At 45.3% G+C, this 71,314-nt stretch overlaps 2 protein-coding genes across 5 annotated transcripts; one reads left to right on the top strand and one right to left on the bottom strand.

Moving 5' to 3' along the window:
- Positions 1–236: 236 nt before the first annotated feature.
- On the top strand, positions 237–7,608 carry ENDOD1 (endonuclease domain containing 1). The gene is made up of 2 exons (XM_086614013.1): positions 237–530; positions 6,412–7,608. The coding sequence occupies exons 1-2, from the start codon at positions 237–239 to the stop codon at positions 7,543–7,545; spliced, it is 1,428 nt and encodes a 475-aa protein (XP_086470139.1). The 3' UTR covers positions 7,546–7,608.
- A 16,915-nt stretch (positions 7,609–24,523) lies between these two features.
- On the bottom strand, positions 24,524–62,118 carry SESN3 (sestrin 3). Of its 4 annotated transcripts, none has more exons than XM_086613981.1 (10): positions 61,963–62,118; positions 38,136–38,201; positions 34,828–35,025; positions 33,571–33,753; positions 32,946–33,182; positions 31,201–31,348; positions 28,561–28,676; positions 25,987–26,177; positions 25,436–25,580; positions 24,524–24,610 (listed from the first exon to the last, which is right to left on the bottom strand). In XM_086613981.1, the coding sequence occupies exons 1-10, from the start codon at positions 62,116–62,118 to the stop codon at positions 24,524–24,526; spliced, it is 1,527 nt and encodes a 508-aa protein (XP_086470107.1). The 4 variants fall into 4 exon arrangements, with proteins under 4 accessions (XP_086470107.1, XP_086470112.1, XP_086470122.1 ...); XM_086613986.1 differs by having other exon boundaries at positions 31,201–31,369; positions 62,020–62,118; XM_086613996.1 differs by lacking the exons at positions 38,136–38,201; positions 61,963–62,118 and having other exon boundaries at positions 31,207–31,348; positions 32,940–33,182; positions 34,828–34,950.
- Between the last annotated feature and the right edge of the window lie 9,196 nt (positions 62,119–71,314).

Below are 71,314 nucleotides of genomic sequence, written 5' to 3'. Positions count from 1 at the left end.
CGTCCGCAGCGTGTGTCAGCGCAGCCTGGCGCGCGTTTGGTTTCCCAACGTGCTGTCTGCAGAAAGCACTGGCTCCCCGAAGGGATCGGCTGTGGTTTCATATTTCATTTCCCTTGCACGCTACACCCGAATTCCAGACGCTTTCTGACTCTGCTGCTGCATGGACTCAGAGCACAGGTCCTTTGCTGTACCCAGCAGAGGCAGACGGGGCTTCCCTCAGCTCCAGGGAGTGGACCATGAAGATGTCAATTGTATTTTTGCTTTGCGTCTCACTTTTCCCAGGCTTTTCCCAGGGCAGAGTTGTTGGAGAGGATGAAACTGGTTTTGCTGAATGTAACGTGTTCTTCCCTGGACAAGTCCCACCCGAAGGATTTACGGAGCCGTTCCATGTGAAAATCTGTCAGCAGTACAACAAAGAGCCACGCTTTGCAACCCTCTACAGTACTAAGGACAAAATCCCTCTTTATTCAGCTTTTAAGTACACAAAGCCAGCCCAAACCGAGGAGGAGAACTGGCTGGTCGAGCCACAGGTAAGTCAGTTTTTCCTTTGCTATAAAGCCAAACATTTACTGGAGAGCATTTCCTCTGGGGTGAAGCTGGGGATAGGATTTTGCAAAGGAGTCAGGAGCTCTGCTTGCTGAACTTGTTTTGATATTAATTTAACACAAGCAGAACTCATTTTTGTGCCTGGAACGGAGCAAACAAATAGTTCCTTGTCCCACAGGGCTTTCAATGAAAGCTGGGAGGGGAGAGGAAAGTCATTTTTGACACCAGCTGATGCATTTCTCCTGCCCAGCCAGCTACCAGGGGCAGGGAGCACTGCCGGTGGGTGGCGGGGTTAAACACCACAGTGCCCAGCCGAAGTTTGTTCCGTTGCCAGCGTGATGGCAGTGTTGATAAGAGCTCTTCAGCTTCGCTGCACGGGGATAAAACATCCATGTGCGGTTCACCAAGTTGACGCTGTAGCTTTTTGTTGTGTCCCTGTGTTGCAGACTCCGGTAGGGAAATGAGTTGTTGTGTCCTGGAGCGTGCAGGCTTCAGTCGGGTCAGAAGTGTGCAGGATAATACTAATTTCCCTGGAGCCTCAATGGTTTTTGTCTCCCCTGACACTTGGCATGTTTAAGTAAGTCCTTCAGGCTGTTAAATTCAAAGGAAATCCTTAAAAAATTGCTAGTGTCCTAAGAGAACGTGTACACTTTACCTCTCTTTTTTTTTTTTGTTGTTTTTCAGGTTTTTCAGCAGTGATCATGGGGAATTTTGCAGCAAACATCAAGCTGCCCCCATGTATCGAGCTCAGGAAAGACTGGCAGCGTGCAGGGTGCTTCGTCAGGGCAGGAACTGCTGCAGTATCAGCACAGTGTGTTGGGAGTGGGGCTGTTGGGTGCTGGGTGTTGCCAGAATCAAAGCTCACTCCTGTCCCAGGAGAATGGCTGCCATGCCCATTTTCCTCATGTGAGGTGATGAGATACCAAGGCCACGAGGTCACAGGCTGTGAAGACAGGAGATCCTATTCCCTGTCTTTACCTCGGACCATCTCTCTGGTCTCTGGGCTGGGTTTTGAGTTGCAGGAGTTCCCAAGGGCTTTTTGATCTGCTCTCCTTCCGCTACACAGACAGCTATGGGAGGTGTCTGTTTGCTGTTTTAAAACAGAGAGAAGCTTTTTTCAGACTCTGTCATTATGGAGTTGTGGAAGGGTGATGAATTTTTAAAGCACAAAGAGGACATAGGCAAGCAAGGATCTTCCGTCAGTGCCATGGAGGCAGCAAGGCAAAGTGGCAGAGATGAGATCCTTTCCCATTTGCCTTGGCCACTAACACCCTTTGTCACCTCTAGTCCCCGTATCTCCTCCTGCTCCTCATGATCATTCCTCCCATGGAGTGGTGTGGGCAGCCCCTCCACATCAGTTTTGGTTCTCCAGCACCTTCCTCCCACTGGCTCTCCTGCCCTCCTTGCTCCATCCCTCTTCATCCCTCACCTTGTCATCTTCCTGGCACTCCAGAGCCTAAAACCTTGTGTGTCCTGCCACCAAAACCTACTGCAGCCCCAGAAATAATTGGCCAGGTGCTACCTTTAGTTGCTCTGGCTTCTCCAAAGCATCCCCTTGGATTACTGTGGATCCATTCTTAGTTCGCACTAATAGGTCCTCTTCCCCCATAGCTGAAATGCAGGTGTCTTGGAAGTGGGACGTAGCTGCTCAGCAGTTTACTGGAGGAACCTCAGTTTGAGACAGAAAACTACTAGGGAAAAAATATCAGCAGAAGAATCCATAAGGGGAAGAAATTGGGACTACGAAAAGTGCCTGTAACTCAAGAAGTAAGCACGTACACCCCTCTCAGACAGACACTGCCACACCGAATGTGGGAGGAGAAAGTGGGGAAGAGATTTCACATCCCTTATGTGTGTTCCTGTGAAGGCTGGGTCAGATGGGTTAGGAAGGGTCAGATGGCTGCTGAGGGGAACCCTTAGCAGCACCTGGTCTGCAGCATAGTCCCGTGAGGTTATATTGCCTATTTTCAGGGTAATCTCCTCTCCAAGGCACAGATAGCCAGATACGAGCAGGCTCAGCTGCACAGTGGCGTGTGCTTATGCCTGTGTGCGTGCACATGGGTATGCAGAAACACAGCAAGCAGAAAGAAATCACTATGAAAACACTCTCAGCACTCTGGTGAGGACCTCAAGGTTGTCACATGTCTTTTTTTTTTTGGTAATGATGTAAGCTGTGAGGGCACCATCTCACTCCCTGCATGCCTACCTCGTGAGGAATGTCTGCCTGAGAAGCAAATGCCAAATGTAGCACAGAGGCAGTAATTGGGTGAGAAGTGCGAGGAATGTCAGTGCCACCCACTGCCGATTGGCAGCTGGAAACTGCGAATTAATTCAGCAATTAGTGAAAAATTAGAGAGCAGGAAGGGTAGGCTGATGAGCAGGGTACTGATGGGACTCCTCCAGGCTCAGATCTGAAAACCTGCTCTGCCACAGATTTCCTAGGGGTTGAGAGCAAGTCACTTAGGTGGTTTTCACCTCATCTCATTTCAGTTGTCTGAAAACATATGTTTTTGACTCTCTCTGTAGCTTAGAGAGAGATGGGAGACCCTAGAGTTGCTTTTTCTGTCCTAAAAAAAATGAAGGGCTGGATTAATAACCTTGTGTTTTCATTTGGTTGATGACTACCACCAGCCAGATGACCAAGGTGGGATTTTCATCGCCCAGCTCATACCTCTGAGCTGCTCTTGCCATCCCTTTTGGTAGACAGTCAAGAGAAACAGGTACTTCTTGAGCGTCTCATGTGAATGTCCTACCAAGAGAAACCTTGGCGTAAGATGCACTGTGCCTCCTCTCTGAGAAACGCGTCCCACACTAAGGTTGGATGAAATATTTCCACTGCAATCAAAGGCATAAGTGTGCCTGAGGCAGTAGCGAGGGGAGTGCGATGCTGGAGTTCACCTGGGATCCTAAGCACTAGGGTGGGGAAGGTGGGAGGTAACAGTGTCCTGCCTTGTTAAATGACCAAACTTGATGGAAGCTGCCTGCCCTAATAACTGTGTGTTGCCATACTTTTAATCCCTCTGTGCCTCTGCCCCTTCTGTGGAACTGCAAGCCCTGCTTTATGAAACCCATCAACGTTGTTAGTTGCTCGCATCCTTACAGGTGTCCAGATGCGTAATTTGTTTTTGAAACCCCATCCTGTGAATGAGGTCTGTCTGCTCAGACCTTGCCCTTAGCTGTTCCAGGGTATTTGGACAGGTGGCTTCATGGCTGACTCCATGAACGCAGATATGCTTTGGCAGTGACACAAACCAAAAGCTTTTTGAAGCAGCGAGGAAAGGTGGCTTGCAATGCAGATTAATGCAGTGCTGGAGACAGCTTGCCTTTGGGGCTGAGCTGGAGGAGGCATGAAAACCTCAGTTACACGTAAGTTATTACAAACCATAATATCAGTTGTTATAAGCATAACTTGGTGATGTCAGAGCCTTACACATGAACAGCACACAGCCACATTTTTATCATGTTCTTTCTTAATTGCACCTAAACAATCCCAATGGTATGTGCAAAAGCCTGCAGCTGGACAGGTAACCGGAGACATATTTTCTTGATAGGCACCTCAAAGTTTGCATACATCAGCTCATAAGCAGAGAAAATAAAGTTTATACCCTCTGCTTCATGTCAGCTGGGAATCTCTGCCGGGAGGCAGAGCTGACCCGTCTGGAGCCTACGTGTCCTTGTAGTACAGCACCTCAGCCTCCTCCACCTCTTCCCTTCGTTTGTCAAGAAGGCGATAGGGTCCTGAAGCAGGAATGGGGCTGCAGCACCGCCATGGGAGCGAGAAGGGATGAGTGCTGCTGCAAGGGCATCAGGCTCAAAAAGGCCATCGCGTGGGGGCAGTTCCCAGGCACAGCCTTTCACCCATGCCTGCTCCTCCCTCACCCATACTGTGGGATTAAACACACCGGGTGCATCTCTTGTCCCAGGGCAGAACACTGTCATCTCATCAGAACAGGGAGAATGGGTTGCGGGGCAGGAAGGGACAGTGATTTTGTGGAATGCAAAATGTCTGGCCTCATCAGCCAGCTGCAGCCCATGAGTTTGGAGAGTCTGAGCAAGAGGAGCAGAATAAGGCAGAAGTAGTGCTGGATAAGTATTTTTTAAATGGTGTATTTAGAAAAAGCTACGACTTGTGCATCAGCACGTAGGACTCACTGTCATCCTTCCAGTCCTGAAGCCATAAGCATCAAATGCTTCAAAACGAAGTGCAAAACACCCCCTAGCAGGAGATGGGGGTGATGCAACCCGCTGCGGTGGCCAGTCCTGGCACTGTGACCAGCCTTGGTGCAGAGGGAGCCCTGATGATGCAGTAGGTGAGCCAGAGCTCCGTCCTACGGCGAGGGCGATGGATAACTGAGCTGCTGACAGTCGCTGGCGCTGGCCCTTTCCCCCAGCTCTCAGCAAAAGCTGTTGCAGAGCTACGAGGAGGTGATGCGGCACTGAGAGCGTGCAAACTCCGGGTGAGGGTGCAAGGACGTAAGTGGACATCTGTCCAAGTGCATTGGAGGATGGCCAAGGGGTGGGGAAGGATGACTGGAGAGTGATTCAAGGTAGAAAATTAATTGTCTGCCATAGGTGCCTCCAAAGTACATATTAAATGGTGCAGTAAACAGTCTGTAGGCCAGGAGCAATGACAGCAGGTTTAATTGGGCCAGCACAGCGCTGGGAGCTGAGGACCACAGACTCTGCTCCCAGAGAACGGAGACTACAGGAGGCAGCGACTGCCAGAGACTGTCTGCCACCCCCAAGCTTCTACCAGCATGCTCACCCTCTAATCTGGGGCAGAAAATGACAATCTGGCACATCCCCCCGGAGCGGCTGCAGGCAGTGCCGTGCCAATAGGAGTGACTGAGGAGCAGGCAGAGCTGCGGCCACTTGAGAAAGACCTAAGCACACCCTGGTGTTTAGTGCTCCTGCTCCCGCTGCTCGTTCCCTCCCTGTGCATGGCTCTGTGCATGGCTCCAGGACGAATTCCCGCTGCAGTGGTTGCTACCTCTGGCTCTGCGGCATGGGAATGGCAGACATGAGCAGGTAGTACAGATCCCATCAAGGACCTGCAATGATGGCATCCCCACCCATAGAATCATAGAATGGTTTGGGTTGGAAGGGACCTCAAAGATCATCTAGTTCCAACCCCCCTGCCATGGGCAGGGACACCCTCCACTACACCAGGTTGCCCAAAGCCTTATCCAATCTTGGCCATGTTACAGCAGGCAGTGTGCAGTCATGAAGGATGGGGTTCAGACTGTTAATGATGAGACCTGAGAGAGCCCCTGGAGCAGCTCACTGCCATGAGCAAGGCAGGGAAGTTCAGGTCACCTGCCGTGGTGCTCGGCTTCATTGTGGCTTACACAGTCAGTGGTGAGAAGTAAATGCCTTCTCTAGGCATCTTATATACCATGTTTCTTTCTCTTCATGGATTGAATTTGATAGTTCAGAGGGACTGAATTAAGGTGCCACAGTAGGTGATTAAATGTACCGGAGGTACCACCACCATACCAGGTGAGAACATGGCCCTAAATCAAGCCATCTGTTGGCCTTAAAAATCTCTTTTAGAAAGAAAACCACAAGTTAGCAGCTTGGTGCAGAATGGCTGGTGAGATTCTGGAGGCTGTGTTGTGCTGTGGGCCAGACTGCAGAGCTGCAAGCATCTCTTACAGCCTAAAGCTATGTGTTTGGCAGGGCAGCTAAGTAGACCATACACTCCTCTGAAGTGCTGCAAGGAAAATAAGGAGGGAGTGCAGGATATGGTCTGAGGCACAGCATGTGGTGGTAGTCACAATGGAAAATATACTTCAAGGCCCATTTTATGCATTGCTTTCTAGGAAGGCAAATATCATCCAGTAACTCTTCTCTCTACTGTTTCAGATAGACGATCCAGAAAATGACCTGCCTGAGATGGTGCATGAAGCCAATATCGCCGGCACTGTGGCCAACCTTGGTGCAAATCAAGCCCTGACCTCAGACTATGTGGGCTCCGGTTACGAGAGAGGGCTGCTAAATCCCAGCTTGCTCAATGAGGAGGATTTCCAGGTGGCCACTTACACGCTCACAAACGCAGTGCCTCTGAGTCCATCTGTGAGCAAAAGCTGGCACAGAGACATCGGGAGGGTAGTGGAGCAAGCTCTGGTCCCTCACTGCTCCAAGAAAGACCATCTATATCTCCTTGCAGGTGCGATTCCTTCCAGTGTCCGAGTTAAAGGCAAGGTGTCAGTGCCAGAGACGCTCTGGCTGGCAGCCTGCTGTGATGGTCCGGAGCGGTGGTCCCTGGGACTAGTGAAAAAAACAGATGATGAAAACAGCTTGGTGGACTTCACGGTGGGAGAGCTGGAGAATCAGCTTCTATCAAGAGTTCATTTGTTCAAGGGCAGCTGTGGGAAAGACCACCAAAGCCAGGAGAAAATAGAAGCAATACTGCAAGCTGTCAGTCAGATCCGCTCTGGAGAGCAAGTAGGAACAAGTGACAACCAGGAGGCCAAAGATGGTGGCTTGGTGAGAAAAGTGGCTGGCATTATTGCTACCCCTTTCATCAAACTTCTGGAACTCCTCATCTATGTGTTTGTGGAGCTGGTGAAACTTGTCTTTTATTTTCTGTGGCTTGTTATCAAGCGGGTTTGTGGTACAGTTCTGGATGGAGTCTGTAGCCTGTGGAACGGAGTGGTGTCCTACCTTAAAGCCATCAGCATGGTGCTCATCAGCATCCCCTATGACGTGGGGAGGGTCATCATCAACATCTTCCTGGGCTTCCTGGAAATTGTGCAAGATGTGGCATCCCTTACCTACAGGATCCTGCGCATCCCTGTGGGGTTTGTCCTTCACCTCGCTGCTTTCCCTTACCACTCCATCTGTGCCATTCCCTCCGTCCTCAAAGATATGGCCACTGGGATCGGGGGCACCTTCTCGCTGGTCATCGATGCCACAGTTGCCGTTCTGCATGGCTTCTATTACCTGGCTGGTCACATAGTCAAACGATTTGTCCCTAAAGGCTCCTCTGATGACTGATAGAGATGGAAACCAAAGCTGCAAAGACACGGAGTGAAGGAGGAGTGGGGAAATGCTTTAAGATACGTGGCCAAATGCTGTCAATTTTGTTCTGGTATTTATTGTAGTGACATTAATAATAAGGAACCGACTGGGGAGTAACAGGGAAGGCCGAGGTGACGTTGCTGGGGAACACCACCGCTGTAACTCAAGTTCTGTCTGTTGTAACGTGTTCGGGTGTGATCGGTGCGAGCCACAAAGTTTCTGTGATTTGCAGATGTCAAGATGCTTCCTCTGGAAGACACGTGCTGAATGTGGTACGAGTGGTTTCTTTCTGGCAAAGATAACATTGACACTCACGCATTGGCAGAGTGCTCCACAGAAGCCCATTCCTGCTGGTGAGAAAGTGGTGTTCAGGGCAGGATTTTAGTTATGGAGGGTTTTCTGGGACCTGGAAAAGGGAGAAGATGGTGAAGGTGCAAGGATTTTGTGCTGGGAAATGGTGGGAGCAAGGAAGGATGGAGGCGAGGTCCTGCTGTTGGTTGCACTGCTCATTGCACCAGGGTCCCCCTGGTGGAGGGTCTGCGACCGGGTGCATCTCATAGTCTCGAGGCCTTTCCAGGCAGCTGAAATCACACGGATCTGGCTGTGAGGAAAGACCTGCTGCCCGTTCCTTCGCATGGTAAGAAAACGTTTTCCCTTAGCCACACCAAAGTCATCTTCCCCAGCCCTTCCTTGCTCTCTGGTGACCACTGAAGGTCTAAGCCCTGAATCTTCAAGATGTGGCATTCCTTGAAGGTCTAAGCCCCTGAAGGTCTCAGCCCTGAAGCCCTTGTGCCTACTCTGAAGCCCAGCAGCGCCCAGGAATCACACTTTCAGCTTTGAATCAGCTGCCAGCCTGCCCTGCCTCCCTTGAGAGCTGACAGCTCCCCGAGCACACAGCGGTATTTATGCGCCTGAGGTCTCTGTGAGCTGCCACCCAGGCTGAGGATGGGTCACACCACAGCCTTCCCTCTGAGGCTTGTTTTGTCAGCACACCTTGCTGGGGAAAAATGATCCACCTGGCTTTCCCTCTAGTGCAAGAAAAAAGTGGCTCCGCCCTTGCCACTGGTCTGGGGCAGCGACAGGGACATCCTTGTAGAGAGGGGACACAGGAGAGGAGATGCCTGAGGACAACAGGAAGATTTTGCTGCTTTTGTGCGGAGTGATTTGGTGTTTCCATAGTCCCTACCTGGAGGTAGGGTGGGAGTGCAGCAGGAGCCAGCCCCGGGCAGGGCAGGTGGGTCCCTCGGTGCTGTGCTGGGAGTGAAGCTGGCCCCAGGGACATCAAGGAAGGGAGTCCTGCAATCGGCAGGGAAAACGCAGAGGGAGTAGGATACTCGTGGCCAACTACTTGCACTTGGAGGTCCTGGCAGCACTCACAGAAGAGGCCTTTACCACCCGCAAGAGGAAGAGAGGTCTGTGTGGCTGTCGCAGCTGCAGGAGCCAGCATGGCCAAACTCAATCTGAGCCCTAAGAGCAAAGGTTTTGCTGGGCATTTCCCCTCCTTCTCCCCACCAATGTGACCCAGGACCCTCCACATCTGGGACACCGGAACATGAGGGCTTTACAGGGGACTCTCAGGGGTTTGCATCTGGGCAAGGGGTGCGGGGACACCGCTGCTGGAGGAGGGCACAGGGTGCTGCCCCTCCCTCGGGGCTCAGCTCAGCGAGGGGGTTTGGATCTCTTGCTGCAGCTGCCTGCAGAGTTTGCTGGGCTCCCAGAGTCATTTGGAGGTCCTGCACGGATGAGTACTGCCCTTCACCCCACCTCTGTCCCTCGCTTCAGCACTGGGTTGGTTGTGGACCTCTGATGTGCCACAGCACCCCATAAAGAGTCCCAGGGGTGTGCTGCCATCCCGGTGGGGGACCCAGCAGCACTGTGCTGCTGGTGGCCAGTCCTGGGTCAAAGAAAGCCCAGTTACTCACTGCAGCAGCTTTGCTGTCTCGTGCTGATCACGGCAGGGCTGAGCTGAGGGGGATGGATTCAGGGGGGTAGAGGAGACTCGGCTGGTTCATGGTGGTGACAGAAGGTTGATTCCTTAGCTCAGGGGCTGCGTTCAATGCACCCAGCTGTGCGTGCTCATCCCAGACCAGCACGCCCTGACCAGGTGGCACCCTGTTTGGCATCGCTGGGGATGCCAACAATGGGGATGAAGCGGGGAGGGGGTGGGCTGAGCCGGGACAGAGGACATCTCCTCACCCTTTGTGGGCTATGGCTGGTTTGTGGAGGAAGAGAGGCCACCTGGCAGGCAGTGCTGGCTTTGTTGAGAAGGAAAGGCAGTTTTTGTGTGCCAATATGAGTCTGATTGGGTGAAGTCAATGTTTTACAAATCCCCCCCTCGTCTTGGAGCTGTTGGTGTAGGGATTTTGGGTGCAAGGGGCAAGGTCCGGGTTGCTGCTCCCAACAGGCAGGCACATATGCTCTCCAAAGCAAACTTTGCATCTTTTCCTACTCAAAAAATACCTTTTGTGCTGCAGATCCAGATGTGAAGCTGGTTTCCCACTCCTTCACGAGATCCCGTCCCTACCCCAGTGCTCCTCCTGGGCTACATGGCAGCTGTTGAGGCAAGAAAGCAGCCAGCTCAGGTCCCAGGAGCTGCCAGGGTGTCGTGACAGGGACACCGGTATAGTGGACCCAGGGTCTCCAGCAGCTTCTGAAAGCATGTGTGATGGCAGCAGCTCTCCAGTGCAGCCCAAGCACTGGGGAGGAGGCCACTGCAGCAGTCGGTGATGCACTTCTTGGAGGTCCTGCGCCCAGAGCAGCTTCCCCACACCTTCACCCAGCAGCCCCTGCATCCCAGCCCCGCCAGCATCTCCAGTGCACCCACCTGGTCACGGTGACTTGGGAGCTCGTGTGCTGAGAGGCAGCAAAGCTGAGACACCTTGGGAGGTCTGCGTTGCCACATCTCCATCAGCATTGCTACCCAGACTGGCTGGGGTCAGGTCAGCAGGTCTCTGTGCTGCCGCCATGTCTTCTGACGGCAGGTGGGCAGTCCTTTGAATCTAAGGGGCTGCAGAGCTGTAGGATTTGGGCAGATGTGGAGCAATATTATTAAAATTGTCTTAACATGCTCCGATTTCAAAAGCTGAGGACCGCAGCTGGCACGGGGCATTTTTCTTCTGCGCTGCGTGTCTGAGCAGGCGGCGGGAAATCTGCCTCCAACACTGAGCAATTGTTACAGAACAACCAACATCCTGCTACAGACTAACTATTGTTTGGGATTATTCTTATCTGGGCATGATTTATGGCTTCTGAGCTTTACTCTATCCTTGGAAACGTATGGCTGCGACAAAATAAAAGTTACTTTTCCAAAGAGGGGCTGGTGTCACGTTTCTGTCACAGTTGCAAACGAGATAATGCAACCCCGGGCACCCTGACTAATCAAGAAAGCACCACCAGCACGGCTGTGCTTTGTTACGGCCTGACCTCTGATATTATTGGCCCTTTTGTGCCTTGAAAACACCTTTCCTCTCTCAAAGCACTTTTTGAAAGAGTCAATTCACTAAGCTGCAGAATAGGTAGGTGAAAGCTGGGGGGCTGCAGGCAGTGAATTTAGCTCTGTGTGTGCCAGAAGAGAGGGAGAGGGGATGTTTTACTCTTCGGAGGTGCAGGGTGCAGCACAATGGCCCATTTGGTTACAGAAAAATCACATCGCAAAGCTGGAGAGGGAGTTTTTACAAGGGCGTGTAGTGGTAGGACAAGGGGCAATAGATTTAAACTGAAAGAGGAGAAATTTAGATTGGATATAAGGAAGAAATTTTTTACGTTGAGGGTGCTGAAACACTGCAACAGGTTGACTAGAAAAGTTGTGGATGCCCAATCCCTGGAAGTGTTCAAGGCCATGTTGGATGAGGCTTTGAGCAACCTGATGTAGTGGAAGGTGTCCTTGCCCATGGCAGGGGGGTTGGAAATAGATTATTTTTAAGGTCCCTTCCAACCCAAATCGTTCTATGATTCTATGATGCTGTTCCCTTGATGGGTTTTATCACATCTTCTTTAGAAGGAAAACAAGCGCTCCCTAGATGTGTCCATTTTCCTCCACTGACAGTACAGAGATCCTGGGATGAGTAAATCAGATGCTGACACTCCAGTTTCGCAGGTACCTCTCTTTGGGCAGATGAACCCCTCCAGCAGAGTCTGTTTGTCTCAGGTCTGCAGAAATTGGTGAGACACTGGCACAGGTTGCTCATAGAAGCTGTGGATGCCCCATCAAGTGTTCAAGGCTAGGTTGGACAGGGCTCTGAGCAACCTGATCTAGTGGAAGGTGTGCCTCCCTTGTCCAGATCACGTGACACTTCAACACAGGGGGTCTCTTTGCACCTTGAGATGATTCTTGTCTCTGTTGCATCCACCCTGGGCAACTTGAGCACCGACAGAGGGGCTCAGCAACCCCGGCAGCATGGCCCCTTGGTCACAGCCCTGGGCTCAATTGCTCTGGGTCACACCTCTGCTGCCATTGCACGTTTCAGAGCTGCTCACCTCTGCATGGGGCTTCATCCCTGGTTTGGTACCTCTCTCTGGCCAGGGAGCTGCTCCAGTTTGGCAGGGAACCACGCCATGCTTATTCACAGATTATCTCTCCAGCGTAGTCAGTGCCAGAAAATGGAAAAAGTATTGGAAAATAAGTACCAGTGTAACTTGTTTGGCCAGGAAGGATTGCCCGGGAGCAAGGACCGTGAGGTGTGTCCAGCGTGTGAGCATTAGCGAGTTTGCGATCAAGCAGGTTCAGCACAGGGTGATTTCTCTTCGCTGCACAGTCTCCCAGGCTGTTGGACTTCCTTCGATTTGGGAATGGATCTCACACTGGGTAGCATCTGCCATTAATTTCCATAGGACTGGTGTTTCCAGCCAAGCACAAAGGCCTACAGACTTTCCAGTGGTGTTACTGTTACAGCTGGTTGGAAAATCTCCAAGGAAATATATCCTGTTGAAACAGGCTGATTGATCAAACAGGGTTCTCTTCGTGGCAATTTGCCATATTTCGTGGAAAAGATTTTTCAGGTCCAGGCTGGAACAAGGACCAGAATTATCCTAGAGCAGCCCAGGGTCTGGATTAGAGGTTTGGACGTGGACATTCAGCACCCGCTTCTGCCTAGAGCCAGGGCCAGCACGTGAATGTGGCTGTCTCCATCTCAGAGGGGTTCCCTTACAGCCGTGCCTCAGCTTGGATTATGTCTCATTTTCTGTCATTTATAAGAGTGAAAAAAATCTGCTTCCTTTCCAAAAATGCTGAAATTGTGACTGTTTTCCTGGGAGGTAGAAGACGTTTTCCACTGAGCCAGCAGCAAAGTCACCTGCCAAGCTGAAGCAGTGGCTTCAAATTCCTCTGCAGCATCATCGTTGTTAGAATCATAGAATGGTTTGGGTTGGAAGGAACCTCAAAGATCACCTAGTTCCAACCCCCCTGCTATGGGCAGAGAAATCCTCCACTACACCAGGTTGCCCAAAGCCTCATCCAACCTGGCCTTGAACACTTCCAGGGATGGGGCATCCACAACTTCTCTGGGCAACCTGTTCCAGTGTGTCACCACCCTCTGAGTAAAAAATTTCTTCCTTGTATCTAATCTAAATCTCCCCTCTTTCAGTTTGAATCCATTGCCCCTTGTCCTGTCACCACATGTCCTTGTAAAAACTCCCTCTCCAGCTTTCCTGTAGGCCCCCTTTAGGTACTGGAAGGCTGCTATAAGATCACCCCGGAGCCTTCTCTTCTCCAGGCTGAACAGCCCCAACTCTCTCTCAGCCTGTCTTCATAGCAGAGGTGTTCCAGCCCTCGATCATCTTCATGGCCCTCCTCTGGACCTGCTCCAGCAGCTCCATGTCCTTGTGTTGGGGTCCCCAGAGTTGAACGCAGTATTCCAGGTGGGGTCTCCCGAGAGCAGAGTAGAGGGGCAGAATCACCTCCCTCGACCTGCTGGCCATGCTCCTTTTGATGCAGCCCAGGATACAGTTGGCTTTCTGGGCTGCCAGTGCACATTGCCGGCTCACGTTGAGCTTCTCATCCACCAGCACTCCCAAGTCCTTTTCCTCAGGGCTGCTCTCAATCCATTCTCCGCCCAGCCTGTACTTGTGCTTGGGATTTCCCCAACCCACGCATGAAGTTAATAACTTCATGTTTTACACTGATTTAACATGGTAGAGAGTGGACATTTGGAGCAGACATCACTGCATGTTTGCTGCTGTGATGCTGCGGATTTTGCCAAGCTTCCCAGTGTCTGCTGGTGGAGGACGGTTATGGACCAAAGGCAGGAGCTGTAGCAGGTGGGCAGGGAGATTGTGGGTGGGGGAGGAATCCTTACTGGTGGGAGAAGCACAGCAGATGGATGGGATGTTTCAACCCAAGTGTCTGGTAGCTAAATAGTGAACAGTAATAGCTGAGAAGGTCTCTGCTTGGTCCTGACACCAACAAGCTGCTGAGATGAGTGGCGCATCTCGGGGAGACATCGCTATCTGGATTTATGCTGCCCAAGTGTGGGCATTTAAAACCTCTTCTCTGCAGGCACTGGGCTCCCTCCATTCAGTATAAATATCTCACTAGGCTTTCACCTGGGCACCTTAGGTGGATGCCTGAAGCTGGGGCCAATGAAGCTTAGTTGGGGTTGGTGGCTGATTGGGCTTGTCCCACTCATGGAGACCTTCAAAATGTCCATTGATGTGGGTCACCCAGATGATTGTGTCTTTCCCACAGCCCCTTGGAAGGCTCTTGGGTAACCAAGGAATGATCCCAGGGATTGATGCCTGCTGAGCGCTGCTGGTGTGGGAATGACCCCCAGTGCTCGCAGCCACATTTGGGTGGGCAGTGGGGAGGGTTGTGTGTGGTCCCGCTGCAGCAGATGGTATTACCCACTGTGCGGGCCTCAAACTCTATGAGTTGGCATGGCCTGTGTGGTGTGATCCTATCCCCCAAAGAACTTGGCCCACAATTTTTTGAGTTCATGGAAAACATATGTATTTGTGGGGTGGCTGGGTGCATCCTTCACCCTCAGGCATCTGGAGGAGGTAGCTGTACACCTTTGCGCTGTAGGTGATAGCCTGCACTTGAAAAAAACCACTGCACTCTGCAAAACTGAGATGAGTTATCTGATGTGGAGCAAAGGGGCTGCCTTCTCCAGGATCTGTGAGACCACCGAGCCCAGTGGCTGCACAAGAGGTTTGAATGGTAACAATTAGCGTCCTGGTGTCCGAGGGGCACAAATGATCTCTGAGGCTCATCATCCCACCTGTACACAGTTAGGGAGAAAGGCTGACAACTCAGGTGCTGGGTGTCATCGAGGACTAGGGAGCAGGCACTCGGGCTCCAGTGATAGAGGATGTTTTGTCCATCCCCAGGTCCTGCAATGCCACAGATCATCCCTCCAACCCCAATCAGAGGGAGGATTGGTGGAGCAGGATGTATCTGGGAACCTGGTTTCTGTCCTTTGGTTCTCTCAGGAGCGCATTCAAAGTCCCACTGTTTCTCCATCACCCAGCTGTGAGCAGATGCAGGTGCTCAGCACCGAGCACGTTCTCACTGTGGGCCCTGCTGGAGGCACCACACTGATGTTCTGGATCCCGGCGACAGTGGGGATTTGCACTCAGGTCTACTAATTACCTCTGGTACAGATGCCTCCAGCTGAGCTGCTTCTGTTGCTGCATTTTGCAAAAAAAAGCATTTTCCTGTTTCGCTTTTCTTTTTCAGCAAGGAAACTGGAAAGAAAAACCTTGGGGTTAGCTTAAATCTAATACAAAATGTTTCCAGCTGATCTTTTCAGTGCCCCTGTGCTGTACCGCAGGTGTGAGCTGGAGTTTAATCTTCTGCAGGTGGAACGCCGCAGCTCAACTGTGTTTCCCCACGAGATGGTTCAGGGCAGATGCCACCCTCTGGTGGAGCCTCTCTGGCTCTCCACCGGTTGCAGAGGAAGCCAAGGGAGATCAGCGAGGTAATTTTGCAAGACCGATTAAAAGCCTGTGTTCAGGCAGCAGCATCTCCCCAGCCGAGCTCTCCTCCTGGTGCTCTCAGTGCATCACGAGAGACACCGGGCCAGGACAATGACATGGGAGAGGTGGTCTGGGCTGAAGGTAAACCCTTTTCTGCAGGGTCCCAAACTGCTGGGGAACTCCTCCTGGGCAAGTCGACACTGAACGCTGCTGGTCATGACTGCTAAAATGCTGCAGTTTTTGCTGAAATAATGTTTTGTTTCATTTTCTGTATCCAGTTTTTGGAAACACTTTACTCCCTGGCCATGTTGATACTCTGAACACCCACCCCAGGCAGGAGGAGGAGGAGGGCTTCCCTCCTGCAAAAGCAAAAAAAGTGACATGGTCACCTTCCCTCCAGTGTGGAGCTGCACTGGTGCCCGGAGGGGACAGCCGCAGTGCCGGTAAGGGGATGGGAAGCAATGCCTGGACCCAAGCTGACAGGTATTTTTGGTATTTTCAAACTCTCACTGAAAGCAAACAAATAAGCAGTTTATATATTTACAGATCTTTTTTTTTTTTTTTTTACTGTGATAAGTATATTTTTCAGGGCAGGATGAAGATGCAGAAGATGATGAAGATGAACCAGCCGAGGATGCCAATAGCTAATGGTCCTCAGCTAACAGCGCACGGTCGCAGCCCTCCTCGGGGCACGCACTGCTTCTGTCAGAACTGGAAATGGGCTTTCGGGGCCGTTTTGGGGGTTAGTTCCACGGCGGGGCAAGGCCAGCCCAGGCCAGCTGAGCATCCAGCTGGAGGATGAGATACACCCAGAACACCCCCTGGTCCGCAGCTTGTGTTAACCAGTTCCGCCTTTTTGGAGGGGAGAGGAGCATCTCTCCCAGGCCAAACTCCCCGGGTGACCCCCAGCACTTCCCACCCCCCTTCCCTGGGGCTGGATGGGGCGGGTGGCAGGATGGCGGGGGCGTGGGGGCAATGGGGCTGCTCCGTGAGCTTGGTGCTGCCCCGAGCAGCGTCCGTGGCACACAGCACGTGGCAAATCATGACTCCAACAGGAAACAGGTTTTATCCATTTTATTTAACCAATGAAATTCCTACTGATAACAATGAAAGTAATTTCAGCAAGTATAAATGCGATACAGTTTTAAACAAACCCCATTGTTCCGTACCTATAAATAGATTTTTCAAAACCTCATAAAAAGTGCAGATTTATGAATTGCTGTTAAAATGTTAATACATGATTCCTTTGTTTAAAAATGCGCTTTTGTCTCTTAACTCACAAAAAAAAAAAAAAGTTCCTTCTGCATCTGTTCAGAGAAATTCAAGTCGGGTAACTTAAAAACTAACAAAAGTCACACACAAAAAAAATAATCCATCCCACTAGGTCAGTCTGTTCTCTGCAAAAAAAAACAACCCAACAACAACAAAAAAAGCCCACCCAACCAGCAACAACAGAAAAAAATAAATGATAAAAGCTGCTGTGGAAGCCCACAGTGAGCTCCTAGCAGCTGCCTCACCTTGCAGGCAAACCTCCTGTGAAAGCACGGAGCCCATGGCACGTCTCCGGAGCGCGGGGCGTCTGGTGGCCTGGGAGGCAGGACGGGTGATGTGCCACCTGTCCGCGGGACGCCCCAGGGACCGTGGCACCGCCAGAGCTCCCGCGCTTCACCGTGCTGGGAGGGAGCAGCAGGGTCAGAGCTCCGTCCTTGCTCCTCCATCCCCAAACGCCTGCGCAGCCGTGGCAGGAGGAGGCCAAGAGCCAAGAGCTGTGGCTGGCCGGGTACAAACTACCCCCGCCCAGAGGGCGAGAGGTGGCAGGTGCAATGGAAGGCCCCCTCCCCGGGCACTGCCCTGCCCTCGCTGCCCACCGCCCAGCCCGCGGGCAGGGGGCTCAGACCCACAGTTGCCAATGGGACGACAGGCAGGCGCTGACCCCGACACGCCGGGCGCTGCAGCCAGCCGTGCGAGGGCTGATTTGTGCACTCCAGAGAGGCTTGGAAGCTCTTCGGCTGCAGAAACACCACGGCCGTGTTTTCACACGTGGGGTTTTTTCTGGTCCATCCCTCCCAGGCTGGCAAGGCTCTTGTTCCCCGCCGCACACTGGCGAGCGGATGGTGGGGGGCTGCCAGTGGCCGGCTTATGGGCACGAGGGGCTGAAACACACACCGGACCCTGGTCTTCCTGGTGTTTGGGCCCAAATGCGACGGAACGCGGGGCAGCTGTGGCAGCTCGGACCCTGCTTCTGGCAGAGAGGGGCTCAGAGAGGTCCGCTGGCGCATCTCCCTGTCTACAGTGGTATTTTATCTACAGCAGGGTCTGTTTAGTGAGGGCAGTTTAAAGTGGCTATGTTTATCAAGTTTGCTACTTTATGAATTTTAAAAAAAAAACCAAAACAACAAAACAAAAACCAAACCCCAACAACTATAAATACAAAGACTCTCACACACCAGACACTTGCAGCCTGCGTGACTCATAAACCGCATCAATATTCTGTTAAAAAGCTTATTCTACTTAAAACTATACATAGTACAAGAGACTGAAAAGTGGCAGTCGTGTCCGGGCACGCTGCCTGCCCCAGGGTGGCCCACAGTCAGGTGCTTCCTAAAAAAATCAAGGAGTTACAGTAACACGGCACAGGACTGCAAAGCCGATCACAGCTTCTGCTTACACCGCATACGAAGTACCAAGGGGAACACAAAAAAGAACTGGTGTTAATACTGATGGATTAAAGAGTAACTAGAAAGATCAAAACAGACGTTCACAGCATGCTACATATATTGCTCACAAATTTTCCTTTTTTTTTTGTTTTTTTTTTTCTTAAAAAGGCTAATACAAAACAAGGAGTTGGCAGTCTGATTTTCAGTTACGTCGGAGAGAAACATAAAGCATATACATTCATCGTGTGGCTTTCCAGCAAAAGGAGAAAAGGGTAAAACCGAGAGATTTCAAGTTTACAAAATTCCTATTTTTTTAATCTACGGTTTATATCCAGTTCCGGTCACAATCGGGAAGAGATTTCGGACTGCGTTGCCATGCAGAGTCCAAGGGCTGTAGTCTAATTATTATTATTATTATTATTGTTTTTCCCCTAAAAGCAGCCACATCTCCCACCACTCTGAGCGGCTGCTCCTGCAGCCACCTGGGCACGCGGCAGCCGGGCTGGAGGGAAGCAGTTTGGTCTGGTGGCACAACATGAGCACTGAGTGGGGAATGAGAAACAATTTTGGACCACATGTGTTTGGACCTGCTGCTGTCGCTGCCCCCAGAGCCCTCAGCTGGAGACACACTGTTTGGTGATTCACCCATTTTGCCTGAAAACTCCTTTCAAAGGGCTGATGGGGGTGAGAAAACATAATTCAACAGCGACACGTTTTTCTCGGGCAGAACCGAACGGTTCCCTTCCCCTGCTCCATCCATGGAGTAAGGAAAGGGTCCCAGCTCTTGTCCTACAGAAGACCTCTGGACACCTCGGAAGGAGGCATCTCCCACCATCTCCCCTACACACGGACATACACAAGAACCTCTTGGACACATTGGTGAAGTTTCTTCAACTGACCAACACGTCAACTCCTCCTGCGCTGGCCGTGTCCCTTCGAGAGTGCCTGTGGTCTGTGCCTTCTGGTGCTGACAGCGTGGCTTGCTCCCCACAATTAGTATATTAATTGGTATCTTCAATACCACCTCTAACTACTATCAGAATCCAGACTTCTATTTTCCACGAGCCCTGATGATACTCAGCACCCTCAGGAACACCCAGCCCTGCCTACATCTCCAGCAGCCGCTCCACGGCGTGCATTTGGATTTATCCTGCAGAGAAGCGAAAAAAACAAATTCACTTGTTCCAGAGACTGGCCAGGGTCTGCCCGGCTGCGAGGCACCCGAGGAGCTGCCAACTCGATGGCCCTGTAAGCCTGCCTGGCACAAAAGGACCTCGAAACCCCCAGGAGATGTCCTTCAAAGAAACCCATGTGACTGAACAGCTCAAGCACAGGGAGCTTTGCCAAAGAAAGCGTTTCCTTAGTGGACCCACTGGATTATAACTGTTACTCCAGAGATGGGATCTGACACGCTACTGGCAAACACCACCTAAACATTGTAAGCAAGTGCTGAGTGTCATCCTTTCGAACCGGATTTAGAATTTTCCCATCCAGAAATAACTAATACGGCAATTGAGCGTTTCTGAACATGAGAAAAGACTCTCTGAACTCAATAGCAAACGGTGATACAGGAACCTGGCACTGATTTGGAGGGTTAAGGCCAGGAGGTTGTCCTGCCCGACTGCAGGGGCTTGTGAGTTGGGAAGACAGGAAGTGCCCAGTGCAGGGCAGGGTGGTGGCAGGTTGGAAAATGATGATTTTTGCCCCTGGTGAGCAGCAGAAGGATTAAATGTCTGCAAGAGAGGCTGGATGTGTGTTGGGGAGCAGCTGCATGATCGCATGCCAGGATATGAGCTCTTAGGGATAAATTAACACTGATCACGATGCTCCTGAAGTTTCCTCACACTACTGTGCTCTCTCCACCTCCCACATCTGTGATCTATGCGGTAGGTATGAAACGCTAAATTCATTTTCATTTGGAGAGAAAAATTTTAATTTACAATTCCCAAATGGCGAAAAGCTGGTGGATGCATCTCTTCAGACAAACATAGCGCTGGGGGACATTAGGGAGAATAAATCTGAAGTTCGGATAGTGAAAATTGACATTTTTGTCCAGCTCTCAGAACGATCGCTAACGGCAAACCAATTCTTACAGCTTTATGTTCAGATCAGCTCTGGGAAAGTTCATTTACAATGAATCCACTCCCCTCTCCCTCCGTTTTGTGCAACATCACCCCTTATTTACAGGAGAAGGATGCAAACCTCTAAGGAAAGTAACTGAAAGAACATCACTTAAAACCAAGGTTTGGAGTATTTCTTTCTGGCCAAAACTTTTGAGTCTGGGCACAAATTATCCACGTGCTACTGCTGCCAATAAGTCTTTTCTGCAAGCAGAGGTTAAATAATCCAGCTCTTGTAAAAGGGAGTCCAAACTTCTGGAACATGAGCCTGAAATGCACGCCTATGTTCATGGAAAACACACATGCATGAGAAACACCGAGAACCTGTTCTGCAAGAGCAGCAGCTTACAGTTTAACTGCTTTGGGAAAGACTTCTCTAAGCCTGTATTAAGCCCCCGAAACAACCCATTTCATTAACAATCGCTGCAGATCACATGGATCTGCTACACATTAATTCCTTTAATCTCTATGGAAACTGATTTTATTCTATTGAATTTAGGTGACTAAGTATCTTTAAAAATCTGACTCAAAAATGCAAGTGGGCACCTTGTAGGATTTTGCTAAGTGCCTAGGTGCTTAAATTTCCATCGAAATTTAGGCAGCTAGCTGCTTTTTCCAAATCCCATGAAAACATCTATCAGCATCACTACGAAGAAAAACACTTATGAAGAATCTGGTGCTTTGACCTTCTGCACTCAAGTAACAGAGAAGAAAAATGTTTTCCTTTTTGTTCTGTTCTGATCTGTTCCAAATTTATAGAGACTTACATTTATCATTGTTTACAATCATTAATTTTCCTGTCCTTAAAGTTTTTTTCATACATAGGAAGAGCCAAGAGTGGCAAATCTTTAACTCAGTACAGCCTTTTCATTTTAATGAAGGTTTTAGGACAAAGAATATATGTTTCAGTTCAGTCTTGATGAAAATAAATCCATCTACAGCTCACCCAAATTCTCCTAGGCTAGCGCAACACTAGCTTTCGTGGCTATCTGCACAAACTGCACCTGAGTTTACAACAGGTTCTGTTCCTGTATGATGGCACTCTCATGATGTTCAGCCGCAGGCAGAGTGTTCTGGGAAATGCAAATACTTTCTCCAGTTGGCACCTTTTTCACTTCTCTTCCTTATCAAAAAAAAACCCCAAAACGGTGCAATTTCAGCAATAACATACTCTATCGCAACACACATTTTGAAGCACTGGTAAGAAGCTGTCCATGCTCAAAAGCTCTGTTCCCTGGGCTAGCTGGTTAATTTGTACCCACCACGCTTTCTCCTCAGCAGACAGGAGATTGTACACTTTGTTTTTATGTTGGTCACGGCTGGGACTTTGCGGACTAACGTTAATGCTGGTAAATATCAATTCCAATGAAGGAACACAGAGGGAGAGTATCTACACTTCCAATGATTACAGTACTCTTCAGAATAATATTAACGAACAAAGTGGGAAGATTCACATTCATGAGTGCTTTAAAAATGCAAAAAATCCAAGAACACCTGCACATTAAAATTTGGCACAGTGTGAGCCTAAAGCGTGCATAAAGCGTATGGTAAAGTTGTCTGACTTTAAACACCTATTCTGAACAAACATCTATTAAAAATCATAAATTTGAGTATAAAAACTAGGCTATAATCTGTTACACTGTAAATGCAATACTTTGAAAAAAAATGCCACATGGAAAACATTTCCAGAAGTTTCAAGTTTGCATTTAATATTAAAAAAAAAAAAAAAAAGAGAGAAATAGCAAACTAGTCGTACAATGACATTTCCTACGGTGGAATGTCCTGCAGGCCATATGTGACTTGATATGGCACCTTTAAAAAAAAAAACAAAACAGAAATCACTGGTTTACTACAAATTTTATGAAGCAATCCATTTATGGTTTCTGTATTTCAAATCTGCTCATGTACTTTGCTCAGAAGGCATTTGAGCTGGCAAGTATATCTCATAAGGAAAGAAGTAAAGGCACTCATGTTTCCAAATGTAAAACTCAACGTACTCTAAGAGACTTTGCATTTCTGAAGGGAAACAAGCCGTCATATTAGTTACGCAAATCTAGTTTCACCTCCTTTCCAGAGCTCAACTGTGCTTCTTGAGAACTACTTGACTTTTCAAAGCAAAGGAATTTAAAGTAGTACTGTACAGTTCCCATCACTTGAAAAAAGCAAAAGTATTGCATGAAAACTTCTCTCAGCAGAACTGGTTTATGCACAAAAGCCATTAGGTATGGCCACTACAGTCACAAGAGGGAGGAAAAAGGATCGTAACAACTTGGAAAGTTAATCTAAGTTCACACATATGAGCATCTCAACACTTCTTTGCAATCTTTGCAGTTAGCTATACAAGATAAATAAATCTGATGTTTTACCCAATGCTCTCTAGAAGAGAGTCCGACGGTGTTTATTGGGCAGCTTCCTAAATAGCCAACGTTACATTAAAACAAAAAATAATTACTGATTTCTTCCTCAAAAGGCTTTCACATGCAGAGTCTGCAGTCTGAAAGTGCAGAAAAGTGTACAATCATTTTGCTTTCCAATCTGGAACTGATAGATAAAGTGAAAAAAACAACATGCGAAGTCACAGCACGGAATCACGAAAAGGGAAGAAAAGAGAAAACTAACTTTAGTAGCGTACTGGTCTTTGATTTTGTCAATGAAAAGTGTTAAAATATGACTGATAGTATTTTTTTAAATTTTTCCGCAAACACCAATGGAAAAAAATCCTGTATTAACTTCTACAATTCAACGGAACATTAAAAATAAACCTATCCAGTTAGTTTTGAATGTATGCAACAGAAATGAAGGTCACCCTCCTCAAAGAAATATGAAAAGTCCAAACCAACAGACAAAAGCTGAAGCAGTGACAACTTGCATCCTACCGGGTAAGTTTAAGCATCTCTTTAGGCACTTCACTGGTTCATTAAATGCAATACAAAATAAAGCTATAAATATCAACATTTTGTGCTCTTACAAATTAGTCAAAAGCAACAGAAAACAGCACAAAAGTGTGACATTTTTGGCAGCTTATTTCTTCCCTTCCCCAATATTACCAGTTGTCCAAGAATGCTTTGTTTTGGGGATGCTTTGGCATCTCAGTATCAGGTTGTCTTAAGCCGTAAAAGCTAAAACAAAACTGCTAGGCCTTAGACAATAAAGAAATTTGGTTTTAAAATTTCTTTATGGCTATATACGAAGGACACTTTAGCAGTGGCATGATAGGGAAAAAAGCTTGCTTTCTTTTTAAATATTGCACTTTTCTTTTGTTCACTCACACTAATGCATAGAAACTTTTTAAGCTTTGAATATTAAAATTTCATGCTATGAAGAAGTTATGGGAAATAAATTTCTACACATCCAATATGAAAGAACAGATATGCTAGCCTTCCTTTACTTTCCTTAATTAAAACATTGAGAAAGAAGAGAGTGCAAAAAAACCCACAACCTTATTTTTGGTCAGCCTGTGTTATTAACTTTATAGGTGCCAACTAAACAAATTGCAACATGTGATGAGCGTGGGTATTGTTCAGGACAACTGAGGGTGACTGTCAGTAAAACAAGATTACGCATGATTGAAACACAGTAAGTGTGGCTGAAATGGTGAATCGTGAGGCCTCTTCTCATGGGAAGGGGCACGACAAAGCAGATGAATTTCGCACTTCAGTAGCATGCTGTAGGATATATCATGATTAATTTCACATTAAAGTGTGCTCAATGTTTGCATCCACATCTTGCATCACCTTCAATTGCTGTAGTAAGACAGTGACTGGCAAGCAGCCTCCGGGAGACACAGAAGAATCCAGTGGGCAATTCAATGCAACGCAGCCCGCGCATCTCTGTCACGAGTCACAACATGGTGGAACATTCCCAGGACAGGCAGAACCGATCTCCTGCTGGACTCCACTAATCTGAAACATGATTGCTTGGAAAAAGAAGTCTCTAAGCACTTCACTCCAGTGCTTAAAGAACAAAGCGCTAGGATTGGATAGAACAAAAACAGTTTCAGGATCCTGACCACTGCGCAGAAATCCAGCCGGAAACAATGCAGAGTAGTGCTCCTCAGTGTTACTTTTGTTATCATTAGTAATGTTAAGCATCAAGAAAATAAAACACGTCATTGCACATTACAGCCGTCAAGAAGCACGGCTAAACTTTGACACTAGAGAATTGAATAACCTGATGCTACATCACAAACAACTTCTGGCGTGTATCTATTTCGAAAGGTCTTTACATACTCAGTAAAAACTCCTTTACTCCTGCTCAGCGAACGCTTCAGGTTAAGTGACGAGTTATGGCACGAAGGGCATACAGAAGTTCGGCTTGCATACGAGCTTCCATTAGAAGCAGATTGACATGAACCTGTTAAAAATCAAATCAGCCACTTAGTTCACCTCTGAATGCAACACCTTTATTCATTTAGGCTAAAATTTCTAATCTGTAGTAAAATATCGCCGCAAGAAACTATGTCCTTTCTCCCAGCACCCTGCTGCAGGACCCCAGTTCCTCTTGAGACAGCTGTAGTATGCCAATACTAGGCAACATTCCAGGACTGCAAAGAACTAGCCATAACTGCTGCTTTAAGCATCTTCCATCTGAGAAGACCCAATAAAATAATTTTTGTATCCCCACGTTATTAGTTCTGTACAAATTATATTTTGTTTCCTCTACTAGCACCTGTGACTGCTATATAGGAGCACAGAATAAGGAATAGTTCACATGTCAGATAGGCTAGCAGGCACACAAGCACTGAACCCTTATCACAAGGCATTTAACTTGGGTATCTGAAGGCATGTTGGCATTTTGATTGATGAAAAACACCAGATTTTTTTTTATATATATATATATACACGTTGAGGTCTTTTTTGATCCCCGAATCCCAAGTACTAGCATAGTTGACCACTGCTGCATTCCATAGTTTATCTACTTTTCTTTTATAGTTGTCATTTAATTTTATGGAGAAGTCACTCAAAATAATAATTAAAAAAAAAGAATCAGTACTTCCAATACACTAAGAAGTATTTTTGTAAAACTGATATCTAATACTCAATGAATTAGCCTCATTTGGTTTTCTCTGGTTAAAAACAGTTCATTTGACAGATACTGCCATTTTTAGGTGTCACGATACTTTCATTTTTAAGCAGCACAGGGGTCTCTGTGAAGCCACTTTGGCTGTGAGATACTTACCTTCTCCGAGTGCTTGAACTGACGCCAGTAACTATCGTACATGCGCTTGGTAGTTCTCTCCGGGTAGCAGGTCACTGTCTTTATGTAAACCTTCAGGCTGCGTTCAAGTAACTGATTAACTTCTCCATAATCATAGTCATCATACCTAATTAACACAGACAATCACTCTGTTGGATATACGTTTTTAAAAGCATGATCTTCTGCCGCATTCTGTTCTTGAGTTTGGGAATGGGAGCATTTATATACACACTAGAAAACCACCTGCTAACAGAGGATCTGAAAGGCTTGGTACTAGGATGTTGTCTTTTCTGAAGAAAGGACACAGGCTGGCTTCAGAGAAGACATTTCTGTAATAGTTTTCATCCTGATTCATAATCAGTTTCTCCACTGAAAGCAAAAGATATACTGATGTGCCAGCAAAACCATGCTTAATTTCCAGACTGAGGTACCATCTCCACTTTAACACCCAGAGACTAAAATCGTGCTTTTCACATGGTTCATTTTTCATTCTCTTTACACAGTTTAAAACGCCAGGAGGTTTTTGTCCATACCTGATTCCATACATACAGTGGACATAGTTAAATAAAGCTCTTCTTAGCATAGTTGTATCAACATCTTCATGCGTTGCCATAGTGTTATAGGTGAGGTTATATACCATCCGAAACTTCTCATCAAGGAGATGCCCGATATCAGAATAAAGCCTGTTTACAAGGGAAAAACCATGATTTTCCCATGTATAGTCCTGCAGGAAGAGAAGGAAATATATAAATATACAAATGAAGCAAAGGCTCTACCTGATCCTCTCTATAGCGCAACAGTTTTTGTTGTCTGCTAGTTATAGCTTTACTCTCTTCAAGAAATTTGCATTTTGAATCCTTCATTCATATCACCTGCTCTGTTCCTCCAGGCTTCCCTGCAATGAATATCACCTCGCAACACCCCACCTCCAGCTGGGTATCGTTAGCCTATAGGAGAAAAAACCTCAAGCTTCTTGGCAATTTTCCACTGTCTGCTGTGGCGCTCCGACCAGTGTCATTCTACGTGGGATGGGCCTATAAGTTTAAAAGCTTTTCCCTTTTGGAGGCTTTGATGCTTAGCTCTGAGCAGAGATGGAGTATTTCCTTCCGCCCAGGATGTACGCTCATTGGGTAAAGTGTTGAAACATCCTTGAACAAACTAATAAAATCCAGGCAGCTTTGGTCTTAGACAAGCACGTGGATAAAAGCTTGCCTGCTCCTATCGGGAATGGGAAGTGTTTGCAGAATGGTAGCACGGCATCAGCAGCAGAGAAGGACCCTGCTCCAGAGCAGCGTGCAGCCACTCTGCGCGCTGCGGTTATACAGAACATGTTAGTTTGCCCACATCCTTGGCAAGGGTTCAATCACTCAATCACCGATGCCATCTTTTACAACCGAGGGCACCATCTCCGTGTCCTTCCTGTGTCCAGCTGTCTTCAGAAGGTACTGCTGGACAAGGGTCCTCACCCAGGTGCTTTGGAGCACGTCTGCTGGACTGGGTCCCTGATGAGGATAGCGGGGAAGAGTATGTAGGACAACACTCAGCTGCCTAGCAGAGGCATTCAGTGACAACTGAAATGCACCACAACATTACGTTTGGTCTCCAGCTGCCAGTCCAAAAGACTGTAAGGCTTGTGAGAAATATGCTGTACCTGCCAGCCCTGTAAAGGTGTCCAGAACACCTGGGGCATCACAAAAGCCTCTGAAAATCAGAAGCTTCAGGATGGGGAAAGCGCTGTTTGCTAACAGCACTTAAGCCATACTAACAATGAAAAAAAAATGTAAGGACATTCTGCTGTGTATGGAATACCTTTTTCTGTTACTAAATTTAAACTCACAGAGATAAAGGCAGTCGTCTTCTATCAGAATAAGGACTGGATTTATTGCAGGGTTTGGGGATCTTACTGCAATTTAAATAGCATTAATAGCAGAGCATTTGGTAGGCTGTAGGTATATACATCTAACTGCTTAAGAGTAAGACATACTAATAAAGTTAAACTATCAAGATGACTCCTTTGAACGCAGGCCAGAAGCTGTCCTGTTTATTTAAGAGCAGAGATGTTTTACTTCCAATTTCAACTTCTGTAGAGCTTTTTTCCAGGGCAGCCTGCTGCTCCTCAAGTGGTTAAGCAGAATGTTCGATTTAAAGGCACTGACTCTGCCTTATTCTTTTTGGCAACATCTACCTACTTTAGGCTTATATAAAGACCATGGAGTAAATTACCCAGATCAGCAGAGACTGCTATACAGCTAAATACATTTCCTGAGAGTGATCATGGATTCTTTATTTTATGGTCTTAGATACATCTTCTGACCATGGAGTTTTCCTGCATCTAGAGGGTTTTTTTAAGTTCTCTGATTTGGTTCAAGATTTCTTCTATTGCTTAAAATTTATTACTAGACTGCTGATGAACCTACTCTATAAGCTGGAACAGAACCATCTAGAATGTCCCTCCTGTTATATAGATCATGAAGAAGTTCATGAGTCTGGTCATGGAAAAAGATGCCAATATGTAAGACAATGTACAGGTAAAACGTACATGCTGTTCTTTCAACAGTACTAAAAAGCCATATTCAAATACAGCCAAAAACTTCAGTGATCATATTTGAGAACTCCTTTTCTTTTCCGACATTCAAAGTCCAGTGATTTGGTGCATATATGAGAACGACACACATCAAATCGCTGTCACAGACATATATGCATCTATGCATTGCAAACCGCTGGACAGAGAATACTTGATAAAGTGACAGAAATAGAGAGTTCTTCCAGCAGATTTTTTTCTACATCTGAAGGGACGGAAAAGAAAATTTGTTCTTTGCTGCCTTTCACTTTTATTCCAGATTTAGTGATATGCTTTACAGTTTTCAAACATTAATTCTGGTAATAATTGAAGTAAGACTGAAAGCTAATTATTCCCTTGTCTGAGATTTACAAATAATAAAGGACTCATCTCAGGTAGATTTATGGAAGCTTGCGACTTATTTAATGGACCAGGACAAGAAAAGGAGCATGAAGCAAACTGCCCCACTACAATCGCTTTACGCTATTCGCCCTGTAATTAGATTTACAAACAGTCTTTGAGTGAATGTACTTTAAAGAGATGGTACCTGAGCTCTGAATGTTGGCAGATGGTCTTCTCCTCGCCTTGCGAAGTCTTTGTACCCAAACCCAGGATCTTCAATATAGCGGGAGACATCCGTAGAAACTATTTCATCATCAAATGCTGTGAATAAAACAGCAAAATGCTTTGCTTTAGGCAAGCACATGGGTTAGCACTGATGTCCAACTATCACTCTACTACAGGACTAGGGAACAATTTTAGAAGTTGTGCAAAGGAAGAGCATGGTATGAAGGCAAGAAACATTTCAATCCCATTCTGCTTGTCTGGGATCCATCCCTTTCATTGAGCCAAATAAAAGCCTACACCAGACTACAACAGACTTCTACAAAATGGGAAGAGATGGGCTAAACTTCTTAGTGTGTGCTTTTGTCTCTGTTGACTTCTGAAGGAGGCTAGGTATCGTAAATTAGGAAGATGAATCCTGGCAGTAAAGTCATTGTGCTAGGATAAGAAACAGAAAAATGTACCCTTGACAACAGGATTGCTATGCTGAGCAGGTATGGTGTCAGGAATTACACCAGCTCTGTTCTGTAACCCAGAGTATGAGCAACCAGAAAGCAATGCAACACTCCACTTGTAAATATCAGTTGAAGATTATATGAAAGCAAAGAGCTCTACAGTACATCAGGCTGAAATTCTGCCAGAAGCTCTAGTAACTAAGCATCTTCAAAGAGCTCCAAAACATGTCACTAAGCAGGCGCAGGTTCTCTATCAGGAATCAATCCTTCCCTCTGAAATAAACAGGTGGCTCGATTGTGTAACTACCTACGCAGAAGTTGACTACTGCATAGCTGACTGCATTTGACCCTGATGTTAAAATCCTGGCTTGCTTCCACATACATTGACAGAACAGTTGCCATATGTTCACTGTTAGCACCTTGAAAAGTCAGTTCATCTAAGAATTGCAGAAGTGCTTTATCTCCTCTTTGCCTCATTAAACAATCAAAACATAACCGTGTAGGAAGAAGCTCTCACAGCATCTGCTACAGTAAATATTCAGTGAAGAATAAAAAACCTGCACACATACACTCCTCTCCCCTGACAAGGACTGAATTTCATGAAAAGGTAAAGGCCCAACACATACAGGCTCCTCAACTCAAACCAGCAAAAGGCAAAGAGGAGTAAAGTCAACGAAACTATCAGCAACCCCACCAAAAAAACCCTCTGTCCCAAACAACACCTCTTCCTTATACGCCTAAAGTTGCACAGAGTCATGGAAGTCCCAGTTTGATAATGAAACTGCAATGGGTGTCAGTTTATCTGCAGTTGATGCTGTTTGATCGAAGGAAAACAGAAGGCGAATAGACAAGGTCCATTTATTAAAATCCAGCCATGACCCTGCTGGATGCATCTTCTTTCACAGACTTCTGAAAATTCTCTCTGCCGATCCACGACATGTCTTCCTCCCCTTAGATACCTCCAAACCAAGATTTAATTTCACAAAGAACAGTGTTGGTAAAATGTGAAGCACTTTCATAGAATCATAGAATGGTTTGGGTTGGAAGGGACCTCAAAGATCATCTAGTTCCAACTCCCCTGCCATGGGCAGGGACACCCTCCATTGCACCAGGTTGCCCAAAGCCTCATCCAACTGGGCCTGGAACACCTCCAGGGATGGGGCATCCACAACATCTCTGGGCAACTTGTTCCACTGCCTCACCACCCTCAGAGTGAAGAATTTCTTCCTCAGACCTAATGGAAATCTACCTCCTTTCAGTTTAAAGCCATTGCCCCTTGTCCTGTCACTACACGCCCTTGTAAAAAGTCCCTCTCCAGCTTTCTTGTAGGTTCCCTTTAGGTACTGGAAGGCTGCTAGAAGGTCCTTTACAGGTCACTTCTTAAAAAGACACAAGCTACAATCTTCAAGTAGCCTCTACTATGAGGATATGGTTGCAGATTCTGATTATCTTAATAGTATTATTTATTCAAACACTTCCTTTGGAAAAACTTTTCGCTGTCTATAGGAAACAGATTTCATGGTATGGTTTGTTAGAGATGAAGGCCTTCAGAGTATATGAAAACTACTGCACAAGAAGGTTTCAGCTCAGAATTTTGAACATTATACAAGAATAAAACAAATGCTAAGAAATCTCTGTCACAACACAGGCAGTGGAACAGCACAGCAGTATGATCACTCAAAAAAAAAAAGTTAGAAATGTCCTTTCCAGGTGAGAAGTAATTCAAATGGTAAAAAGTTGAGTCTCATCTCAATCTATTTCCAGAACTGAATGCATATCTGAAGGCTACTTACAAGTGTCACTGAAGTTCTAAGCATTGTAGAACATAAATCTGTGAAATATTGCTGAGTATTTACATGAATGAATTAATTTAAAGATATAGAGCATATAAAGAAAGATAAATTTACACCTAACTTTTTAAAGAAGCCTACGGGATATTTTTTTAATATATAAAAGCTAAATTTCAAGTAGCAATAAGGATGGTGGTATTTGCCAATGAAGAAATCTTAAACAGAGTAAGTAAGTGACAGGACCACCCTTACTACACTCCTACTAGACCAAGAGCCAGAATAAAGAAACAGACAGAGAAAGTTTTAGTCACTGAACTGGCCTCAAGTGTTTAGTTCTTACAAAGCACAAATAAAACGGAACTGGAAAAGCACAAATACCTCCGCTAATTACTAGCAGACTCTCCTTCTTCTCCTTTTCAAAGCGAGTTGCCATTTCTTCCTGAGAGGCTTCTTCGTCCTCTTTATCTTCCTGTAGCCTCTTCATCCTTTCCATTAAGGCCTCCAGCTCACTTAAAGAATCTGCGATCTGCAAAAACACCATGACATTCTGCAAAATTAGAAGATAGACAACGCGTGTCATCTTCAGATTTCATGCTCGACAATGAACGTTCTCAAAAACAGACAGCAGCAGCAAACACCACAACTCAAGCCAGGAGGCATTTTGTCACACACAGCGCAGACAAACAGCTTTCAGACAGCGGGAAGAAGGGGGCTGGGAAGTGTTACTCTAACCTATCGCAGCAACCTCCTGCAGCGGGATTAGCAGTGGAAGAGGTGGTAGTTGAACGTGGAAACCATGGTTACTTATAATATATATTCCACTACGTAGATGGCTCATGAAAAGCCATCTGTGTACCCTACACGTATCAGAAAGCAACTTTTAATATTAAGGTAATTTATCTCACTCTATTGGTAAAGCAGAATACGTTTCTGAAGAGATACAGTGCAACACTGCAATACAGGAACATAACCTGAGACAGCAAATCAGTGTTTTCTTTTTCTCTTCATTAAATGTGATCAAAATAACCATTATGTTGACCCTTTTTCTTGCTTTTGTGAGGAAAATAGGCCTCTACTAGAAATACATCAAAGTTCGGGGTTCTGTGATCTGCACTTATAATTCAAATTTTTCATAAGATAAATTGTTTGGTTTTTCTTTTCCATCTTTTGCTTTTGATTCTGATCTTCTGCCCATAGCTGTAAGCGTTTTCTAGTGTGCTACTCACTGCTTAACAAGCAGCACACAGTCAGCAGCAGCCCTTTGCCAACTACAAACGCAGAATAAGACACCCCAGTGACTTGAGGCAGCATGTCTTACAGCCCAGAAACTTAAGATACAACAGCTGAATTGGCTGACCACATGCTCACATTGCACTGCTAATTTTTAAAAATATATCTAGTCACTCTGCTCATAATCCCGATCTTCCATCAAAGGCGATGAGGCTATTCAGCAACTGGCACTAATTCAAGGACAAAGCACTACAGAGCCACTTTCAGAAAAAAATCCTCATTTAAGTTAATTAACTAGTAATCAAAGTTCTCTGTTGGTTGATTCAAGACTGGAACACCAGCATGAAGAACAAAGTCATTTTATTTCAGACGTTTCCTCCCATCTACATGGAAGTGTTTGAGAATTGACCTGTTTTGTGATCATAGGCATTGAAGTCAAAACTATTATTATTATGATCTGTTTTTTTCCCCATTTCTAAAAAATATTTTTATTTTCTTTTTTCTCTTTTTCTTTTGTTTTTCTTTTTCTTTTTTTGCTCTTCCCTCCCCCCATTAGGACTATGCATGACAGAATGCTCCAGTCAGCAACATGCTATCCGAAGAAACTGAGACTTTAAGCTTTCAACTGAAAGCAAAATTTTAGTCTTGTCCAACAGCTTGTGAGATGAGCTATCAAAATCACATTACCCTGACTACCATCTGCCATTCCAATGTGGTTTTCAATATATTACACTGCAAACTGCTAGAGCTAACCTATGAGTTACGAGACCCAAGCATTCCAGTAAAGCAGACAAAAACTTTCAAATTACCCTGAAATTTAAACAGGAAAGAATGGAAGAAAGTTTTCTAATGCAAAACAGAGGTGAGCAAAAGAATCTTCTTGCAACACTAACCCCAAAGTTGCTACTTGTGAGGGATGCATTTTCTATGTTGTTGTCATTGGCAAGATCACAGACACAGAAGTTGTTGACTGCTATAAGTCTGACTCCATTAGATGTATCCGGATCTCTCTCTGGATTAATGCCACTACCAAATACAAAACTTGCCAAGGCATGATAATGTGCCAACAGGACAACAGCATGCACCAGTTCAGGAAGAGACCAATTATTTTCCCCAGTCTTGACAAGTTTCTGAAATGAGAACAAAAAAAGTGTAAACATAAAATTTCTCCTGGCCTCCCGTTTTTCTATAAAATACTATATATTTTAAAAAGAGATCAATTCCTTTCTTTGAATAATACCATATACCTTTTGCACACAAACTCTCACGGGATGAAAAAAAAAGACACCAAATATATTACCTCTTTTCTTTTGGGGTTATTTTAGCCAATGCTATTCCTAAAAAGTAAATCTTGGTGGCTTTGTCACACAGAAGAATTCATTGGCTTACTCCATGCTCTAGTACTTCCCTGAATTTTTTAACTTAAGGTAATGAAGCCTAACCAGACACTCGCATAGTTCTCAGCAGTTCTTATTACCAGCCATTTACTGCTATTACAGGGCACAACTTAACAGGTACCTGAATGTGCTCTTTCGTGATCAGCCAGGGCCGGTGTGCAAGGAGCTTGTTTATTTCGTTCAGATTTTTCAGTCTTTGGGGAATGTATTCTAAACCGTTCAACCATTCTGCGATCCCGCCAGTCTTCAAGAACTCATCGACGTGCATATTTATTAGGTAGGAACACTGATGTCTGGCAGCAGCCTGGAATAGTTAAAGACAGAGGGAAAAGGGCAGCACGTTAGTGTGTAATCTGATTTTGCTGCAGGTAGAAGACAGGTTATGAACACAAAACAAAAATATAATTTCGCTCCAAAGGGCCACGTTTTATATTGTAAAGGATTTCTATAGGCTACGGATGTTTCTCCAATAAAAGTAAGTTTGATTACTTTACTCTGAATCGCAGAATCTAATTTAGGTGGGAAGAGATCTCTACAGGAGATCTGGTCCAACCCTCTGCTCACAGCAGGGCTGACTTAGATCAGGTTGTTGGAGCCTTGTCCAGACAAGATCTCCATCCTTGGAGATCACACAATCTCTCTCGGCCCCTGTTGCAATGCCTCGACATCCTCATGGCAAAATTATTTTCCTAGGGTCCAGCTGGAATTCTTTGTGACTTCAGTCAGCTGCACCTCATCCTATTGTTGCGCACTGATGATTAAATATCCAGAAATAAGGTTACACAGTTTTAACTGCTCTCTGTAAAACCTCACTCTTGTGGACATGTGAGAAGTGTATCACTGTGGGAAACAGGGAAACGTGTGTTGCCAGTTCTCCCTTCTCATTGAAAACCTTCTGGCTAGGCACGATTTATTCTGATTAAAATCACCTGCTAAAATGTATAGAATCACAGAATCATAGAATCATAGAACAGTTTGGGTTGGAAGAGACCTCAAAGATCATCTAGTTCCAACTCCCCTGCCATGGGCGGGGACATCCTCCACTACACCAGGTTGTTCAAAGCCTCATCCAACCTGGCCTTGAACACTTCCAGGGATGGGGCATCTACAACTTCTCTAGGCAACCTGTTCCAGTGCCTCACCACCCTCTGAGTGAAAAATTTCTTCCTTATATCTAACCTAAATCTACCCTCTTTTAGTTTAAAGCCATTGCCCCTTGTCCTATCACTACATACCCTTGTAAAAAGTCCCCTTGTAAAATTTGCCCCCTGCCAAAGTATCACACTAGTCTCTCCTTTCTAAAGTCTTCCTTTTTTTTTTTTTTTAAATACAAAAGTTAAGGTCACAGGAAAAAAATATATCGTCTATTATTACATACCATTATAGCAATGTAGTGCCTATAGGGCAAAGGAAGGGGCCCATCCATGCGCAACATATAGAACTGGCTGCGGAGGAAAGACTCCAGGTACTGAGTATGGATACTCATCACCTGCGTGATGTTGTCCAGGCGACCAGACGTAGAGTATTCTTCCACAAGAAGATTAGTACGTTCATCCAAACCATTTGCTTGCATAACCTTAAAAATAAGATGGATAAACTTAACAGAGAAACAGATTTTCTCCAGCTTTAGCCCTGAGGAAAAATATATTGTGGTATGAAAGGTTTGCTTGTGTAGAAACTTAAAGGCAATGCTGGAGATCCAGATGTATATTTGTAAACATACATGCTTGCATGCATGCGAATACGCACATACACATGCTACTCGTACACCGAGAACTAAAGAGCGCTTTACACGGTACCTCTGTTATGTTAATATGTTTCTATGAAAACTAAAAACATTTTCCTGTAGATCTTTCCAAAACGGCTAAACTTGCAGATGTTTAAAGTCAAAGCTGTACAGAGCGCTGGAAGTAAGCAACAGCTAAATGGAAAGTAAAGTCTTTATGGAAGTCAGCTTGTATAGACACACACCAGTCGAGCATTCAGCCCTAAAACCAATTTTAAAATTAATGGAGAGGAACTGGGTTATGTAACCAAATTATAGAAACAGCCTGGCAATCTATCCTTTCTGTGCTTGTATAATTGAAGAGGAGATCAAATGCTAATTTGTCCATAACATTCAAGCATTATTTAGAATAGGAATTTAATGCTTTCTTTAAACAAAAGCTGTTCTTTAATTATTCCAACCAATCCAAACCTTGGGCACAAGATGAAATGAAACAGCAAAAGAGTAAGTAGCTCTTGCGTTGCAAGCCCTGACATTAGAGCTATTACTCAGTGTTTATCACCAAGAACAGCCATTCTCAACATGTTCACCGCCGAAGTTACAAGCACAAGACTAGAATACCCAGTATTTATTCTGAAACTGCACAGTATTAAACCAGCCAGTGTACAACTGCAAACACCATGAAATGAGAAAACATTTAGCTTCTTGTTTAGCACAAGAAGATAGAAAGTGCCTAAACCCAAGAAAACACAATGATTTTGCTGAAATATTCTATTTAAAATACATTTTCCTTCTTTATGATGGGCCAATGAACGGACCGTGTCTCAAATACTTTTCCATCAAATCTTAAGACAGAAGCTGCATACAAAGGAACATAAACAACATACTACATTTTCACTTCTCACCACTGTACTTCCCTGTTTTAAACTGTGGGCCCAGAAAGAAAGGGAAGAAGCAGCTACGGAGTTAGGCAGCTCCATCATTTGTACATGCGTAACTCTTCACTTTAACACTTCTTCTGTGTTTTGTACCCAGAATGATGCCGCCTCAGTTTTCCTTAAGAATGTTTTTACCATTGGAAGCTTATTCACACATTAGAGATCATTTTATCTCACTTATTATCCTCGCTTCACTCCAAGGACCCCCTTTTATTCTTCAAGCAAGTGTATCCCCCATTTATTTAAGAGATCTTTGTCTCATTTAGTAGTTTCTTGGAGAAATCATACTTTTTGTGTCCCTGGTATAAGGTTTCTAATCTCCAGCTTGTCAGGAGTTTTCTTTGCAACAGTACAAGTCATGGAGAAGAAATTCTGCTGACAAAATTGAAATACAATCCTGTAGGACTGCCCTGCTGCTCTGTTAGGCATAGCAATATGCAGTATTATGGCTTCTGAGATTTATCTCCTACATTACTATCCTCTTCATATTGCCTATGTACTTCCTCCTGATTTATTACCATCCACAGATTCACAAACATGGTTTTTTATCCTGCTTGTAAAGCACTTTAACAGGAACCTTTACAATTAAGTTGTTATTGCTCTGTCCATATTCCTTCCATTACGACAATAAAGCAGGCTTTGACACAAGCAGTGTTATTATCAAGATTTGTGAGACATTCAATGTGTTACTAATCTCTAGCTACATCCTTCCTATCCACTGTATTATTTCATGCCAAGGAAGAGGGAGGAAAAGTAGCCATTTGCTTAATAAACAATATTTAACATTTGTTTATGTTGAATAGCTGTTTTATCCATACAGGTGGAGGTTCCCTTTTTCTACTGCGTAACTGCTGGAGTTACTCCTTTCTGAGAGCTACTCAGTGATCCCTCCTGCACCCTTTATCAAGTTTATCAGCTGTGAAATAAATTCTTTAACAATTCTCTCAAAATATGTTATCATTTTAACTACATTTATTATTTTTTTTTTTACTTTTTATACAGTTATTAGGAAGAAAATCAAGTAATTATGAAGTTTGGCATCTCAACTTTATCTGGTATTTCATACAAAAAGCAAGTCCTCTTCACAAGTTTGGCTGGCTGGAACTCATTCTGCTCCCCTCTTCCCAAGTCTTTAGACTCTTTTTGACCTCTTTTCTTTTTACTTCATTACGTTTTCTTGTTGCCAGCCTTTACCCTTTGTCTGTTTTTAGATTCAAACCTCGCTGGTGTAAAAACGAGAGAGACTCAGAGAACAGCAGCTATCTCATCTTTCAGAATGTCTTTTGCCCCTTCTAGCATGTGAATTATCTGTCTTTAGCAACTACTTAAAACAGAACAAAACAAAGGTCCTGGTTTATAGCTGGCCATCCCAAATAATTAACTGATCAATAAATAATACCCTGTGAAGACTGAGATCACAGGAGAACACTGCCATAGCAAAGTTTCTACTTATTGCAGCAAGCTGCAAATCAAGGCTTAAGTTGAACATTAAATCATGGGCAGAAATCTTGAGTTTGAAGCCAAACCGTACCTTTCAACCATAAATTCTCTCAAGAGCCACTGTTACAGTCTAAAGAGTTAGTCATGTTTTCAGGTTCTCTCAAACTGAAGGTCAGACATTGCCCCGAGAGCTATATAATCACACTGCTGGAACACCGTATAGGCGTCCCCTTAGGTCTGGCATTAAGAGTAGTAAGTGCTCATCCCCCAAGAGCGGAGCAGAGCGGAGTAGAGCGGAGCAGAGCAGAGCAGAGCGGAGCAGAGCAGAGCAGAGCAGAGCCAGCACTCATGGCTATCTCCAGGAGCACTGGCGACTGCAAAGCTGCCCAGAGGCACCAGTTGTGTGAAAGGACAGGGAAGTTCTGGCCCACGGGACCCTGCTCTGGAGAAATCATTGCTTTTGCTCGCAAAGGGGCTCCTTGGGGCACCACTGGGTAAGCAGCATCATAAAGCCATCCTTCAGTACATCCATTTTGAAAGCTACCACCCGCCCAGCCCAGCCCAGTGAACCGCACAACTCACTTCATTCTCTGGTATAAAGGCACTTGGTCCTCTTGTCAACGGTGGGGAGACTTGTACTCTTTTTTCCTGCAAAACAGTCACATAATTCGGTCACCATCAGGAATAACATACTGACTCGCTTTATCTGGCAAGATGAGATCTTCAAGGGCTGGATTTGGTTCTCTTCCCAAGGCCACCTGGGTGTTTCACAGCCCACTGCGGAGATGAAGCCATCACACCGTGTTGGTTAGATCAACTTTGCGTCCCCTGGATTTGGCGCGAACGAACGGCACTGATTTTGGCAAAGGACAAGACAGGAAAAAAAACCCAAAAATCTAATCCTGATTGGTTTACAGACCAGCTTGAAGATACACATGCAACAGCAGTAAAACATTTGGCACGATGCTAAAATTAGCCATTTACTGGATTGAATGGAAGTTCAGAAAGTGGAGGGGAAAAAAAGCCACACTTGGGAAATTGTCAGCACGATGCTGTTTTATTCACTATCAGCTTCTAATGAGATCCTGGGTGTTGGGAACAGAGTAAGGACTTTGTGTGCCCAACACTGGCATGAAAAGCATGGGCCACGCAAACCAGCATGACTCAGTTAAAGACTTGTTCTAGAAACCCAACGACATGGCCGCCTTGCTCAGCTGCTGAGCCTGGAGAAGACCACTTTGGTCTCAACCTTTGTGTGCAAACCCCGGCTAGAAGGCACGAAACGCCCTGTGAGGATGACAGCGTAACAAAAGCCAGAGGACTTTTTTGATTTATTTGGGACAGAAATTGAACTAAGCTAAACTGTGGAGGCTTTCACAGCCAGAGGGGTGAAGGGGACCTGGGGAGGCTGCCTGCTCCTCCATTACTTGGGCAGGACCAGCATGGTCCTGCAGGGCTGGCTGACCCTCCTGGAGGTTCCTCTGTCTCCTTGGGTCATTTATTTCAGTGACTAGCTCCTCAGATTGCCAGGAAGTTTTCCTAATGTCTAACCTGAATTTCCCTTGCAGTAATTTAAAGCCGTTGCTTCTCGTCTTTTCTTCTTTTCTTCTTTATGGCTATATTCCACCTATTTGGAAACCACGGCTGCATGCTTTCCCAAGTCCCTAACTGGGAAATCAGCATTGGTGACTCTTAATAAGTTACCCATCAACAGCAGTATTGGATTTGCATACTAAATATTTCATGCCCCTAACATAAAAGTCTGAGGTTTTCCATAACAAATGACCCTTAAATATCTCTACTGGGGGGCTTAAGCTTAACCACCATGTGCACGAACAGCGGCACTGGTCCCAGAAGGAGCGTGTCACCGACTTCCACAGAGGAAAACGAAGACACTGGAGCAGCACAACTATTGTCCTGCTCCTTAAAAACATCCTGTCCTTCCTAAATTAGATTATGAAAAAACATGCAAAAATCAGCAGTGATTATTCAGGAAAGATGTTCCAAAGCAAACTCTTGCAGGATAATTAGATTTGTGACTTTGGAATAATTAGCTGCTAAAAGATGCAGAAATAAGTTGGATCTACTGTGCGAAGCCCAGCAGACAGGAGACAACTTACTGCAACTGCTGCCTGCTGTCACAGCCCCAAAATCCCACAAAATCCTTCTTATGAATTAAATGTACTCAGTCTAAAGTAAGAAGAAAGTGTCCAGAGAGACTGGGTGTCTGCGCATGTAACCCTTTCCTCACACAGCTACACGAGGCACAGGAAGACATCTTCTAGCTTCAAATACACGGTTTTGCCAGCAGCCAGTCATTTCTGCCAACATTTAAAAAAGAAATGCTTTCCGAAATTACTATTAAGGTTGCATTTTGCTTGTTTTACGAAGGTTATCTGGATATTAGAGTTTAAAACCTTCATTTCATACTGAATAATCTGGAGGAAACAGCTTGTGGGAGCGAGACAACTTGGATAGCTGCAATCCGTCGGCTCTGGCTGGAGCGCGGGTCTACACCAGAGCTGAACCACTGCCTTCTCCACTTTGCTCTCCGACCTATACTCTGCTTCTTCAGGCTCTTCAAAGCAGGTCCTTGAGGCCAGACCAGGGCAAAAAAATGCGTACGCTTCTTCTAGCGGGAGCTGGGCTCCGTTCCCCTGCTTCCCCATTCAATGTGACTGCTATTACTCCTTTGACCCTGCAGATAAGCTACTGCTGAGAAGGAAAGGAGGAAACAGTACTTGGTTCAATGAATGTAGCCAAGTATCTCCAACTAATTCCTGTGAACAACGACGGAAAGCCAAGGAGATAGTCAGTGGTGTGTTAAATACACTACAAAAAGGACAAAACCCAGCTCCTTTTGGGTGGTGGAAGTTCTAAAAAACACAAGCCTGGAAAAAACAGATGAACAACCAAAATGAGAATAAAAAAGTAAAACCCCAAACATGATAATTCAAGTTGGTGAGTCTCATCATAGCATGCTTTTAGAGAGCCATTTTTTTTCTATATTAGAAGTGTATACTCTTCCCTTCCATCAACACGAAAAATTATTTTGCCTTCACACCAAAGCTTTTATTTTATTAAAACCAGTTAAAACAAGCTTATTAGAAGAAAAGGAGCAAACATCATCTGGTCGCACAAGTTCTCAGGATGCTATTAATAAAAACATTAAGAAAGATAACATTGGCTTTGTTGAGCTGTAGATAAGAGCCATTGCTTTCGGGCACACGTTATCTAGAGCAGTGATTTAAGGTCTACCCGAGAACTCAAATATGAAAAACTATGTTCGGGAATTAGAAAGCAACATTGCAGATATATGGTCCTTTATGGTGAAAGTTCTTGCAAAGCTTCTTGTTTCCCAAGAAAGTGGGTTTGATTTCCCATCCAACTAGTCTTTGCAGGTTACACTAGTGTTACACTATCTCTAAGTTAGACCATGCCCCAAATACCTTATTTAAAATTGGATTCTCATGCTAAGTGGCTGAAGCAAGAAACAGGTTGCTCAGCAACTAAAATGCTGTGCGCACGTATACCTGCCATTTTCTCCTTCATGCTCCTCCAGAAAAGCATTGCCAGAGTATGAGTAAGTTGTCTTAAAAGGTGTGCAACCAATTCCATTTACACTAAGACCAGTGCCTTTTTGTAGAATGCTTCTTCGAAGAAAAAAGATGAAGAGCTCCAAAGATAAGCAGAGAAAACTGAGCCCAGGCAGGTTAGTGGGAGAGGGGCCACCGCAAGCCAGAGCCTAGATGCAGCTTTGGCAGAAGCCGTGGTGTCAGACAGTAGAACAAGACCTCTGCAGACCACGGGAGAGCTGCCACATGAATTCATGAAAAATCACATCTGAACAAGCTTTATCTGTCACCTGCTTTCTCTCCTTACACTGCACTTGGAACGGTGTCATGAGCTAAATATCAGGAATTTTAACAGTGATGAAGTGGAACCATTTCCCATTTGCACATCCAGAATTTGCAAGGAACACCGTCATCCTTGAGCTCTGCCCAAATCCCCCAGAGCCAATGAAGGGTTTGGGCAGAGCTCAGTGCTGCGACTTGCTGTCTCATGGGGTTATTTTCAGTTGTGGCAGCGATCGTGCACCTTCCCTCCGGAGCCAAGAGGCTGTGGGCACCGGGACATGGCACCTGCATCTCAAATAGCTGCCGGGCTGCTGTGGCAGAGCAAGGGCTGCCAGAGCCACTCGCCTGGCAACGCGGCTGTGGCGCCCGAGTGGGAGCAAGCATGAGCCCGGTCGGCGCTTGGACAGCACAGAGACCTTCCTACCAAAGTCTAAAGCACAAGAAATAACCCTTCTTCGTCTTCGCCATCATATGAGTCACCGTGTCCTCAAGCTTTAAAGAAATGACTATTTTTAGCAAGCTGTAAAAGGAGGCTGTTTTATCCAAGAATGGAGTCACTAGCTTGTGGGGCTGATCAAACAGCTCGTTTGGGAAGTAATTCGGAATACCCACGAACGCAGAAGGCACTGGCGAGAAGCAAGTGGTCGCACTGATGTGGGTGGTACGGGGGCTTCTCAAGCACATAGTGCATAAAAGCTAATTCACTCTCAACTTGACATCAAGGTGGTCATGCTGTGACTCAAAAAAAAAACCCAACACCAACAACCGGGAAGAAACATTTTTTTAGGGGCTTACAAAAGAGCCGGAGAGGGACTTTTTACAAAGGCATGTAGTGACAGGACATGGGGCAATGGCTTTAAACTGAACAAGCAGAGATTTCAAGTAGATATAAGGAAGAAATTTTTTACAATGAGGGTGGTGAAACACTGGAACAGGTTGCCCAGAGAAGCTGTTGATGTTTCCTTAGATCTTGTAGGCCCCCTTTAGGTACTGCTATAAGATCACCCCGGAGCCTTCTCTTCTCCAGGCTGTACAACCCCAACTCTCAGCCTGTCTTCATAGGAGAGGTGCTCCAGCCCTCTCGTCATCTTCGAGGCCTTCCTCTGGACCTGCTCCAACAGCTCCATGTCCATTTGCTGCTGCTGGTTAAAACCCTGCCTACAAACTGGCTTCTCCTACCCCCATTATTGCTCACTGAACACATTTCCACTCTTGGTTATCGGATCCCAGAGCAGATCCACCTCCATTTGCTCTGATCACAGCCAAATGCTCTGGGCTTCATTAATGCCTAACACAATTTTACAAATATACTGGACCATCTGCTCATTCTACCCTCGATGAAGACCGAAGAAAGCATGAAAAAAAAATCTGAATATTTATTGTATCTTAGCTTCTACTATTATTCAAACCCTTCCTTAGGATGCCAGAGGGATTTTGTTTATTTCTACGTATACCAAGTTGCATTTTAATTTATTCGCCCAACTTTATCAGAGGAAGAGGATTTTAGAAACATGGCAGAGGTTTAGGATGCATCCAATTCGTTTTAGGTGGAAGCTTCCATACTTTCAACAAATTTACAGAGGATTAATGTAATATTTAAAGCTACACACAGTCTTGCTGACTAAAAGGAAAACCAAATAGACACAGTGTAGTTGACTTCTTGTGTCAGTACTCTTGGGAGGTTATGACTGACAAGAACAAAAAAGTATATTCATCAAAGCTGTGAAATTTTGAAATTTACTGACAAACATTTATTGATGTAACACTTTTTAAAGAAAAAAAAAATCTGTTTATGGCACCTAAGGTAATAAAATTGTGAGCTTTATAGCTTCAGAATACATCTACAGTTCATCTCATTAAGTTTGTGTTGCAACTTCAAAAGTTTGGATACACATTAGAAGGATGAACTTCGGTGTCCTGTTTTTCCAAACAATTTCTGTAGAGAAAGAAAAGCCAAAAGACAAGAGAGAAAATTTGAAGAGGAGTAATTTGAACAATGCACAACACTTTCTTTGCTGACAGTGCAGAACAGCTCTTCACGACTGACCCATTCCTATAATTAAATCCAGGACATATCTCCAGAAGCAATAAAAGACATGTTGAGAACAAACAATGTCAAAATGTTGAGAGTTCACAAAGTAAAAGTCCTAGCCTACAGTCATTCGTTAAGGGTATTTCAAGTGATTTTGCAACACTTTCTTCCTCTTAACAGACTCTACAACTTCAAAAATGCAAACTAAGCAATAAAGATGAAAATTAGCAGAGGAAGTCAAACAGTAGGAAATCTTTTGTATGGAACAGCATTTCAAAATACTTAAATCAGTCACTTTTAACATTAAGAATTTGGCATCTTTGTGCCTAACAGCTGATGAAGTGGTGCAAGGAGCTGGGAAGGGAGCCAGTGCAGTACAATTGATGGGGGAGCTTTTGCTCTGGTTACAGGTTACAGCCCTTTTGGATTTCACACAATAAAAGGAAGCCTATCCCAAGTTCCCATCCCTCCAGCAGCTATTAAAAAACACAATCTACACTAATTAGAAACCAAAAGGCAGCAATTTCTACCCAAACCAAGATGGACATCCAGGCAGCAGAAGTCCAACAGCGGTTCCTCGATCATTGAAAGATATCCGGTACACTCAACCTATGGGAGGAAAACTTGGAAGTGAACACATAGTTACTGGCAGAAAAGCCTCCATCTACATTCTCTATTAGTCCTACTTCTGTCGTATCACTCTCCTTACCCTGGAGATAATTTCTATTAACTAAAACCAACCTTCAGCTGCAACTGGGAGCAGACAGGCAAGGATTGCAAGTCAAACGTCAGAGTAACGGGTATGCTGCAAAACACTTCTTTATTTAAGAAGCCCAAATTGTGTTTTGCATTTTTGTCAGAATAGATCTGAATATATGAAGTAAAAGACACACCTGTAACTTAATGTTGATGTAACTGAATTACAGAGTATATCTAAACGAGAAAGTAAGGCTGACCGGAAAGATGGAAAGATCTTCATGAGAAGATTTGCTCAGCTAAAGGTGTCACCAGTCAAACCTAAACATTGATTATTCACACATGAAAAGGATGTGAGACAAACAGCCACTTCTACTTCACTAGAAATTCACTTCCATCTAATTTAAGCCAAAAGTCAAAATCTGAGTTCTTATCCATGCCCCAATCCTGATTAGACACTGGGGGTGGAACTCAACTGATCAAACACAGACACTCAATCAGAGTTAGCCAGCTGGACCCTGGTTACAATGAAAAATAAAGGTGATGTCTAACTCAGGGTGAGATCAACTGTGCCATGCAAAGGCCTGGTTTTCCTCCACAGACTAACAGGAATCCATGGCTAACCAGGTCAAACTTAGTCATCTGAAGCTAGGCAGGACTCGTACCACCAGCAGACAACAAATGGTCTTGTGGTCTACTTCAGCCTTCCAAAAAAAAAGAAAAAGGAAAAAAAAAAAAGAGAAACAAAGCCTCCCTCTTACCAGTCCATGGAAAACCTTGCCTCCTTCCCTCCCTGCACACCCAACAGCAACACTGGAGTTTGTATGCTCCCCAAGAAATGCCCTCAGGGCAGAAGATCTTGTGATCATCAAGATGACTCAAGATCCTACGAGCACTGCAGAAGAGCATTTTCTGTGTTTCAACAGCATCAGATATCAAGGGCAAAAGTTACAGTGGAAAACTTCAGCGGTTTAAGCTGGGACTTGTTTTATCTGTACCTTGGCCCTCTTCCACCTTCAGATTTAGTCCAAGTCTGAGATACTGAGACAGACCAATATTATCTCATCTGGGGAAACACAGCCTTCAGCCACTAAATTGGCAAAACTGCATCGAGTTAATCTGCTTCATCAACAGCCAGGACAGCGACGCTGCTTGCTAACGAAGAGTCTCTGAAGCAGCACAGCATATCCTTTAATCCGCTGCCTCCCATGCAGAGGGCTGCCTCGTCCTGCCCAGGCACAGCCCATCTGACCAAGCCTGGTGTTGCTGTGTCAGAGAGGTCCCACGTGCCCGGGAGGCTGCATGCTCGGCGTGGGTACGGGCAGCAGCCGTGGTCACGCATGTGGTCTCTGTTCTCCTACGGAGAGACCGTATCGAGTTCTCACTCCGATCCACGCAGCAAACCACTGCCAACAGGTAGAACAAATGTTTGATGGAAAGCACAGATAAAACAGCAGCTGCTTTGACAGTCCTGAGTTAATACCTAAATTAATTACTGATAGCACAGACTCTTTACAATGCAGCAATTGAACGGTTAAATATTTTAATTCATAAACGCACACACATTTGATTTATTGGGCATACTGCCAATTGGAGAGGCATAACTGGTGGATATTAAAAAAAAAAAAAGAGAGAGAAAGACCCCTAGGGTTATGTAAACCTGTCATGTATCTCTGGCAAACTGTCTCCCAAGTATGCTCTACCAAATTTTTAATAGAAGTATTGTCTGAAAATACATGCCTTGTAAGCAAGCAAAATTGAATAGCATTCATCCATACTGTAAACGTATAATGGCATCCTCTACTGTGAAAAAATTGGCTTAGTTTTTTTTAAAAAAAGTATTTCAAAGATGGTAAATGTTTGAAATATTAGATTAATATAAGAGCAGTACACAGCAAAATACTCCAACAATATATTTTAAAGAAAACCTTTAACTGACTCCAGTGCAATTCACACTGGAACATCCTCAAGGGCTACAGAATTCCAGCAGAGATCATGCTCACCAAGGGTTTACAGGAAGGAAGATGCGCTTAACTGCAGGTTACTATAAAAGCAGACTGGGAGAATGGGACTGGCGTCGAGGCTGCATTCTCTCACCTCTCCTCTTTGGCACTGCTGTTGCATTCGTTATGACAAAGAGCACAGAGAGACACAATTCCGGTGCAATGTGCCTTCAAACATTATGTCTTGGATTTTTACTAAGGCTGAGACACTTAAGCTTATGCCTGCACTGGAATCACTAGTGCAACTGCAGCTCCTCCAGAAATATCTAAAGCTAGCTTTAAAGAACTCCTTGGCTAACAGCTCCTAAATCAGGCGGGTGTGTGGAGCTCAGCTGCAAAACCTGCTTGAGAGACCAGACAAAAGACAAACGTTAATGCAGCCACTGCTGAGTTTCCATTTGCAATGATGAAGCTGTTCAGACTGAATGGTATCATCAAGAGATCTGCTCACAGCAAGTAGAGTCCTACCTTTGCACTTCAATGGAAAAAGTAACAACAGTATCCTCCTCTGATCAGTATCTCAATCCCCCCCGAAGCTGCAGGGGAGGAAGTTGGGCTCTGACCTCTGCACCAGCTCACTATAATTGTGTCCTTCCCAGTTTCAACTACTAGAATGATAGGCTAGCAGAAGCAACGAGGCTTCACTGGTGTCCTGGCCATGCAAGGTATTTTGCTGGCTGAGGTGTTAGTCAAGCAACGTTCATCACTATTGTCAAATACTACATGTTTACTAACTACCAAACACCGAAAAATCTTTACTAGCAAAGTGTGGAAATCCACCATAGAGTTTAATTCAAGAAGGCAGAGGTTGAGGATCTTGCCAAAGTGAAAAGCTGTTTGATCTGCAGCTATAAGATCTCAGACCATACGGTCCTGCTTCCCAGGTGCTTCCACTACTTTTCACCAAATATTTCAATGTGCAGGATGTGCCCGTAGCTGCTGTCTGGTTACAGCTCTCGCTTCTTGTAGGTATGCTCTAAAGACGGAGGAGGCGATGCGCTCTGCCTGCTCCCCTCTTCATTGAACCAGCATGTTTAAGTGCAAAGTTTGAATTTTAGCACAAGAGCAGCACACCTGTTGCACAGGAACTTTTTGTTATCTGGGTGCATCACGGATGCTTTGCTGCACCTCAAGGAAAAGGGAAAATCGCAGAAGCCCCACGCTCCAGAAATAAGCTCACCAGGCGTCCCTGCCAGCACTCCCTCTTGATACGTCTGTGTCCTTGTAGTGTTTTCAGCTCGATAAGAACTACTACTGAGCAAACAGTGTCCCAGAATATGCTGTTACAGAAACATGCTCCCAAGCACCTTTCACTTATACTACATAAAACCAAACACTATTCTGAGATGTAGGAAAATCACGCAGATGGCAGAAGTATGGGTTTTCAAACTGCTTTTCCCACACATTTTAGGTACAAAATGATCATAGCAGTTATTTCAAAGCTGTGTGCATGAACTATCTTAAGAGCCATGGAAGTAACTTGCCAAAATTCAGAAAAAGAAATCCTCTCACCCAGATAATGGAGGTTCAGCTCAGCACTGGAGCCCCCACAGCCAGCTTTCTGCCGTCTTTTGCACAGGATTGTGAAACACAGTAGCTTGAGTCTTGGAAAGCAACTCAGAACTGCTGAGCTTGCTGTCATAAGCATGTCAAGATATTTTAATTGATTGCCTCCTGGCTGTCAGAGTCCATGCATAGTGTGCTTTTACCACTTCCAATAAAAGGATTAGGAACCAACCAGCAGGTGACAAGCTCCAGCAGAGGTACTTAACCTTTTCCACAATGTGCAACTAAGCTGTGGAAATACTTGCCGTAAGATGTGGTGGACACCTGAAGTTTCCATGCGTTTAAAAGCGAATTGTTTGAGCTCATAGAAGAGAAATGCAAGAACAGTTATGAAATACAGAGAAACTTCCAGCTCAGGAAGTTTTCAAATTGCAAATACTTGGAGACTGGGAGACAGTGCCGAGGGAGTGAACTTGCTCCATTTTGTGTCTTCTTCCTTAGATACCTTCCCTTGGCCACTGTCAGAGACAGGACACTGAGTTTCGATATATTTCACTGACTCACTATACCTGCCCTAATGCTGTTATATTACACATCTGCAGCAGATTGGTACAAGAATTTATTCTAGAATGCTACTAAAAAACATAAACATCTTTTCTAACATAGATAAGCATTGGCATCACCCATTTTAACTAAACTGGACCATTGCAGAAAAAAGCATCGTGCTAATCCAGTCTAAAAGCTTCAGCCCACATTACGGAGCTCCTTAGTGCCTGGGTGAGCACATTCCTACACTGTCTGTCCAACACACGTGGTACCATAGAATTTACTTCATCATCTTGAGTACATTACACTTTAATTACTTACTAACACAGTTTTTAGGAAGCAAATGGTTTTTTTCCCCTTTTCTGAATGCACTTTATCTGAAGTTACATCAATTTAGATCTGAAAAAGGTGAAGAAAAAAAACCCTGAAGAGTTAAAACATGAAAACAATGTAAGTATGTACCCTCCCTACTCGCTTGTTGGGCAGATGATGTTTGTTTAGATTGATAGCATGAACCTGGAAGAATATAAGCAGACATTAGCTATGCTACCTCACCATGAAGAACTTTAGCTAAGCTGTTCACATTAAAATTCAAGCCAACATAAAAATATTAAAACACGAGGCTGACACAAAGTTCTTAAGCAGAACTTCTGGCTGATGTTCCTTAAAATTTTAAAATTTAATCCATTGAAAAGCTTTAAAAAAAAAATAAAGAGGAGCCCCCTTGGCCCAAGTTTCTCAGATGAATGGTAATGTACGATTGATGACAAATGAGCATCTTTGTTACAGTTCAGATTAACATAAGGAATGCTGACGCTGTTCTCACAGCTCTGCCTGGAAAGGGATAGTCCCTCTGGACGTCCAAAAGGAGTAATGTCCTCCTGCTTTAAGAGAAGCACCTTTTTTTGCCACCTTTCTTTGGTCGATGACTCAAACAGAAAGAACGTGCCAGATGAAAAATAAGATCTCCCTGACTAACACGCTTCACCTCTAGCCTAAAGGTACAATTTTCAAGAGCAAGCGCCTTGCTGTCTAAGCCAGGAGTTTAAGCCTTTTTTGATTAGTCGACTTTCAAGCATTTTGCAGGAGGAGGTGGCATCTACCCCATACCTCTGAGTTTACCGAAATAAGTTTTCTTACACAGTCTCCTTGAAAGAAGTCGAGAGAAATCTCATAGGCGTAGGGCCACAGACGGAAAACCACAGGTGAGCCCTTTTGATTCTTCACCTGATAGGAAATCCTAAAATAGTCACCAATTAGAGCAAATTATTTCTCCAAGGAGTCCTGTTTGCAGAGGCTGGAGACTGTTTTACAATGAGCAAGGAGCTGACACACCAACGGTTTTATGTTTGATTAGTTTGGGAGAGGTTTGGGCCACAGAGCAACAGAAGAAAGGCTTCATCTCGGAAGTACCTTCAAAAGCCGCCGACTTGCTGGAACGACCATAATAATACTTGCAGTCAGGCAGTTTCTTCCTCTTTCTCCTTCTCTTTTTTTGAAGTACGTTTTGCATCTTAAGCTATGTCTTACCAAAGTGAGTCATTAGTGAGATACAACCTCCAAAACACACTGACTTAATGCGGCTGAGCTGGTGGCAGCAAAGGTAAAAATGTATTTTCCTGCCAGCGCTTAAAAGAGATGCTGATTTTCAAAAATGACGACTCACAGCTGTTACAGAAGATTTATTGTATGTAAATAGAGACATGTCCAGAGACAGATCAGCTACTCCTGCTCTCTTCGGCCATCCAGGCCAGCAGATTGGCAGAACTTCAGACTTACCTCCAACCTCAGAGCTGACAGGTGCTACTGCCTGCTCAGATTCCTGCCTGCCCTTTGTTCTAAGAGGACTTTTGGCTCTGTTTTAGTGACTTAATGACTCTACAAAAAAAATCACCAGCAAGTACTACAGAAATAACAAACCCACTTATTTGTATACCCTGCCTGAATAAAGACTTATTCAGCTATTGAAGAATGATTAACACACATTGCCTAACGAGATCCTCTGCTGCGTTCCAGTCTGCTTGCCCTTTTTCTGAATGAAGTCACCAAACCCAAACTGAGACCTTTGCATCAGAGCAAGCCCACCTCCTAAGAGACACATTCACAGTCTTTATTTACACCCAGCTTAGCTCCGTACTGACAAAAGTTAGACCACGCAACAGGTAGTCCAACTTTTCTGGGAAACAAGAACCGATGCCAGAGACCTAGCTTCTCAAGCAAGACAAATTACTTGTTGGATGCTACCTCCAAATATTCATGAGGCACAGCTTAACCCAAAGGAGTGTCCCACACAAAACAGCAACAGCGCTGGAGAGTCAAACTGCTTTTGCTTGTACTGCAAGTTTCTGTTGGATAAATAGGTCAAGTAACTACAGCTTTATCTAATACCTTTTGCATAAGAGACCTCAAGAGCAGGGGCAGGGAGTGAGACCTTCCTTCCACCTCTATTCCCATTTTGCTTTTCTAAGCCGTGTGTGAAGGGTGGCTCCAGCCCACCCTCCCTCGCTGCAGACTGCTCTTTTTCCACTCATCCTCTGCTCACGTGTATCAAGCGCCAAGCTCCGTCTCTCCTGAAGAACTACACCACCGGCTGCAGGCTCCTTCAGCCTTTAATTATGCTACAGTTGACCTTTTCAACCAACACACCTCCTCTTCTAACTACTTGTGAAGCACCAGCGTTGAAACGAGACAAGAAGTTTTAAATTGCTGGAATAAAAGTCACATCTCAAAGCAGGTTCTACCTGCATGATCCCTGATGTTACCGCCGCATCCAATCTTGCCCTAGTAACGCAGAACTTAAACTGAACAGTTGGTTTGAATTTTCTGGAAGGAACAGAAGATGAAAAAAAATTTCTCAAGTCTCCTGAAGCATCAGTACAGCATAAACTAGTTGGAGTTCTTCTGGTTCAACACTTCGGCTGTTTTGTTTAAATGCGGAGACGACAAAACATAAAAATATTTCATATGGTGGAGAAACAGAATAAATAAAAACTACAAGGAAGAAGACAAAAGGCTGTATCTGATTCTAGTTTTGATGCATTAGAGCTTATCTTCTGTATTTCAGAGGAAGAAGCTAACCAGTCAAAATGAACTGTTGACTAATGAACATCAGGCACCTGAAGTGTTGTTTTAATGCGTTTCCTACGACTAGTGACTGGAAGTTTCTACGGCAGGATGCTAACCAGGAGCTCTGATTCAGAGTTTTCTGGCAGTAGTGCTCTTGAGTGAAAAATGTTGCAACCGAGTTAAAGAGGACTTAAAACATGGGCGAGAAGAGCTGCCATGGCACCCAATAGGTGTTTCGATCAGCTTTTGGAGGTATGAGCCAGCTCCTAACAAGGAGAGAACTGTGGTGCTTTAACTTTAAATATTCATTTACAGTGTGTTATCAACTTATGACTACACAAGAACAGTGACAACTTGCGATCCTTAACAGCACGCTTCTACCTCATACACGCTTCATGCTATGTATAACCTATATGTGCAGCCCCGCTACAGCTGAGCTTACAGAGTTACTATGGCTGCTTCCACATAAACAGTTGCCTTGATTTTCTAACTCTACACTAATTATTGCAGTAAGGCAATGAGTGCTCAGCGGAATAATCAAATCCTGATGCCAATTTCCAGGGAGGGTCCAGGTTCACTCTGCTCACTGAACAGCCAGTGGGTATTTGCGTGCAGGCAGCACCACTGATTTCAAGACACAAAACATATTGTAGTAAAGCAACATTTCAAGTGTTCTTCCACACTGGATGAGATCCAACTGGTGTCAGGTAGAATATTTAGACAGCGTGTAGGCGCTCCATTTCATTAGAGGTCTAATCAAATTTCTAAATGCTAGAACAAATTACTATTTCCACACCTCTAATCAGCAACGAGGGTGCTTTACTGAGAAGAACGTCAATCAACTCAGAGGGAATATTTTTTATTTTTTTTAGTTAATAGGGATAATTACATTAAAACAGATTTAGAACCATATGGCCAAAACCCCTCCAGATACATTTAGCCAATAATGTAACTATATTCCCTTCACCACATGCTACAGCAGGAGATATTAAACATATTTACAAGCACATGCTATTAAATTAGATGCAACGCTGCTAAGATACTGTCTTATTAAATAGTTTTTAACTGCACAATTCATACAGAGGAGAGAACATATGCTGGTTTTCAATTGTTTTGTTGGTATCAGCCAGAGCAAATGCAATGCAGTAATAAACAGCCCAGAGACAGATAAAAGATGATTTTAAGTAAGCAGCTCTGCCCTGCTCTAAGAATGGCTTACACCGAGACGGTGAGGACTTCTTCGCTATCAACATAACTCTATTTTACTTAGCTTGTGTGAAATTGCTCAGAAGCACAAATCCTCAATTCCCAAGTAACCTACAAGTCACATTTAATGTTCATTTTTGTGTGCAAATGTTAAGTGAGGAGTCATCCCTGCAACCATTCCTCCCTTATAAGGAAGAATTTAATTGATCCTTTAAAGTATCAATTGACTCTAAAAGAATTTAGAATTCCCTCTAGTTTCAGGTCAGAACTAAGTTCAAATTTAATATGCTTTAAGAGAGACATACGATTATGCATTTTGATTCCAAAGTGCGGCAACTGAAACTTACTGGTTGAATTTAGGAGTTTATTGTTCATTCTGAATAGATGAAAACCTGAGTTTAAATTCATCTTTTACTTTTCTTCCAAATGTCTTTCGTGCTTGAAGAGATAATATCTTGGTTCCACATAATTCTCAAGAATGTGATTTCTCCTGGCTTTAGTATGTGTTAACCTAACATTTGTGTACGCTGGAACACTTAAAACTACAACCCAATACACTGACCACACAGTATGGAGCAAGTCCACGAGGAACGTACTTCTTGTGTGAGGCAGGCTTATCCCTTCAGTTCCAGCCTACTCACAACACATGAAGCTAGGAATATTTCATATTCCTCTCCATTATTATTTTTTCCCACCTGGTGCCCTGAGGAAGCGGACTGCAGGTAGCCTCACACTGTTACCAAGTTCACTAGGTTGGGTGCTGGGCTCAGAATCCATTAGAAATCCACTGCCGGTCTGACAAAACAAGATGCTTACCTTGAGAGAAATATGAGAGTCATTAACAATTAAAAATTAGGTGTTTAATCAGGAGGCTGTATCTGTTTATTTATCTTACTCGAATGTGGGTAACCAGGAACGTTCAGGAAAGATTTAAAATGCCTTTCTAGCTTAAGAGCACGGGCTTCCATCTCTTACCCTGAGCACCATTGCTTATACCCTGTTCAGCTCCTCCCTAACTTAAGTCCCTGACTATCACAAGCACTATGCCCTTGAAGAAAACCGCCTATGCTTCAAAACATCTTACTTTCAATTTAAATAATATGCAAGAATGAAAATATTTGAATAAATTAATGGTTGATACGGTCTACACCGAGAACAAAATAGTTTCTCAGCATCCTAAACACGCAATATTAAGTACCATCTACACTAGTATTTTGCCCCGACTGATAGTTACCCGATGTCTGATATGCAAGATGCATCCTGTAATAAAAATTTGAAACTACTGGTTAAGAGAGACATTTAAAATTAATACCCTTTGATGATGGTCTCCCCTATTATCAGCAGCACTAGTTTGCCCAGGGTGGCATACCGAGAACCCCATAAAATTTCTTGAACTATCCCTAACGCATTGAATGGACTGACTGACAGATAAACAAGTCAGAAAAAGTTGTTTGCAGAGAATATTCCTACCTCCCTGTAACAGAATTTCACAAGATATTTGAGTCATCCATATTACGTTCCCTATAGCTTCTACTTAAAGTGCACAGACTACCAGGCTGGGTTGCAGAGACAACAATGGGAAGGACCTCTGCATACAAACAGGAGCACCTGCAAAGAACAGAGAAATTAAACAGCATAAATTATTTCTATACAGGTTTTTCCAAAGCTGATGAGGTGCAATTTCTCATTAATGGAGGTCTTCCTCCTGACAATTCTAATTTCTTTTCTATTGAAAACACCCCTTTTCCTCCCAGTCTATCCTGACCCACTTAGACAAAAGCTAATATTCAGCTTGGACAAGCGAATTATGCTTGCAATCCCTTCTTATTCTCCAGCCCTGGAAATGGAAACCTGATAATAAAATCTCCAGATCAACTCCCTTAGCTTCACAAAGGCAGGGGAGGATTACACCACTGTCTTCTCTCACTCAGATCTCCCTCACCAGAAAAAAAGGTTCAAATAAAGAACCAAACGAGTATTAACAGCTCCCTCGCCAATGTGGGAGAGAGGAAAAACCAAGGATGCTTAACAAACCATATTATTTTTTTTCAGATTTCAAAAGACCGCCATTTAAAGAGACATGAAATTCGAAGCACTAATTAAGTAATATACATAAATTTAAAGCAAATGCTCACAGAGTCCACATCTCCAAACCACAGCCTGAGATTTGGCTAATGCAACGCACCACTCCTACCAGCAGCAGTAAGTCTTAACAGAGGACAACCTCCACACTTGGCTAACCCACTCCCAACACTAAACCTCAAAGTTTCTTTTGAAGAAAATCCTCCTCCCCACCTTCTTTCCTTCCCTGCCTCCACTCAAACCCTGTAATTCAGGGAAGACTTTTTCAGTTTTGTTTTTTTAAATAAAAGTGACTACTCTAAAGGAGCACGGTTCCCACGAGGCCACCTCTTGCAGCTTTTCATTGCAAAACAGCGTCCTTCACCTGAGGTTCATGTCACTCATGCCACTCTCATTACAGGTCTAATGAAAATTTAATAGTTATGCCTTCTCATTTTCAGCACATGAGACTAGAAAGGTAAAAGGAAAAATTTTTACACTAGCTTTTAAGGCAAAAGTGGAAGAACCCAGGAACCCTCAGGACCAGCATACAGTTGCAAAGAGCAATAGTGCGCTCTGATCCCAGGTAACAAAGCCAATAATTAACACAGAGGGGTGGAAGAACAGTTATTTAAAAGGGTCAGACTCTGAAAAGATACAAATTACTGCAAGATTCATGAGGATGGGGAAGGAGAGAAACTACAGTCATCTCTGGATTTTCACTGCATTTATTTCACAGGAAAGAATCCTGTTCTGCTTGCTGGTTTTTTTTTAAACCAAGCATTTCCAGAAAAAGAACAAATGATGGGGGTGGGGGGCCTGTTGCTGACAGTCTTAACTACCCTAAAAGGTTGAGTTTGTTGTTCTTGGTTTATAGTTTTATATTTTGGACCCTCAAAGATCCCTCTTCTCCCCCTTAGCTGTGCACGCAGGATTAGTGGTGGAGTGACCCGAGCTGCCACAGCAGCTCTCCAGGGGACTGGAAGACACAAACGCCAAAGGCAGACGCGATGTTTTACACAACAGAAAGTTGCTAAAATTAGAACCAGTAAGAACAGAGCTAGGTTTTCATGCTAGACTTTGCAAATCACTTTGAGAATTCCTTTAGAAGGAGGCACATCAGAGATTTAAAGCCACCTAGGCAACTGTAAATTAAGACAACTACAGCGTGACGAGGCTATTATTGAGTGGTCATAATTTGATTTTACAAAGTAAGATTCTCTGTGACAGTCAAGTTTGTTGATCAGATTTCCAAAGCCATCTATACTATGCAACTTGACGACAAAGACACTGCACTGTGGAACACCCGGCGTGTTTTTCAAGTAAAGGCATAGCAACTTTCATTTGCCTGTGTTCAAAATAGAGTGAACCTCAAAATAGTCGAGATGTCCTTGAAAGGCCTCTTGATTTATACAGAACAGGTAACAGCATCTCCATGCACCTTCGTGACTCATGGTGACACATATTTTAGCTTACATGGGCTTATGAGACCTGACATTAGACTATTTTTGGTTCACTTTTGGGCTACTTTCTTACTCACCCACACAGAACAATGAAGTGAATGAAAGTGTGTCTTTTTTTGTCTTTGTTTTTGCCTATGACCTCAACTCCCGGAGCCTAGACTAGTGCTATTGTACGAACTGCATCATTTAATGACATTCACACGTTTTTCTGTCTTAAAAGTAGGTGCTTTTTTTGACAGAACCAGACCTAGAACAAACTATTCCAGAGCCTCACATCTCTGGACACTTTAATTTTCCAGCCTAAACAGATTTACGAGCATTTTACATCCATCTTGAGCTAATTTCTTCTCACTGGCTCTTACCATCGGATGTATTTATAGACATGGATCATATCCCCTCTCAGTCTTTGTTTCTGCTGGATAAAAAAGCGAACTCTTTTAGTCTCCTCCTGCAAAATCAGTACTCCGTTTCCCCCAGCACTCAGCCAGCTCACCTCTGCACCTGTTTAATCTGGGTCCTTCCTCCCCAAGGACACTGCCCTGTAGGGTGACAGTAAGCTGCTCGTCCTCCAGCACACCAACATCCTTCTTGCTCCTTCCAAGGACCTGCTCTCATTAAAACTTATGAGTAACAAACAGCCAAGCCTGTAACTCTTACGTTTCATACCACTGGATTTCATCCCGCTTCTAACTACGCCAGTGCTCCAGGTCTCCCAGCTTTCTATGAAATACCCTGCTCTTTCCCTGGACCAACAGTATTTACCACTCCTGCCACCTAGATGTCTTTCAGAAACAGCCACGCTCTCACCACGATTCAGGACAGTTAAACAGTGACTTCTCCTCTCAGCATGGCCCACCACCATCCTCACTCCCACCAGTTCCTGATCGCTCCTCTACTAACTAACAACAGAAAAATAGACAAAATGTGTCAGATCAAAGTTCCCTATTGCCCACTAACCTGCCACTGCCAGGGGGCAACAGCAGACATGTAACAGCCAGGAAAGCATACAGAAATTTTACCAAAAACTGTTGCTGTTTCCCATTTATGGGTCCCACTTAATTTTTCTTTTATGAATTTGCCCAAATACTTTTCAAACCCACTTAAACTTTTTGGTATTTAGAACATTTTGTGTTAGTAAATCCCGAAGTTTAATTTCAGCTGTTTAGTGCAGCAAGGAGTTCAACCTTTGACGTTACTTCAGATGTTTAATGAATGAAGCCTTGTTTTAGTCCGTTCAAAGCTTTCAGAAGAGGACACTCTAGCAGATGTCTTACCAACAGAAGACTACTACATTAGTCTAGCGCGACCTACTTTTGGTGGTATCATGTCATATATTTTTTTTCATGTATCTGTATGATTCTCCTTCAGAATTTGCTTTAGTAACTTCTGTAGTATTGAGACTCATGCTGAAGGGCATGGGGGGATGAGGAGCACTGAAAATCACATCCACCATATCAACGGCTATTTGCCCTCTCACAGGACCACCTTGACTGAGTAAGTCTATGAAAACCAGGAACAGATCCAGGATTTCAAATACCTTTTTCCAAGATTACAGTATAGAGACTGGCTCAAGCCAGGAGAGTCAGCTAAGCCGGGTTCACTGCCACCTTGCCAACACAGATGGATGCTTATAAACCACACTCCCCCATCACTCATTTTGCCATTGCCCTTGTATCTTCCTCACTGAAGTCTAACACAAACCAAATATTTAATCCTGGAACCACTCTTATACTCACCTTCTTTTCTGTCCTACTGACCTGTATGTACATGTAAAAGAACCATTTACTTCACGTGCTTTGCAATTTGCAACTAAGCTTGAACAGTTGGCGAACTCTCCCCACTCCCACATTTCCTGACGTATCAGGATTTTTCCATCCCCTGAAGACTCTGCTTATTCCTAAAAGCCTTCTTGAGGAAGTTACTTGTCCAAAGAACTGCTGAGCCCTTCCTACATATCCTCTTCTTGCTTGCTTGGGCTACCAGTTTTGTTTAGGCAGGAGAACCTTGGGTTTCCATCTGGCTCCAGTTCCCCTCCAGATTCACAACCCAGAGCTCCCCAGCCCAAGACTCCCCATGCGCCATGCACACTGGATTTCCAAACATGAGGGCTGGGGGCTGTCCTGGTTACTATAATGGCAGCAACTCTCAGCCACCTCTATGAGAGACTCGGCTACAGCACTCGTGTGCCATTTTAAGCACTTTCCCTACCAAAACACCCCAGTTCTGTCACAATGCCTGCCCAGCAATCCCACGAACTGGAGCTACTCATCTCAGTTTGCTCATTCTTCTGTTTATTTTAAGCTGAGCCAAAGCATTAGCTTTGGTTGTCTGTCCAACAAACTCACTTGCAAAATCCAAACCAGCATCACCTATTACTGGTTGCTATTATTTGATTTAGAAAAAAAACCCGAAATGTACATGTCATATCTAGGACTGTCTAAGTCCTTCTGATTAGCAGCAATTGTTCTGCAAGTGGATCTCGTTATTTAAAGTGTCCCACAACAATAAACCCGATTGGAAAAGGTATCTTTTAAATACGAAAAACCTTCCTCATAGGCAAATTTAACCCGTGGATCCTTAGCAAGTTTCTAGCACTACCCTAACAGAACTTTCCATAATAAAACACGGCTTTGATTAATTTGAAATTAGCTGAAACCTAAAGCGCTGCATTTAGCTTTTCCTGTTTCCCTGTTGAAAGAAAAACTTACCTTCATCCATGAGAATCCAAAGCCTGCTAGGCTATTTCAGATTTCTTTATTTGTCACTGAGCAGAAAGCTTTGTCCATTATAATTTTGACAACAGCACTACCTAAACTGTGAACGTTCAAGTGGCTTCAAATAAAGACTTAAGACTGAGGAGGGCAGAAGAGATTCAACATGTTTTAAGGCCAATCATTTTTCCAGAATACTATCATACGAGCATTAAAAAAAAAAACAAACCACCATCAAAAGAACAGATGAGGCAGCACTTATTTGAAGATTATTACTCTGAGACTCAGATCAAATTTGCATCTCACTTCCACCAAGCCTTCCCTTCCCCCCCGCCTCCATTTTTCTACTTGCATGTTTGTCAATCACAGAATCATAGAATGGTTAGGGTTGGAAGGGACCTCAAAGATCATCTAGTTCTAACCCCCCTGCCATGGGCAGGGACACCCTCCACTACACCAGGTTGCCTAAAGCCTCATCCAACCTGGCCTTGAACACTTCCAGGCATGGGGCATCATCCACAACTCCTCTGGGCAACCTGTTCCAGTGCCTCACCACCCTCAGAGTGAAGAATTTCTCCCTTATATCTAATCTAAATCTTCCCTCTTTCAGTTTGAATCCATTGCCCCTTGTCCTATCACTACACGCCTTTGGAAAAAGTCCCTCTCCAGCTTTCTTGTAGGCCCCTTTAGGTACTGGAAAGCTGCTATAAGATCACCCCGGAGCCTTCTCTTCTCCAGGCTGAACAGCCCCAACTCTCTCAGCCTGTCTTCATAGAAGAGGTGCTCCAGCCCTCGGATCATCTTTGTGGCCCTCCTCTGGACCCGCTCCAGTAGCTCCATGCCCTTCTTGTGCTGGGGACTCCAGAGCTGAATGCAGTATTCCAGGTGGGATCTCACGAGAGCTGAGTAGAGGGGCAGAATCACCTCCCTCGACCTGCTGGCCACGCTCCTTTTGATACAGCCCAGGATACAGTTGGCTTTCTGGGCTGCCAGCGCACATTGCCAGCTCATGTTGAGCTTCTCATCCACCAGCACTCCCAAGTCCTTTTCCTCAGGGCTGCTCTCAATCCATTCCCCACCCAGCCTGTACTTGTGCTTGGGATTGCCCCGACCCACGTGCAGGACCTTGCACTTAGCCTTGTTGAACTTCATTCAATGAAGTACAAAAGGTTAAAATTTACAGTGATTTTTATTATACCAACTTTTAAATGAATACAGATGTAGTCAGAAGCTTTGTACTTCCATGTTTATTGTCCAGCCTAAACTACAGATGCAGTGATGTCCTAGTACAACCACTGCAAGCACAAACCACCTATATTTCAAGAGGGTTTCACAGGCTGCTGCTCAGTTTCTTTTTTTCTCTATCCAATTTTGCAATGAAAGTAGTTGAACTGACCACAGACAAAGCAGGAGAGCGCTGAGCTGCCTTCCTGAACAGATGTAACTGGGTACCTGTGTTTTACCATTATCCTCCCAAAATTACTTTAAAAAAATAATAAAAATAACATAAAAAATAAATCTAATCCATCAAGTTTCCTGTTACTAGGAAAGTAATAGCTAGTCCTGCCCCCCCACTGGTATTAAAGAGGTATACAAAAAGTCCTACCCAGCAGGATGAGACTCTGGCTTCAAAAAAATTCAATAATTTAAATTTAATTTTAGATCTACAAGTGCAGCCAAGCACCACTTTATTTGTCAACAAAACATTTTGATTATTTGGCAGAACAAAGCAAGCTCCCTCCCTGCTTTCTCCACAGACATATTTGGCACTGGTTAATTTGTATGTCTTTAGACATATGTCAAGTCTGAAGCTGTTTCAGGCTTTAACCCCGCAGAACTTCTCTCTTTCAAGTACTTGTTTTTTTCTTAAAGCAGTAACAGCAGCAAGTTAAAGCCAGGCAGGGATTCGATCCTGCAAGGAAATGGTTAAAAAATCAGACTCTGCTGATGTTCGCTTCTCTGATCCATTACATTTCTCCCAAGCTGAGCTAAGAGCTGAGCACCAAGTATCAGCTGTAATATGATCCAAGAGTTTATGGAAAAAATAACTGCACATACCAAGTATGCACATTTAATAAGATTTTGTTTCCATTAAAATATTCGAGAAACATGATTTTTAAGATCTGCTTCTCTCTCTGCCTGATTTTTAACGTTTCTCCTCCCCCCTCCTCTAAATACACACCTCCTTTCCAAAAACCAAACCCTTAAAAGAGAAAAAAAAAAAAAAGAAGAAAGAGAAAAGCAGTCCTACTGCAGGGAAGAGAGGCTTGAAAAACAACTTTGATTGGCACTTGGCCTGACCCACAGAGGAAGAAAAACAGTTTTTGGACAAAGAGCGCAAATATTTGAGCTCATTGACTTACAGGCTTTCTTAGCATTCGCAAGAACCGACCTGGTGCACAACGTATCGGGAGAGATTGAATTAAAAAAAAACCCAAACAAACAAACAACAAAACAACAAACAACCCCAAAACGGCATCGCGTTCATCTCGGGCGCTCGGACTCGGCGCGTTTGCCCAGCTCAGCAGTTTTAATTCATTCGCGCTGGACAAACAAAAAGCACCTCGACCACCGCTCCCCGCTGCGCGGATGTCCCGAGGGGGTGCTACGGCCATCGCCCCGCTCCCCAGGCGCCGAGGGTCCGCGCCAGGGACCCGCGGGGAAGGGGTGAGCGGACTGGGGGGGTAGTAGGGGCTTTTTGGTGCTTTTTAGTGCTTTTTGAGTTTTTTTTTTTTAAGCTCTCATTTCGGATGCCCCCGCACAAAGGCTTGACGGAGATGGCGGTGATGAATTTTACCGGTGAGATACGTGGATAAACTTTCCAAGCGCCGCTGGGCCCCAAGTCAATCCCTCCCCCGCTCCATGCCATCGGGGAGGCCACGCACCCCTCAAACCCTCGCGGTGAGGGGGGGCAGCCTAGGGCAAGTGCAAGTGACAACCCTCCCGGGGGAGGGAGGCGACGCGGGTGCGGGACCTGGCACCCCTCTGCACCCCCGGCACACCTGGGGCCACATCATCCCCCCCCCCCCCCGCACAGGCACTCACCTCCTGGCAGGCCCCATCCACCCCCGCGACACGTCCCAGCTGCCCCACAGCGCCCACCCCACCGCCCCGGAGTCCCCCGCTGCCCCCCTCCATCCCACCGCCTCAGCCTCCCGCCCCACTGCTGCCCTGTTTCTCCTCACGCCGCTGCCCTCCCCTTCCCCAAGTCCCTGCCCCACCGCCCCGCTCCCCCAAACCCCCCTAAAAGTCTCCACCTCACCGCCTCCCGCAGCCCTCTCGGCTCCCCCCGCCACACGGCGGGGCCTCCCCCCGGTACCTGTCTCGGCACCTTCCGGCAATTGCCGCACACCCGGTACTGGCCGGCGGGGGAGGCGGCGGTGGCGCTGCCCACGGTGCCGGAGCCGAGCCGGTTCATGCTGGCAGCGAGCGCGGCACTGGCCGGGCGGGGAAGGCGGGAGGCGGCAGAGTAGCTCCGCGCCGCTCAGCAGCCCGCGCCGCCGGCCGCCCCCATCCTCCAGCCGCGGTCCCAGCACCCCGCTCCGGGCCGCTGCCCCCCGCGCACACCCCTGCGCCCTCCGCCAATCCGCGCGGGCCGCCCCGCCCGCCGCCGCCGAGCCCCGCCAATCCCGAAGGCCGCCGGCCGCCGACCAATGGGAAGAGCGTTCTCGGGCTCCCATCTCCAGGCAGCATCCGATCAGGGGCGGGGAAAGGGGTGTGGCCACCGCCGCGGAGGGGCGGGGCCGGCCGCATCTCCGGGCAGCGTTGAGGAGAGAGGCGGGGCCGGCGCCTCGGCGCGTGCCTTCTCCTGGCCAATAGGGTGGCTCGGCGGGCGCGATGCAAGCGAGGCGCGGGAGGCCCCGCCCCCCGAGCGCGGGACCGCGGCGCGGCGGGGGCTGTGAGGGAGCGGGCGGCAGCGGCGGCTGGGTCGGGCCGGGGGTCTCTGGGCGCCCGGCGGCCGCTCCCCCCGGCTTTGCTCGGGGCCGCTCCCCTCCCGGATGGTCCCCGAGGGGCCCAAGTGTGGGGGCGCGGAGCAGGTCACTGGGATGGTGAGGTGCGGCCCTCAGCCCCCCGCCTGGCCTGGCCTAGACCCAGAGCCAGGTTATCCTCCCGGGTCATCCCCTCCTCAAAGCCGCGGACCCGTTAATCGCGGTGAGGGTGCGCGCTGCTGGCGGCTGAAGCGTCCCGGGCAGGGGGCTGCCTGTGTGGAGGGCGAGCTGCTTTCTGCAAAAGCGCCCGCTCCCAGGCGGCGGCTCGTACGTGTAGGGACAAGAGTGCTCTGCTGCCAGGCAGAATAGGATTAGGTATTTGCTTTAGGGGAAGTTGGGAACGTTTGGAGCGCGCATGCGAATGTGCGTGTGTTTGCCTCGGGTCGCCGGGATTGTTAGAAATGATGAGTCAGGTTTTCTAGGCTCCATGCTAACGCACAGAGATGGAGTGTATAATTAGGACGGAAACAAATCTATAATCTGCAGCCTAGGATAGCTGGGGTATAAACCTCTTTTTTTACATCACAGCATCATTGCAGTTTTCCTTGTTATGTGCTCTTTAGCTTCAGCTTTTAAATATGCATATGTGGTCTTTGATGTGAGTACTCCCACGGACATCAATAAAAGTTTATTTATTGAATATCGAGCCTTATGTAATTCCTATCTTGAAAGACGATGGTACAGAAGGATTTGATTTTGTTACGGAAGCAGAATGCTATAGCCTCATGAGGTTTCCAAGAAGATTTGGGGTGTTACATACGTTGTTTTCAAGGTTTTTCCTGGCAAAACAATTGTAAATCAGCTGCTTGAGAGCTCTGATCTACTTTGCCTGGGAATACTTTCTGTTTCTGCAAAATGAAGTGTTGTGTAATTTATTAAACTGGCTGGCTAAAAAGGGCACAATGCAATTAGTAATTTACATCTCTTAAAGGAGACTAATGAACCTGGATCTGACAGTCTTTGAGAACTACTATTGAATAGTTTCTCAGATCAGACTTTGCTATGATGAGTAAAATTGCATCTACAGCAACATCGTCCTCCATCCTTCCCCTTCCATCCATTTTCAAAGGGATTTTCCTGAGGCAGAGCTGCCTTCAGCAGACGGGCGCACTGTGTACTCCACTATCGCCACTCAAGTCAAAGTGGAATGCATTCAAATGCTACAGTCTCAGGCAGCTATACAGAATGCTTAGGGATAAATAAGTGGAAGAGGGCTCTTTTTACTCCAAGCAGTAGAGTAGAAATGGCATCCCAACGTGAGAGAAGAGTTTGCTAGAGTGCAGGTGCTTGCTGTGCCGTGTCTGCATCCCACGTACTGCAGCATGGTGTTGTTACAACTGAGTTGACAAAGGAAAGCCGAACAGCTTAGATCCATCGTCTGATCTGAATGCAATGCTAAATTATAAGTAAGCAACGTGAATGATGTAAATGGCTTTGGCTTTTTGTTTGTTGCTGAACTCCCTAGGAACATTACCTGAAATGAGAAGTTTTAAAGCAAGCAGAAGAGGATCAGGGTTTTTATAGCCACAAACAGTGGAGAGTTGACTCTTCAGCTCAGATCCCTTTGAGCCATTTGCTGTCAAAGTGCCTGGTTCAAAACTGAAACCACTGGCAAGGATGGTGGTAGGCAAGTTTGAAACACAGGTGAGAGAATGATTTCAACGGAGTAAATGTTTAACTCTGGAACATTGGCAAATATTCAGATTTCAATAATAGCATCCATTCATTTATTTTATTTCTACAGTGGCAAGTACACATGACTGGACATCCTCAGAAATGTGATTGGGTCCCATTCCTCTCCACTGAATTTATTTCCACCCTGAGCGACAACTTCAGACCTCTAGCAAAGCCCATCAAAACCAGGAAAATTTTCCATTAGCCAGGTGTGAAAGTTAGGCTGACTTCTACGGCAGTTTAAAATTTGAGAAATTTGATATCTAGTCTCTGTTCTGCCACAAACTTCTTGTGAAAGGGGGCGGGACATGTATGCCCAGATGCTTGGAAGTATTTGGTTGACTAACCCTCACTTAAACCATAAGTACTTAAGTACCGTTGTGGCTCCCCGTCTTGCCTTTCAGTGCTTCAGTATCTGAGAAAAGTCAGGAGAAACATAAACTTTGAAAGTGTTTCATTGTTTTTGGAAACAATATAGCAAATGGAAGTTGCCTAAAATCCTTTCCCGCACCCCACAACAATTCCCTTCTGATATCTTTTCATTTTTTCCTCTTCATTTTCTTCTAATAAAGAGTTTTAATGCCTCATAGAGATCAGAAGTGTACCTGACAGGGTCCTTGCGCAGCACCTATCCAGTATCAGGACCAGATAATCCGTGTGTAGACTAGAGACCATATCAGAATGTTCAAAACGCCTGAACTCTGTCCAGATGCAGTGTTTGGAAATGAACTGCTGGGATCTCTGTGGTTTGGAAATGAACTGTTGGGATCCCTATGGCACCGATCCTATAAAACACCACGTGTATGCCCAGCTTAGGCCGTCTGCACAGTCCTGTTGCCTGCAAAGACTTGTGCACGTGTGCCTGATTTTAAGCTCTTGGCTTGTTCCATTTTGAGTTAAGCACGTGCATGAGTTCTGCAGGGTAAAAGCCTCCTTTTGTACAAGCTGGCTTCTTGGTGAACGTACCCACGCTCTGGAAAGTTCTCCTTGCGAACTTACTTCTCAAAAGAAGTATTGCAGAAAATATTCAAGGGTCCCTTCACAATTGTCTGACGGCTTTCATGATCCAACTGTACCGCAGCTGCCGTCGGCTGCTGCGGATTTCCCTCAGTTTTTGCCCAGTTACTGAGTCGTAAAGCAAAACCCTGAAATTAAGAGGTAATTGAGTTACAAGCAGCCTGGAATCTTGACCTGCCTGGAAATTTTGAGTCAGTGATAAATTCTATAAACCCAACAAGTCCTCTCTGCTGAGGTCACCTAAAGAGGCTGTGAGTTATTGCTGTGTGTGGGAAAGGTGGAGATTTTTTTTTCTTGATGATACGGAGCACACTGACTTGACACCATTGCATCCTTTCAGAGAGATTACGGAGCTGCTGAGATGGAATTGCACAAGTGCTTACTGGTTTAAACAGATTTTTATCATCAACGATTGTAACTTTTGCAAAGTTTAAAAACCAAACACTATGATGAAACAACAAGGCAGGAACAAACTTCCAAAGGAAGTAAGGTTTTCTCTGCCTCCTGAAATCATCAGATACATTTTTGGCAGACGTATTGCAGCCAGGCGTGGGCTGCTACCCTCGCTGTAGGATGGGATGAGATGGGACGGCCTTTGCTAGGACGTCAAAGTTCTCCTAATTCCTTATGCAGCCTTCAAGCTAACATGGTTCACACAGATTGGCTGAGAGGTATAGCACATCCAAACATCCAGCTGCTTCCATCCCCCAGAACGAGCACTTATACCCCAGTTTAGCAGTGTGATACCAGGTTTGAACTCCTGCTGGGACTGTGATACTTCTGCCTGGAATTTCCCAAAGAGAAGGTTGAGAGCTGGACACAGTGCATCTCCGCTGCCTTCCAGGAAGCATCACACCCAACAACCACCCACTGTACAACCAACCTGTGAGAGAGCAGAGAGCAAATTGTGCTCTTGCAATAAGAAGATGTTCTGCAGATCGACTGTACAGCACTGATCACGCTGTGTGTCCCGGAAAAGTCAGCCTAGCCGCAACGTGCTGTGCAGGGCCTACGGACAAACGTGCAGTGCTTCTGTTGTTTATGCATTAATGCAACAGCTTGGTGCTTCCTGGAAAGGTTGGATTGACAAGATCAGTGCTATAAAATCGAACAGTGAATATGTTTGTGATTCATATACCTCCAGCAGCTTGGAGAGAGAGGAAGGGAGGGGGCAGCTGCCACGCAATAGCTCGGACTGGGTTGCTGCAAGACTAGAAATCTCACATGAAATTAGATGATCCCCAGGTTTCGCTCAGGAGCAGGAGAAGAGGGCATGCCTGAGCACCCAGCTCTGGAGCCTTACCCACTCTTCCCGTCCGACTGCCACAAAAAAGTGCTCTGCGCGTGGTTAGGCGAGATGATGGACACATGTCACATGCCTTACGTTTCATGAGTACGTGAATCATTCAGTAAAGCCATGCCGAACCTGGATGCATCGGAAAATAGATGTGGTTTCTCAAGGCCAGAAATCCAGCCTGTTGCCATTATGTCAAACGAGCGATAGTCCTTCATTATCATGATTTTTGTTGCGCTGTTTTAATATCGCCTGCACAGGATTTATATTACATTGTTAGGGGAAGGAAGGGCAGGAGATAATGTTTGTGCCCTGAGTGTTGTTACCACACTTTGACACTGCAAAATGAATTCACGTCCTAATGATTACAAATCCTAATTTGCAAAATGAGTGTTCAGATAATTATGTGAGACGGCGAGATGTGATTGTTTGTGGAATTCTTCCTCCAAGGCAGGGGTACACACCTTTTCACTTGCAGCATTTAAACCCTGACTAGATAAAGCATTCGAAATTATGTTGATTGTAAGAAACAATTAAGGCCTGGCCCAGGAGAGGTGAGCTCGCTGACCTAACAGGCCTTTTTAATATCTAATTTCTTTGACAGTTAAATAACTCTAAAAAGCATTAAATCACTACCCAACCAAGAAACCTCTTCTCTCTATATGTTCTTCTGTGGTTTGCATGATAATTCGCTGAATATATTTCAACATGTTGTTTACTGCAGTTCAGCCTTCTGAGACCACACCGACCAAGGCTGCGAGCCTGTAAGTAGGGATCGTCAGAAAAAACAGGTTATGCTTCCAGTTAACTTCGGAAGTATTTTGACCTGTACAATTTTGGGGAGTGATACAGTGGGGAAATGCATTAATTGAAAAAAAAATCTGAAAGGCAGAACAAAGGTAACCTGGGCTTACTCCCTCCAGAAGGAGAATTACCAGTAACCCTTTGCAATGTATTTGTGTTAATATTGAAGATAGTCCTTCTGAGCAGATTAATGGCAGCAGCAGGGCTTTTTTTGGTGACAGAAATGCCTCTCCCCTCCAGGACTGGAGGTGGAGTTCCTGGGGTGAACGTGAATGCCTGGGGTCATACGTGCGGAGCAGGGACGAGTCTGGGTCTTTGCAACCGCCATGTGAGGCACCAGCTGCAGCACTGGGAAGGATGCGCCCGCGGTTTCATCCCTTTGCTAAACATGGCTGTCTGCATCAAAGCTGCAGTCGTGACATCTCTGTAAAATGTAGGTGCCCGCCCTGGGCCTGGGTCCAGGTGGGAAGATTTCCTTGAGAAGACTGAGAAGTGCTGCTGGCCTTTGGCTGGGGAGTGGGTGCTCCTGCCTTGGCTCCTGGTGACATCGCACATCGCTGGAGAGTACAACCCAACCATGACGCTGTAGGCCAGGCTGGGTAAAAACACCTCGAGCCCTCCTTTTGCTGTCGGGATACTATGAGGCCAAGAGTTCCAAAGCCAAGGAGCCAAAAGAAGGCACGCGGGAGGCATCTGACTCAGATAGCTGCTGCCTGGGGAGGTGAACTGGAACCTGGGGGTTTGCTGCCCATTTCCTTCCACTGCTTTGGCTCAGTTCTGTGCCTGGCCAGCACGAAGTGCACAAATGTCTTTGGCTGGCAGAAAAAACCTAAAATTTCTCAAGCAGCAGGACTTGTCTGTTCCTATTTTGCAAATGAAACACATGGTACGGCATGATGCCACGTTAAGGATGGAGCTGATCAGTGAAATTGGCTTCCTGTATTCACTGGCAATGTTATGACTTCCATTATTTTCACAACAAATACAAAACTCAGCAGCTTTTGGGATATGGCACATAATTTAGGTCCATTTCCCATTGAAACTCCCAAGATATGAACATAAGTATGTTGGAAGATCAGGCTGAATTATGACAGAGTTTTGTTCTTTGTTTCTGGACAAAGAAGAGCTGAAGTGCTGAAAGATTTGCATCTGTTATGGACTTGGCTTATTTTGACTTAAAAATGTTTTTACCCTGTTTCATTATTTTTCTGATGGTTACACCCTGAAAAACCCGAGTGCCAGTGCAAGCGGGATTTTCTCAGAAGGTACCACTTGCTTAGAAGCAATCAGATGTGTGAGTGAAGGCAGTTAGCACATGGGATCTTCCCCAGCAAAATCGACTGAAGACTCGTTTGCGTGATGGGTTTCTTCTTTCGTTGACCACCAATGCTGAGGACATCCTTGGACAGAAGAAGTCCCGAATTCTGTGATTCAGCCGTAAGGAAAGATGCCTGCATGGGAGCCGGTGGACCGAATTGACAGCACAGCGTGGCTGTGCGGAGCCACGCAACCTGCTGACCTTGGCACTTCTGCCTCCCTGCCTTCCCTCCTGGGTGGCCAGGCGGTGCCCACTGCCACATACAAAAATACAGCAGGCAGGATGGGCCTGGCCATCTGGCGCTGCACAGCGAGAGAAAAGGAGCAGCAGCTTCCCTGGCCCAACATCAGCCAGCTCCGTTCTGCTCCCGTCTCCTCTAGCCTGCCTCTTTGTCTGCCACCGGATGGAAATGCATGACTCCTGCATGTAGATTTTCCTTTGAAGACTCTCTGACCTATTTCAGCCTGGCTTTGCAGTAGGCACAAGCTCTATTTATAACGTCAGGAGAGGGGAAAGAGACAGTCAGCGTGGAAGGGAAAAAAAAAGGGTGTAAGCCATGCACCTTGCTGTGCTGGTGAAGCCCTGGCAGTTATAGCCTCAGTGCTGGAGCCCCAAGCTGGAAATGGTGGAACCCAACTCCTGTTTGGACAAATAAATGAATGATAACAGGGGTACAGGGGTACAGAAGTCGTTGCATCTTGCTCTGCTAACTGCCAGATCCGTCTCATATAACTGAACCTCGGGTACACAGACCTGCCTATTTACTATCGCCACTGAAGCGTTTATATTGAGGAAGATTCAGGAGAATGCTGGACAGCAGAAGGAGAGAAATGACTGTTTTATAGGCAGAGTGATGCCTTTCTACAGTGCAGGAGTGTGATCTGAGATGGAAAACATAAAAGAATTGTATTTCCACAGCAAGGTCATGTCTTAAGAATTTTATTCGTCCTTATTTCTTTTAAAATGTCATTTTCCAGGGGGAAATAACTTCTCCAGTCATGTTGTATTACTCTTGAAACTTAACCTTCCTCTAGCTAGGCTCCATAAATCACTAGGAATCATGGATTTTCTTATAAACAGGCTACAGATCAGCTTACGTTGTTGTATTATTTGGCTCCCTCATTTCAGAAATGATATGGGCCAAATTCTTCCCTGGCATAACTCCAGTCCTAGTACTCCTATTTTGAGAACACTGGGCCAAATTCCCACTCCCCCTTTTGTCATTATATGTTCAGAGCCACTCTGCTGTAATAACTGAAGTCACATATCATTAACATTAATGTACTGCTGAGCAGAATGTAGCCCTCTGTATAAATATCATTTTGGTCAAGGGAAGTAAGGAAAATAATGCTGTATGTGGCCTTAAGCATATTACTTATTCTGTCGAAAGATCATTCACTCTTGGCTTAACTTATTTCAAGCATGACAGTCCAGGAAAAAAGTATCTGTGAGTGAAATGAGACTCAATAAGAGTCAATAAGACCCGATGCATTGCGGTATTAATAAACGTATATTTGTGCTGAAGCATGCTAAACCTCAAAGGCTGGATATAAATATCGATGTCTATTGAATTTCAGGAAGAGATGGCTGGCGGTAACCATGCTCGATGTCGTTCTGTAATATGTAATCTATGTTTACACAGGGGCTATTCATAGGCACGTTCCTGTTGGTAGGCAGAGAATTTGTCTCTTCCTAGTCAGTTTATGAAAAGTGAATTTCTCCCCTTACTGCCCTGGCAGGATCGTTAGATTCTCTTTGAGTAAAGTAGCAGCGACGTGCTACTGTTCAAGTACCGTGTCAGCCGAAAGCGCTAGAGAAAGAGTGCCAAGAGGCCGACCGTGGGACGAGGGCAGTGCTTGTTTAAAGGCAAAGGTGGTCCTGGTACTTTGAGCAAGCTCCTGCAGCCGGTGGGCAAAGCATCCTCCGTGCAGACTGAGGATCCTCCGATCCTCCGCAGCAACTTCTCCCCGCGATAAAATACGGCATGCGTGCGTTTAATCGAGAAAATGTGTCATAAGCGGTGGGGAACAAGTCATATTGCAACAGAAGGATGTGGTTTATAAGCGGTGTCTGTAATATGACTAAGCTAGGGGAGGCAGAAGAAAGTGACTGGTAACTGTTTGTCAGTGTGGTGAACGACTCACGACCGTGCCAGGTAATTTCTTCGGTTGTGTTCTGAGCCGCCACGTGCAGCTGTTGTTAAAGCGTTGCCACCGTGTTTAGCCATGGGTGGGAGAGAGGGGCACAAGTGCATAAATCATGTCCTCAGGTTTGCAGACCTGTAGCTATCTGCCCCAAAGCAGAGAAGCTGACATTTAATCTGAAGAATACTGGATAAAATAGTTTGTGTCTGGTAAAAAACAAATAAAATCAAGGCATGTCCTTTCTGCAGGATGTTTTCCTTTTGCCCACAAGAATGATGGGCGTGAGAGATTATTCAAAAATGAGCAGGGCTGCTGGCCGGTTACGGTGGAGGCACCTGCCCTGGGTAGGCATCTCGGCAGCAATGAAGCTTCTC

This window comes from Tauraco erythrolophus, chromosome 1 (genome assembly GCF_009769465.1).
Source record: "Tauraco erythrolophus isolate bTauEry1 chromosome 1, bTauEry1.pri, whole genome shotgun sequence".
NCBI lineage: Eukaryota > Metazoa > Chordata > Aves > Musophagiformes > Musophagidae > Tauraco > Tauraco erythrolophus.
Note: the sequence above shows the minus strand (reverse complement) of the source record. Positions and strands in the feature narration are given on the sequence as shown.

What these genes read in the sequence shown, in the direction of transcription:
- ENDOD1 (XM_086614013.1), top strand. Translation starts at nt 237, where the DNA reads ATGAAGATGTCAATTGTATTTTTGCTTTGCGTCTCACTTTTCCCAGGC. An exon ending in ACTGGCTGGTCGAGCCACAG is followed by an intron (nt 531 to 6,411) that starts GTAAGTCAGTTT and finishes CTACTGTTTCAG; the next exon opens with ATAGACGATCCAGAAAATGA.
- SESN3 (XM_086613981.1), bottom strand. Translation starts at nt 62,118, where the DNA reads ATGAACCGGCTCGGCTCCGGCACCGTGGGCAGCGCCACCGCCGCCTCC. An exon ending in CGAGAGGGCTGCGGGAGGCG is followed by an intron (nt 38,202 to 61,962) that starts GTGAGGTGGAGA and finishes ACTGTTTTGCAG; the next exon opens with GAAAAAAGAGTACAAGTCTC. An exon ending in TCACGAAAGAGCACATTCAG is followed by an intron (nt 33,183 to 33,570) that starts GTACCTGTTAAG and finishes TTCTCATTTCAG; the next exon opens with AAACTTGTCAAGACTGGGGA.